At 37.5% G+C, this 72,089-nt stretch overlaps 1 long non-coding RNA gene across 4 annotated transcripts; it reads left to right on the plus strand.

Moving 5' to 3' along the window:
• The first annotated feature begins 21,505 nt into the window (after positions 1-21,505).
• On the plus strand, positions 21,506-41,759 carry Gm33674. 4 transcript variants are annotated; one of them, XR_386131.1, is made up of 4 exons: positions 21,506-21,536; positions 36,955-37,086; positions 38,226-38,379; positions 41,670-41,759. It is a non-coding gene; the product is annotated as a predicted gene, 33674 (long non-coding RNA). The 4 variants fall into 4 exon arrangements; XR_386128.2 differs by lacking the exon at positions 21,506-21,536 and adding an exon at positions 31,948-32,133; XR_386129.1 differs by lacking the exon at positions 21,506-21,536 and adding an exon at positions 31,973-32,133 and having other exon boundaries at positions 38,243-38,379.
• Positions 41,760-72,089: the final 30,330 nt, after the last annotated feature.

Raw genomic sequence — 72,089 nt, forward strand, 5'->3', positions numbered from 1 at the left:
TTGGTTGGTGGTTTAGTCCCTGGGAGCTCTGGGTGGTCTGCTTGGTCGATACTGTTGTTCTACTTATGGGGTTGCAATCCCCTTCTGCTCCTTTAGCCATTCCCCTAACTCTTCCATTGTGGTCCCTGGCCTGAGTCCAATGGTTGGCTGTAGTATCTATATTTGTCTTAGTCAGGTACAGGCAGAGCCCCCCCGCCACCCCCCCCCCCAAAAAGATGTTTTTCAACTTAAGAAACTTCTTTGATGTCACATTAGCACACACATAGACATGGCACGACAGTGAATTTGAGAATTTAATTAAGCCCTTTCCCGGCAAAATAGATAAGTAATGAAATTAGTTGATTAAAATAAGGACTATCCATTAAGCAACTGGTAGCAGTCGTAGAGTCACTGAACAGTAAAGAAGTCAGAGAGAAAACCCTTCCTTGTATTTCTGAGGCCATGATTCACATGTGAATTATACCCAGCATCTTTGTTTATTATCACCATAATTATAAAGCAACAGGGTTTAAATATGAACATGTAGACTGAATTAGATGTCCAAGCTTTTATAAATGAACATAAGATCTGCCATCCAGAAGACACAAATGATCTATATTGTTATTATCCAGATGAAGGAGGTCACTTATACAGGTGACAGTATATTCAGCTCTGTTCAGTAGTTGGGTGACACGTCTTGGTTCAGTGGGCTTCCTGTCTGAATAAAACTGAATACAAAATCGAGCCAAAAGAAAACTAAGTTCACCATCAAACATGCAAAATTGAACTCATCCACGTTCATCGCACTGATTGGAATCTATATGAACTGTGTCCAAATATGTCCTAGAAATAAGAGCTTCAATTCTCTGTGGCACAGTCTAAGATGTTTCCAGAGTCACACTCAAATCTTTATTATTCCCTGGAATCTCATTCTGAAAAACTCAGCCTCTTGTATTCCTGCCTCAAGATCACCTGTCACCTACTTCTGAAGCTTATTCCCAAGGGAAAGCCCACAGCTTCTGTGCATGTCCAGTGCCTTCTCTAATTGGCAGATGCTCATGTTGCTGTTCTCCTGATTGGGGAATAGTATGAGCAGCCATCATTAATCAAGGGAGGCTGGTGCAGCCAGGTGAACTCACTTGTGTGACTAATGAGTAACAGATGTTCCTGCGGCACCAGAATCATACTAGGAAACTCTTCTTTACCTTCAACCAGGAGGTTCTTAGTAAATTGTAGAATCTTTTTCCTGGAGAAAGGATAAATAGATCATGCAAGAGAGTATCACGATTCATTCAAAAAATGATTCCAAAAACTATAACCTAACCTCTGAACTGGGTTTCTGAGAATAACAAGCATTTTATTGGTGGAGGAAGCTAGTGAAGAATCAAGTATGATAAGGAGGGAATTGGATATTAGAAAAGAAAATGGTCTGCCAACTTATTTGGAGGAGACTTTTTATCTTGTCTTGGTCTCATTTTTGTGCCCGCCCATGATCCTTTAAATGTTAGATATATGCACAACTACACACAGTTGGTATGCCAGGGTATTTGGTTTACTTCAGAAAATTGTCAAGGCAAAAATCTTTCTCCTGATGTATTCAGCCTATGAAGGATAAGACATAAATAAGACATGTGCAAGGTATGAGAAAGAAGAGAAAGAAAATAATATATGTAACGAGGGAAAAATGGAGTAGGCAGCCTAGAGAGAACAATGTTGGGGATAGGGAGATACAAGAGCTGAGAAGGTACCAACTTCCCAACAGCACAAACTGTAGGGTCTTTTTTGTTACGTATTACTTTCTCTGGCCTTCTTTCTTCTCGATTATTCAAACTATTATTCAATCACTTTGATTCCTTGAGGTGAGAGTAGGGGAAATGGCCTTCCAGTTCCTTCCTTCACCTTCCTTCCTTCCTTCCTTCACCTTCCTTCCTTTCTCCCATGCTCCCTCCCTCTCTCTCTTTCTTTCTTTTCTTTCTTTCTTCCCTTCTTTCTTCCTTTCTTGAATCACAAAGTAATGTGTTTGTGCTATTTCTGATCTTTCTATAAATTAATGATTTTATTTATTTTTATCCCAAATGTTGTCCCACCCAGTTCCCTTCACAGAGTTCTTTCCCTCTCCTCCAGGCAATTACAATGACAATGACAAATGCTCTTACACAATCATAAGACAAAACCAGAATGCCTCCTGTACATTGTATTTTTCATAAGAATTTCTTCTTCTAAAATTTGAATCACAAATCTCTTAGGGACAGTGACCTAAAGCATTTGGAAGCAAGGTCTAAGGTTCCTACTTTAATTCCCATGCATCTATGAAGAGAGTAGAGGACAATTCACTTTGACACCATTTAGTCCAATGATGGTACGGATCTTTGATACCCAATATTATTTCCTGGAGTCCCTAGTACCTCCCACTATAGTTCACACATATCAATCATATTCCTGAATTGTGCAAAGGTAGGTTGTATAACAAATGTGAAGAAATATGTCTTCATTAAGGAGAGAGTAATTTTTTCTTTTCTTGCCTAACATGGATAAGACTAAAAAGAGATGTCAGACTGAAACACTGGATCTATTCATACTATCACTTCAGAGGAATCCAGATGAAAACCCTGAGCCTAGTACAATCTAGTCCATAACTACAGCATCTGTGGTGGTGTGAATATGCTTGGTCCATGAGAAGTGGCTCTGTTAGGAGGTGTTGCTCTGGGGGTGGGGTCCTACGCTTAGGCTCTGCGAAGTGTGAAAAAGACCCTCCTCCAGACTGATTGCAGTAGAGTAGTCTCCTTCTGCCTGCATTCAAATGAAGATGTAGAACTAACAGTTCCTCTAGCACCATGTGTACATACATGCTCCCATGCTTCCCACCATGATGATAGTATACTGAACCTCTGAAACTGTAAGTGAGCCTGAATTAAATGTTTTCCTTTATAATAAAAACAATGGAAATAGTTGATTCTTCAAAACAATAGAAATAGTTGATTCTGGTTATCTCGAGCTAAGAAATTAGCAGTGACTAGAAGACACTAGAATCACCGAGGTGAAAACTTCTGGGAAGTATTTTCTCAAAGCAAAAAGAAACCATGCTCTAGGTAGACCTCTTGCTGGCAGCTAGGTGGTACTGGTTTTGAAAAGTTTATGGAAATCCTCTGAGATTCCAGAAATGAAGGTACAGCTGATGGCCCAGGACTAAGGGTGTCATTCAAAGAAGTTGAGGCTTGCCACCATAAAGAGAACCTATGAGAGGTTATTGATAAAACCTACCTATACCAGAAGATTCCAATATATTGGAGATGCCTGTACCATGGAAAGACCACCAAGAACAACAGTAACAGGGGAGTTGAGTCAACCAGAGTCTAGAACTCTATAGAGGGCAGAGCTAGAGAAGCAACCCAAACTCTGTGTAGGAACCCAGAAGATCATGTGTGGATCTCAGACATTGGATCAAAAAGCTGTAAAGTTAAAGTTACCTTAGAGAACCTAAGATGTTAAAGATACCAGGGCCCTTGGATACCTGTGAAGGAATGCTGGTAGCAATGAATGGAACCATCTGAGAGAAAGTATTGTCTTGCAGTCAACAAAGTTGAAAGGAGTTAGACATAATACATGGAGGTACAAATTTGGGAGTTTGCCCAGTTGGTTTTTGGTCTTGCTTTGGTCCAGTTATTTCCTCACTATGGAAATAGTTGATTCTGGTTATGTGGAGCTTTGAAATGGTGATGGATAGCCTATGATGTTGGAAGTATGTGATCTTCTTTTTAATTTCGACAGCATGTAATACCATATTCCCCTCTTTCATCTTAATTAATAGAAATAGATGATCATTAAATAAGTGAGCTAAGAACTCTAAGGCACAAAGGCCCTGACACACACACACACACACACACACACACACACACACACACAAGAACACATCCAAAATTTTAGAAGAACAATGTTCACATTAAAATAGTCTGTCTGTGTTTTACTTTCTTTGGTTTCTAATTTTCAAACTTCGTAAAAAAACTTATAATTTTTATAAAACTGGCTCTTTAGTTTGGTTTCTATCTTGATAAAACACCATGACCAAAAGAAACTTAGGAATGGATATACTTATTTGGCTTATATGTCTTTGGCCCCAAGTCCACTAAGGAAAATCAGGATATGAACTCAAGTCAGGAATTGAAGCAGAAGCCATGGAAGAATGTTGCTTAATGGCTTGTCCTACATATCCTACAGATCCTGCTTTGGCCAGCTAAGGGTCACCAGGTCAGGTACAGTATTACCTACAGTGGCCTTTGGTTACTGTTCTCTTGCTGTTAGGAGACATCATGACCAAGGCAATACTTATAAAATAAAGCATTGAATTGGAATAGAGTTATTCCATGTAGACACTCATGGTAGGAGAGCACTAGCCTAGAACTTTACATCCTTATCTCCAGGCAGAAGACAGAGAGACATGACATGAGATTTTTGACTCCCAGAATCTTCAGTCACTATTGCTCTAATAAGTTCATGCTTATAGAAGAAAGTCAAAACTGCTAATCCTTCTAATCTTTTTCAAACTGTTCTATATCCAGATGACTTAGCAATCAATTATATGAGTCTATGGGGGTCATTCTGATTCAAACCACCATAGGCACACAGTATTAACCATAAATAATAATAATAATAATAATAATAATAATAATAATAATATCTCCACAAAATGCCTACAGGTCAGTTAGATAAATGTGATTCCTCGGTTTAGATTCTTTCTTCCCAGGTATGAATCAGGGTGACAAAACCAACCATCGTAACTTTTTTTCCCTCTACAATCATCATAACTTAATAAAATATATTCTACTGTAATTTCTCATACACTATTTTAAATAATTGGACTGAAGGAGGTTCAGAAATGAAAGGCAATTGCATTCATGACTTGACTTTCCTAATGTGTTTCCTTGAATCTGCTTTGGAGTTGTTGCAAATGTAACACATCCAGCAGGAACCCAGAGCATTCTTGTCACCATTCGTCTTTTAAATGAATGATTCTATTTGGAAATAAAGCAGTATGTTCAACTCCATTTTATTTTACTTTTACAGATAACACATTTCTTAATTATTTATGATCTTGACAATAATAGATAGATGACTCTCCAGAAATAAAAAAAAAGGCACCATTGAAGAGCATCTAACTTCTAATCTAATAGATTCTTTTGTTATATAGCTAGGAAAGCACTAGAAACAAAAAGATAATGTTGGTGCTGAACCTTTAAACATGTATGACTATACAATCACTACTGTCTTTGGAATTTGCCCCTCTTTCAGGATTTATATATTCCAGTAATTCAACGTAATGAACAGGTAACAGTCTAACGATTGGGAGCATTAAGAAATGGCCCAGATTTTTAAGTCTAACAAATACTATCAAACCAAAAATGTTAGATGAAAGAGTAGTTGTATGTAGCAGAGACCTGAAATATGTTAACAGCTCATTGGGGAAGTCCTATATTAAGAACTGCTTTTTGGATAACACTAATGGTGTGAACATTTAGATTTAAATAGGAGCAGTATTTCAGCACTAAATAGCAAAGATGAATAAGAGATCCCTATAACTCAGAGTTTAAGGAAAAGATGGGGCTAAGATAAGCCTTGGAAAGTTCTTCAGGGAGAACATTTTACAAGAATGCTAAGGTACTTTGTGGAGTTAAAAAATAAGAAACAAGAAGAACAGCTTAGAATGACTCAGAGCAGAACTTACCTACACGGTGAGTTCAGGCATCTTACTTGGTATTTTGATTGTTTGCTGCTGAAAAGAGAAAATGAGGACAAATCAAGCTCAGTAACCCATGTAATGGTAATAATTACAGCTCGCACTGTGTGCATCCTTCATTACCATGTGAATCAGGAAGCAAATGCTCCAGTCAGATGAAACAAGAGGAAAACATATTTTGGGTGAATGTATTATTTCATATTAGGGTATGATTTTAAGCCATACACCATGAAGTTTTCTTGGGAAATTCAACTGAAATTGGGCTAGGATAAACTACTGAAAATTTCTGATTTCACATGGGAAGACGAGGCAAAAACACATATGTGCAGGTTTGTGGCTCCAAGTGCACCAGCTTTTCAGTCAAACATACATGGTTTCAGAAAAATCACTGCTGTCCTGGGATGAAATATGTAGGGGAAATATAAATTCTTAAAGAAATATTCTGTGATGTAGCATTTTTATTTTATTTTTTTTTTGTGTGTAAATGGTGTTCTTTTTTTTTATTACGTATTTTCCTCAATTACATTTCCAGTGCTATCCCAAAAGTCCCCCATACCCCCCCCCCACTCCCCTACCCACCCACTCCCACTTTTTGGCCCTGGCGTTCCCCTGTACTGGGGCATATAAAGTTTGCGTGTCCAATGGGCCTCTCTTTCCAGTGATGGCCGAGTAGGCCATCTTTTGATACATATGCAGCTAGAGTCAAGAGCTCCGGGGTACTGGTTAGTTCATAATGTTGTTGCACCTACAGGGTTGCAGATCTCTTTTGCTCCTTGGATACTTTCTCTGACACCATTGCATACAGTAGCAAGTGTTTGCTGAAAGGACCCTAATATAGCTGTCTCTTGTGATGTAGCATTTTTATTCACATACTTACCTATTTCTGGTTCATAAACTTTCTTAGTCAGTCACAGTCTGTGATATTTAAATGTGTAGCTGGTTGATCCATCCCTACAATGAGAAATATAAGGTGATGAACTAATGCTTTCTAGAAAAGTAAGTGTGCTGGGCTCTTGAAAGGCTGAATATAAATTGTTAAGTTACAAGTACAATTTGCTAGGGGTGCTTGGAGATTTACATAGTCATCTTGATTCTTAGCATCCACATATTTGTAATAAAATAAGATAGTAGGTCTTCACTGCCCCTGTACCAGACCATATGAAATTGGCTGCTTATGGAGAGGAAACTCTGATGATCTATGTCAAAAGGGGTTTGCGAACCCATAGGAAGAACAACAATATCAACCAACCAGATACTCTAGATTCCCCAGGGATTAAACCACCAACCAAAGAGTACACATGGAGAGAACCCATGGCTACAGCTGCATATGTAGCAGAGGATGGCCTTATTGGGCATCAACAGGATGATAGGCCTTTGGAAGGCTCAATGCCTGAGTGTTGCAGAATGCCAGGACTGGGAGGTGGGATTAGGTAGGTGGCTGGGGGAACACCCTCATAGAAGCAAGGGGAGGTAGGATAGTATAGACGGTTTGGGGGGGGAGAAAGGGGATAATATTTGAAATGTAAATAAAGAAAATATCTAATATAATAATAACAATAATAAATATTTACATAGAATGATAGACACATTTTTTTAAAAGTGCCCTGAGAATTGTAAGTGGCACAGAGCTGTAGTTGATTTGAATAATTCACTGATGATGGCAGCAGTCCCTCCTCTGGCCTAATGGACAGATGTAATTCTCCATGGACCTGAAGCTCTCAGACATCCCCACCCTTTCTTCTGTCATCAGCACCCTCCATTTGCTAGGCTGCATTCGGTAATTTTTGAAGTCCTCACTGTGAGACAAGAAACTGGGGCTATATGTCCTGGAGAATGCCCACCAGACTTTAACTGTGTTTACTTCAGAAACTATAAAGGAAACATTTCTCATCACCTATCTATTTCTTACTCCATTGGCCCAAACATTCACACTCTCCTTCCTTTCTTTGTCAGTAACAGTAATTCCATCTCTCTGATTGCTCTTTGATCTCTTCTTTTTCCTGTGTTTTGCTTAGTGTCCTTGCTGTATTTCTGTGGTTCATATCCTTATTCTCTCTCTCTCTCTCTCTCTCTCTCTCTCTCTCTCTCTCTCTCTCTCTCTGTCTGTCTCTCTCCCCTTCTCTCTTGCTTTTTCTCCCTCTGGGAATCCTATTGATCTTATAGTATCATTCAAAATTGAATGGAAACATGAAAAACCCTTCTCTATAGAAAAATTACCAAAGATGTAAGAAATCACCATTAGCTCAGAATTCACTTCAGAACTTCTGGAAATGCACATAAGGAGTCCAGAATGCTTTGGAAAACCCGAAAATATTAAATCAAGATCTCAGACACTGTGAATAAGGATTGCAGGAATAGCAAAGCTATTAATACTCAGATATTTAAAAGAGAGCGTTATTCATTTGTAAAATTATAACAAGGTTTTTTAAAGTCTTAAAGTTACCTAAGTCTGCACTTGTTCATTCACAGGTTGATAATTAGATGACTGCTGACACCCACATGTGACACTTACTACAGAAATATCTTCAAAGATGAATGAGGTAAAATTTATGTCTTCGAGTACCCAATGCAGATCAGAAATAAGAGAGTTTTGGGACATTTCCATGTACCATTGTACAGAAGGATGAGAATGCCTAGACAAGGAGGAGAAGTTCAGAGCAAGTATTTGGAAACCTAGAATTCTCTGGGAAGAAGAGAAAGAAGGAAAGGGAGAAAACACGTATAGATAGGAAGAAGAGGAGGAGAAACTGACTAACTTCCAAACTCACAATTGTCCACAGGAATTATCAGATGAGTTAGCATGTGGAAAGAATCTTCCTCATACTGAACTAACGTAACAAAGAAGACAAAGCCCTGGCTCTGTGGGGAGAGAATTCACTTCAGAAATTTTGGATATTTGTTTGTAGGAAGTCTTGCTATAATAGGAATCAAAGGGGTTCTTAAAAACCTGGAATGATAGCCAGGCATAGTAGTTTATGCTTGCAATCATACCACTTCGAAAGTTTGGGCAGGAAGATCCCATATAAGAGACTAGACAAAGCAGTAAAGTAAGTTCCATGCAACCCTCATCAACATGCCAAAAATGCAATTCAAAATATAACAATAAAAAGGAATAACAATAGTATTGCAAATCCTTGTGATTATGCAGTTAATGTTTTACCCATTATTATGATGGAACCAATTTTCTTTTCAATATTTTCATCCCAAGTAAGAAGAAAAAGGAGAACTGAGAATATTAACAGAGAAAACTTCTAAAATCCAAGGAGAAGAGATATATAATACACAGAGAGGTTCCTATCACACCTCTGACAGAAGATATCTCTCTTTAAGTTTGTATGTATGTGTGTGTGTGTATGAATGTATGTATGTATGTGTATGAGAGAGAGAGAGAGAGAGAGAGAGAGAGAGAGAGAGAGATTTAAATTGTTAAAATGAGATTAAGCAGAGGATCCAGCCTATTAGAACAGGAAACTTACAACAATAAAATTTCTAGTAGATCAAAAATATTAAATCTTAAGAAAGTTTAAAAATGCATAAATTCTTACTAATAAAATAGAATAACACTTCAATAAAAAGATGTGTATATATACATGTATAATTCTGAAAGGCATTACAAAACTATCTACTAAATTATGTTGCTACTAAGCCACTAGGACCGTAATATTATCAGATTGTTCTTCCATAAATAAGCAGGCTAGCTCTAAGTTTTGTATAAAAAAATTAAAAGACAAACAAAATTCAAAATCTTAAGAGTGGATAGACTTGCTTGCTTGCTGAATATCAAGATTGATTTTATTACTTGATTTTTATTAATTTGAAACACTTCAATTAATCTTAAATCAATAGATTGTAAAAGAAGAATTTTATAGTACATACATATGTAAAGAGTCTCATACAGGTATTACGTAAACAACAACCATGGGTCAGAAAATGTACTGTTCAGGAATTTGTACTACAACTATATCATGGTTTAAAAAAAAAAACAACTAAAACAAAACAAAACAAAACAAAAACCCTGCCCTTAGGTTTATTTGCTGGTAGCTTGGTCCCCAAAGTCAATGTCAGGAGACTGCTCCACAGATATTTCTTCTCCCTGTGCTTCCAGGTGGCTCTCTCTGGGGAATAGTATGCCACTTTCGGGTCCCATGCTGCAGGTGAACCTGGCTAATCAAGCTGCCAATCAAATATGTCTAGTACTAGATGGCAGAAGTGCTGTCAGTTGAGAGTGGGCCTCATTCTATTACTGCAAAGAGGCCAACTGACCTTCCCCTGAGAAAGTAGCTGGGAACATGAGATAATTGCCATTATCTCTCCATCATGAATCACCTAAAGACAGAACCTGTGATCAACCTGGACACCTATGACTTCACTAAGAGACAATGTTCCTTGGAATCGAGCACTCAGACAAGGCAAAGATCTATGTCACTAGCTAACAGCTCATCTCTGCTCCTGATCTCTCAGTTCCTCAGACACACCATTTGGAACAGAGCTATGAGGTCTGAAACTGCAATCGGCTTTCCACCAATTGTTAACATACATGTTAGCAAAGAGCAGATTAAAAAACAGATCCATATATTTATGAGCTGTCAAGTGAAATACATTCTTTAGCCAGTCTTATTCCTGGTTATCTTGTTATGTAGGAGGGTAAAACCTTGTAGATATGTAAGTACAGTTAAATTTTCTTTCTAAAGTTTGTTTTTACCGAAGTCTTCAAGATAGCCTGAAAAACTAATAGCTTTACAAAGAATTAAAGTAAATCATACCATAGTCACTGTGGTGTTTCTATACTTTCTAAGTTCATTTTACTGCTCTGTACTTAAGAAACAGCTGAGAATGTCCCAAATGACAGGAGACAACTGGGGCAGAAATTCATAGAGGATTTGGGGACAGAGTTAAAAAAGACGCTAACTTTTAACTCATAACCATACAATAAATGTTTAAAGATAGCTAGAAGAGATTTAAGAGATATTCATAAGAGAATCCAGAAAAGCTCATCTCTGGGTGTTTCTCTGACTTTCCAATCATTCTAAAATTTAAAGTTATACTAGATGAGGTAGCTCACACCTGCAGCTTCATCAGTGAAGTACTAGGCTGAAGTACCTGCTGATGTAGTAGGACCACCAGGAAGTTAAGGATTGCCTATACTGCGTAGTGAGTTTCAAGCTAGCTTCAGTTGTAATTTAAGACTGTTTAAAAATACTCAGAAAAATATGTACTAAGTACTGTTCAGATTAGGTTCAACAGGAACACAAAGAAAGAACACCTGTTGGAAATATATTCTCCCAACAAAACAGGAACAGTTATTGGCAGATAATTATATTCTTTCAACCAGCAAGCCATTCCTCCCCATCGTTCATCTTATTTCCCTGGCTCTCCGCAACATTTTCCTGTGAGTGTCAGCTCAACATTCCTTTTACATCTTTAACATGTTCCCCTGGGCTCAGAGAGAAACATCGTGTATCCCAGAGCAACCCCATGGTGGAATTTTCAGAGGGCCCATATGTAAGGGTTACAAGCTAGAATTGTCATAGCCCCAGAAAAAAGAGAGAGGGCAACAGACACACTGATTGGCAATATCTGTGAACAAAGGAGAACTGCTATGGATTGTTCCCATGGCTGAACCTACTCAGGAGCAGAGTGTTTAGAGACTCCTACAAGATATATTCATGACAAGCATCTGCATGATGAAGATAAAAATCTGTGTTTCTTCTACTGTGCTCCTATGCATTCTTTTGGAACAGTTTGGTATAAGTGGACATGGTACCTTACACCTATCATCCTAGGTCATGGGAGGCTGAGGCAGAAGGATTGATGTAGGTTAAAGAGCAAAGAGTGAGTGTGTAGTGAGTACAAAATCGTCAAGGCAAAAGGAATAAACCTGTTTCAAAAACAAATTACAAAAAGAGCATTATAAAATCAATAGCACAGGGGAAATAGTATCAGAAATGTAAAAATAACCCCCATTGATCCCCTTTATTGAACTCTGTTAGTTTGTATTTACTTTCTAAGTGGAAAAGACAGAAAGTGAAACCCCTTGATGTGTCCCCAAGCAGATAACAGACACTGATAGCAGCACAAAGCCTACCAACAAGGCCACAGCCTTATCTCTGCCAGATGAATTATTCACTATTGCAGCCTTTTTCAACACTGGAATATGGAAAGAAGGTGAACTTCACAGTCAGTGTGGCACTTGTGGGGTCAGCCAAACACTTATCTTCAGAGCAAGAGAAAAACGTTAATTTTACAAGGTCCTCTGCTGGAATCTCCTTCAATGGAAGCCAACCAGGATCTTATCAGCCAAAGAGATCTGCTTTGGAACTGTGAGAGAATGAGCTTGTCTTGAAAAGAATGAGCTCAGACTGGGCAAGGCATAGATTTTACTGCAGTGGGTTTGCAGTTTCAAATATGCAGCTATCAACAATGCCCATGTTAACAATGCTTTCTTCTTTCTTTAGTGCATTAAAATGCGGTGTATACACACACACACAAACGTTTTGATGTGTGTGCACACATATATGATGGTACATGTATCCATGCATCCATGTTCCATGTCAATGACATTAGGTATCTTTCCTTATTGCTCTTCACATTTTAAATTGAGACAGTGTCTCTCAGTGGAACTCAGAGCTCAAAAATTTGGTTAGTCTGGGTAGCCAAACTGTTATGGAGATCCAATCTTTCTTTCCCAAATGCTGGAATTACAGGTGGGTCAGTAGACGGGCTAGCCACTTAAAAGGATGCTGTGAATCTAAACCTAGCTCATTAAGCATATGTGACAAGTATCTTACCCACTGAGAGATTTCAACCTAGTTCTCCCAAACACTTTTCTGAGTCTCAACTTGGCATTCTTTTAACAACTATAACATTTTGTAAGAGATAACTCATACTTCATAGCTCACAGCAACCCCATGGTGGAATTTGCAGAGATCCCATATGTACTGTCTCTTCCTTCTGGACACATGCCAATACTACCTCGCCACATTTACACACGGACCCTTCGCTTTTTGGGTAGGAAAACATTTAATATTTCAGCCCCCCCCCATTCTTTTAATTTTAATAGAATGCAATTTCCCAACTTGCTTCCTGTTTCTGTAACATTAGCAAAATCTGCTTGGGAAAAAAAATGGGAGGTTTATTTGGCTTACAAATTACAATTGAAAATGCTTCTCTCAGCCTCTCATTCAACAGCTTCTACTATGCAAGCCAGTCCACCTCCCTGGGATTGTACCATCCACTGGAGGTTAGGAATCAGTCCTCATTTAGCAAATAAAAACCTGCCCCACAGAGATGTCAACAAGCCAATCTGGTGAAGGCAATTCCTCAGATGAGATTCTCTCTTTCCAGGTAGATCAAGTTGGCAAACAAGATTAGCCAGCACACTGAAGAAGAAATAGTTGAATTGCTGAAGAATAAATTATTGAAACTACAGTTTAATGTTTACTATATGAGTTTCTTCTTTCTCACTTGCACTTTGATTTAGAATTAAAAAGAAAGTTACCTGAATGATATTTACAAACCGCAAGCTTATTCCTTCCCTTCTGTGTATTTATGTAAGCAAGGTCACTCATTTAGCCTGAAAACTTCTGCCATGTTATAAAAACAATTAATATTGATAATCAAAGAAGTGCACTGAAATATTCAGAGGTGAATGAACATTGATTCCGTTTAAAAAATTAGCCATCACTGTCTTTTACTTTTTCTATGTGAAATAATTCATCAAATGCAATAATTCTTATGTCACTTGGCAAACCAAGAACTACAAATAAATGTAATGATAATTCGGGAAAATATCTATTACTACTTAAAATATATGGTTATATAAAATTATTTGCAGAATACATTAAAATATCACTTTTATCTACTTGTTGGAATATTATGAAAAACTGATTAACAAAGTAGATACTAAATTAAAATATGTTATCTGGCAGATACCAAATATAATTGTCAAAATTGACATCATTATTAGGTCTGCAACTGGAAGCACCAAACATGAGAAAGGATGAAAACTAAATATACAATCCTGCAAAGTTTCACAGAGTTAGAAAACTGGGTTATTAGTAATAAAATTGCTCAGAGAATGAAACTGACTAGGAATATAATAGTATTTGAAGTTCTAACATACTAAAATTTCTGAGGTCATTTTTTTTCCTTCTCTCTTCCAAAGAGACACATGTTCTATGGAAATTTAAGACTTCCCTGGGGTCCGAAAATAGGCAAGTTGATGTATAATTCGAGTACAGTGATTTTTGTAGTCCTGGCAAAATGCCAAATAAGTTGAGTCCTGAATTTCTTAGACTCTCCTGAGCTTAGAAGTAATCCTCAAAATTTAGCTAAAATAACTAAGTGTTTCAGAGGTAACGGAAATTCATTTGATAGTGCTGAGAAAAAGGCCATTTCCTTCACTTCCACTCATCAGCTGGAATCTCTGCAGACCTGTCTGTTTTGTTCATGAAGAGAAAGCAAGTTAAGTGGTAAGAATAGGCTAGCTATGACCAGAAATAAATATTAGTATCTGAGAGTCACCAACCCTACACCCAACAGAAGGCTAAGATCCAAAATATGCAAATAACACAAAGTGTTAGACCTCCACAAACCAAATAACCCAATTAAAAAATGGGGTAGAGACCTATAGAGAATTCTCAACAGAGGGATCTCAAATGACCAAGAATCACTTAAAGAAATGACTAATGCCCTTTGTCATCAAGAAAATGAAAATCAAAATGACCCTGAGATTATATCTCTCACACCTCAGAATGGTTAAGTTCAGAAACTGAAGAGCCAGAACACGCTGGCAAGGACATGGTGGGACTTGTAAATTTATGCAACCATTCTGGAAATCAATCTGATGGTTTCTCAGAAAGTTGGGAATAGTTGTAGCTGAAGACCCAGTTATACAAGTCTTGGGCATGTACCCAAGAGGTGCTCCACCATACTACATGGACATATGCTCCTTCACTTTTATAGCAGTTTTAGTCTTAATATTTAGAAATAGAAAATAACCCAAATGCTCCTCAACCCAAGAATAGATACAGAAAATGCGGTTCATTTACACAACAGAGTACGACTCAACATTGAAAACCAAGGACACGAAACTGCCAATTTTGGTTCACTGTTTTACCATGAAAATGGGAATTATTTTCACATTTCTTGTTTTCTTTTGTCAGATTGCTCCATGATCCTGGTTATGCATGATAACTGCCATTTTTGTTGTATATGTTATTTTCAATTAACAAAAATACTTTTCAAATTCAATAGCTGATATTTGCTTCCTTTAATTTTTTTCTTCATTGGGAAATTTGAATATATAAATTGATTTACTCAACAATGTGTAAGAAAAAGACTACTAATACCCCTATTTGATAACAAAACACTCGGGGAAAAAGAAACTACTGGGTGAACTCATTACAACTAATAAATAAAGAAAAGAGAATATAGATCCAAGTAATGATGTCAAATCATTTCATAATCACAGGAGTGTAAATAAAGAGTAGGAAATATTGTTATTGGGTTTTTATTTTTACCCTCAACTGGTTTTCGCTTCTTCTTCTTCTTCTTCTTTTTATTTTTAAATTAGGTACTTTCTTCATTCACCTCTTCAGTGCTATCCCAAAAGTCCCCCCTCCCCCCAATTCCCACTTCCCTGCCCTGGCATTGCCCTGCACAAAGGCATATAAAGTCTGCACGACCAATGGGCCTCTCTTCCCACTGATGGCCGACCAGGCCATCCTCTGATACATATGCAGCTAGAGACATGAGCTCTGGGGATACTGGTTAGTTCATACTGTTGTTCCACCCATAGGGTTGCAGATCCCCTCAGCTCCTTGGGTACTTTCTCTAGCTCCTTCATCTGGGGTCCAGTGATCCATCCAATAGCTGACTGTGAGCATCCACTTCTGTGTTTGCTAGGCCATGGCATAGCCTCATAAGAGACAGCCCTTTTAGTAATATCCCGCTAGTGTATGCAATGGTGTCAGCATTTGGAGACTGATTACAGGATGGATCCCCAGATATGTCAGTCTCTAGATGGTCCACCCCTTCATCTCAGCTCCAAACTTCATCGCTGCAACTCCCTCGATGGCCGTTCCTCTCCCAATTCTAAGAAGGGGCAAAGTATCCACATCCTGGTCTTCGTTCCTCCTGAGTCTAATGTGCTAATTGTATCTTATATCTTAGGTGTTCCAAGTTTCTGGGCTAATATCCACTTATCAGTGAGTACATATCATGTGAGTTCTTTTGTGATTGAGATACCTCACTCAGGATGATGCCCTCCAGGTCCATCCATTTGCCTAGGAATTTCACAAATTCATTATTTTTAATAGGTGAATAGTACCCCATTGAGTAAATGTACCACTTTTCCTGTATCCATTCCTCTGTAGAGGGGCATCTGGGTTCTTTCCAGCTTCTGGCTACTATAAATAAGGCTGCTATGAACATAGTGGAGCATGTGTCCTTCTTACAAGTTGGAACATCTTCTGGATATATTCCCAAGAGAGGTATTGTGGGATCCTCCGGGAGTACTATGTCCAATTTTCTGAGGAACCACCAGTCTGATTTCCAGAGTGGTTGTACAAGCTTGCAATCCCACCAAAAATGGAGGAGTGTCACTCTTTCGCCACATCCTTGCCAGCATCTGCTGTCACCTGAATTTTTTTTCTTAGCCATTCTGACTGGTGTGAAATGGAATCTCAGGGTTGCTTTGATTTGCATTTCCCTGATGATTAAGGATGCTGAACATTTTTTCAGGTGCTTCTCAGGCATTCGGTATTCCTCAGGTGAGAATTTTTTGTTTAGCTCTGAGCCCCATTTTTTAATGGGGTTATTTGATTTTCTGGAGTCCACCTTCTTGAGTTCTTTATATATATTAGATATTAGTCCCCTATCTGATTTAGGATAGTTAAAGATCCTTTCCCAATCTGTTGGTGGTCTTTTTGTCTTATTGGTGGTGTCTTTTACCTTACAGAAGCTTTGCAATTTTATGAGGTCCCATTTGTGGATTCTCCATTTTACAGCACAAGCCATTGCTGTTCTATTCAGGAATTTTTCCCCTGTGCTGATATCTTCTAGGCTTTTCCCCCACTTTCTCCTCTATAAGTTTCACTGTCTCTGGTTTTATCTGGAGTTCATTGATCTACTTAGATTTGACCTTAATACAAGGAGATAGGAATGGATCAATTCGCATTCTTCTACATGATAACTGCCAGTTGTGCCAGCACCATTTTTTGAAAATGCCATCTTTTTTCCACTGGATGGTTTTAGCTCCCTTGTCAAAGATCAAGTGACCATAGGTGTGTGGGTTCATTTCTGGGTCTTCAATTCTATTCCATTGGTCTACTTGTCTGTCACTATACCAGTACCATGCAATTTTTATCACAATTGCTCTGTAGTACAGCTTTAGGTCAGGCATGGTGATTCCACCTGAGGTTCTTTTATACTTGAGAAGGGTTTTTTCTACCCTAGGTTTTTGTTATTCCAGATGAATTTGCAGATTGCCCTTTCTAATTCGTTGAAGAATGGAGCTGGAATTTTGATGGGGATTACATTGAATCTGTAGATTGCTTTTGGCAAGATAGCCATTTTTACTATATTGATCCTGCCAATCCATGAGCATGGGAGGTCTTTCCATCTTCGGAGATTTTCTTTAATTTTTTTCTTCAGAGACTTGAAGTTCTTATTATACAGATCTTTCACTTCCTTAGTTAGAGTCATGCCAAGGTATTTTATATTATTTGTGACTAATGTGAAGGGTGTTGTTTCCCTAATTTCTTTCTCAGCCTGTTTATCCTTTGTGTAGAGAAAGGTCATTGACTTGTTTGAGTTAATTTTATATCCAGCTACTTCACTGAAGCTGTTTATCAGGTTTAGGAGTTCTCTGGTGGAATTTTAGGGTCACTTATATATACTCTCATATCATCTGCAAAAAGTGATATTTTAACTTCTTCCTTTCCAATTTGTATCCCCTTGATCTCCTTTTGTTGTAGAATTGCTCTGGCTAGGACTTCAAGTCCAATGTTGAATAGGTAGGGAGAAAGTGGGCAGCCTTGTCTAGTCCCTTATTTTAGTGGGAATGCTTCCAGTTTCTCACCATTTACTTTGATGTTGGCTACTGGTTTACTGTAGATTGCTTTTATCATATTTAGGTATGGGCCTTGAATTCCTGATTTTTCCAAGACTTTTTATCATGAATGGGTGTTGGATTTTTTTCAAATGCTTTCTCCTCACCTAAGGAGATGATCATGTGGTTTTTGTCATTGAGTTTGTTTATATAGTGGGATACTTTGATGGGTTTCTGTATATTAAACCATCCCTGCATCCTTGGAATGAAATCTACTTGGTCAGGATGGATGATTGTTTTGATGTATTCTTGGATTCGATTAGTGAGACTCTTATTGAGGATTTTTGCATCGATATTCATCAGGGAATTTGGTGTGAAGTTCTCTACCTTTGTTGGGTCTTTCTGTGGTTTAGGTATCAGAGTAATTGTGACTTCATAGAATAAATTGGGTAGAGTACATTCTGCTTCTATTTTGTGGAATAGTTTGTATAGAACTGGAATTAGAACTTCTTTGAAGGTCTGATAGAACTCTGCACTAAACCCATCTGGTCCTGGGCTTTTTTAGGTTGGGAAACTATTAATGACTGCTTTTATTTCATTAGGGTAAATGGGACTGTTTAGATGATTAACCTGATCCTGATTTAACTTTGGTATCTGGTTTCTGTCTAGAAATTTGTCCATTTCATCCAGGTTTTCCAGTTTTGTTGAGTATACCCTTTTGTAGAAGGATCTGATGGTGTTTTGGATTTCTTCAGGATCTGTTGTTATGTCTTCCTTTTTATTTCTGATTTTGTTAATTAGCATACTTTCCCTGTGCCCTCTAGTGAGTCTGGCTAAGTGTTTTTCTATCTTGTTGATTTTCTCAAAGAACCAGCTCCTCCTTTGGTTGATTCTTTGAATATTTCTTCTTGTTTCCACTTGGTTGATTTTGCCCCTTTGCTTAATTATTTCCTGCCCTCTACTCCTCTTGGGTGAATTTGCTTCCTTTTGTTCTAGAACTTTGGTGTGTTGTCAAGCTGTTAGTGTGTACTCTCTCTAATTTCTTTTTGGAGTCACTCAGAGCTATGAGTTTTTCTCTTAGAAATGCTTTCATTGGTCCCATAAGTTTGGGTATGTTGTGGCTTCATTTTCATTAAACTCTAAAAAGTCTTTAATTTCTTTCTTTATACCTTCCTTGAACGAGGTATCATTGAGAATAGTGTTGTTCACTTTCCATGTGAATGTTGGCTTTTTATTATTATGCTGTCATTAAAGATCAGCCTTAGTCCATGGTGATCTGATAGGATGCATGGGACAGTTTCAATATTTTTGTATCTGTTGAGGCCTGTTTTGTGACCAATTATATGGTTAATTTTGGAGTAGGTACCATGAGGTGCTTAGAAGAAGGTATATCCTTTTGTTTTAGGATAAAATCTTCTGTACATATCTGTTAAATCCATTTGTTTCATAACTTCTGTTAGCTTCACTGTGTCCCTGTTTAGTTTCTGTTTCCAGGATCTGTCCATTGATGAAAGTGGTGTGTTGAAGTCTCCAACTATTATTGTGTGAGGTGCAATGTGTGCTTTGAGCTTTACTAAAGTGTCTTTAATGAACGTGGCTGCCCTTGCATTTGGAGCATAGATATTAAGAACTGAGTGTTCCTCTTGGAAGTTTTTATCTTTGATGAGTATGAAGTACCCCTCCTTGTCTTTTTTGATAAGTTTGGGTTGGAAGTTGATTTTATTTGATATTAGAATGGCTACTCCAGCTTGTTTCTTCAGACCATTTGCTTGGAAAATTGTTTTCCAGTCTTACTCTCAGGTAGTGTCTGTCTTTTTCCCTGAGATGGATTTCCTGTAAGCAGCAAAATGTTGGGTCCTGTTCATGTACCCAGTCTGTTAGTCTATGTCTTTTTATTGGGGAGTTGAGTCCATTAATATTAATAGATATTAAGGAGAAGTAATTGTTGCTTCCTATTATTTTTGTTATTAGACTTGGCATTCTGTTCTTGTGGCTGTCTTCTTTTAAGTTTGTTGAAGGATTACTTTCTTGCTTTTCTAGGGGTGGTTTCTGTCCTTGTATTGGTTTTTTTCTGTTATCCTTTGAAGGGGTAGATTTGTGGAAAGATAATGTGTGAATTTATTTTTGTCATGGAATACTTTGGTTTCTCTATCTATCGTAATTGATAGTTTGGCTGGGTATAGTGACCTGGGCTGGCATTTGTGTTCTCTTAGTTTCTGTATAACATCTGCCCAGGACCTTCTGGATTTCATAGTTTCTGGTGAAAAGTCTGGTATAATTCTGATAGGCCTGCCTTTATATGTTACTTGACCTTTTTTCCTTACTGCTTTTAATATTCTATCTTTATTTAGTGTACTTTTCATTCTGATTATTATGTGTCGGGAGGAATTTCTTTTCTGGTCCAGTCTATTTGGAGTTCTGTAAGCTTCTTGTATGTTCATGGTCATCTCTTTCTTTAGGTTTGGGAAGTTTTCTTCTATAATTTTGTTGAAGATATTTGCTGGCCCTTTGAGGTGAAAATCTTCATTCTCATCTACTCCTTTTAACTATAGGTTTGGTCTTCTCATTGTGTCCTGGATTTCCTGGATATTTTTGAGTTAGGATCTTTTTGTATTTTGCATTTTCCTTGATTGTTATGCTGATGTTCTCTATGGAATCTTCTGCACTTGAGATTCTCTCTCTTAATTCTGTTGCTGATGTTGGCATCTTCGGTTCCAGATTTCTCTCCTAGGGTTTCTATCTCCAGTGTTGCTTCACTTTGGGGTTTCTTTATTGTGTCTACTTCCCTTTTTAGGTCTAGTATTGTTTTGTTCATTTCCATCACCTGTTTGGATGTGTTTTCCTGTTTTTCTTTAAGGACTTGTAACTCTTTAGCAGTGTTCTCCTGTATTTCTTTAAGTGAGTTATTAAAGTCCTTCTTGATGTCCTCTACCATCATCTTGAGATATGCTTTTAAATCCGGGTCTAGGTTTTTGGGTGTGTTGGGGTTCGCAGGTCTGGGTGAGGTGGGATTGCTACGTTCTGATGACAGTGAGTGGTCTTGGTTTCTCTTAGTAAGATTCTTATGTTTGCTTTTTGCCATTTGATAATCTCCGGAGTTAGTTGTTATAGTTTTCTCTGGTTAGAGCTTGTTCCTCTCATGATTCTTTTAGCCTCTGCCAGCAGACCTGGGAGACTATATATCTCCCAAGTTTCAGTGGTCTGAGCACTCTCTGCAGCAGGCTCTCCTCTTGAACGGAATGTACACAGATATCTGGTGTTTGGACCTGCCTCCTGGCAGAAGATGAAGGCCTGAAACAGGGCCTGTCCCAGAAGCTGTTAGCTTCTGTAGTCCACACTCTCACCTGAGCAGACTAGTCTCAAAGGGATCCGGGATCCAAGATGGCTTCCCCAGGTGTTCTGGCAAAGCCCTCCTGGGCAGGGAGGACACCTGTCCTCTGGCAAGAAAGGTGCCCAGATGTCTGGAGCCTGAAACAGGGTCTGCCTCAGAAACTGTCCTCTAGGCATCTTGGGGGTGTCCTCTGACTGCTCTCCCAGGTGACCAGGTGCTGGTGCAGACAGGAAGGGACTTGTGACCCTAGTCAGGCTGGGTTTACGGTTTCCCTAATGCTGTCTCAGGTCTTGTGCAATTGGAATGGAACAGAAGTTGTTTTCCACTCACTGGTGGTCCTAAGATCAAGTTGGAGAGTCCTCTAGGGACCTTGGGGGAGTCTGCAGACTCCGTGCCCAAGGTGACCTGGTGCTGGCACTGACCGGAAGGGACTTGTGATCCTGGTAAGGCCGGGTTTTCTGCTTCTCTAATGCTGGTCCTACGAGATTGGAATAGAAAAGAAGATGTGTTCCACTCACTGGTGGTCCTAAGATTGCGTGGAGAGTCCTCTCGGGACCTTGGGGGGTGTCCGCTGACTCCGTGCCCAAGGTGATCCAGTCCTGGCACCACCAGTAGTAAACATTGTAAATGACATTTATAGCCTATTTAGCATTAAATTATATATACGTATAAAATACATATATGTGTATTTTTCCTTAGTGATTTTTTAGTGTATTAGGGATTAATAAGAAGGCATGACTCTCTTGTCACTGATTCCTGTGTATGTGGCTTTATACTCCAACGAGAGCAGGTATAAAGGAGTGAAACAGGCTGATCACCTGAAAACATTATTTGCTCGTTGTTGAGTTTAGCCTCCAAAATACTAGAGATGTTTGGTTTCCATGATTATGAACACTCCACAACTGTATACATTTAATATTACAAGTTTTTTTTTTTACCTCCTACTCAAAATATTCTCTAAGTGTATGAAATGTGCCGCTGAAAATTCTGTGAAGTGAATGTTTTCCTTGAACTTTTGTGTTTAGTTTGGGTGTAGAAAATATCAGCTTTGAAAGCCAATCACAGTTTGTATGGAGTGATCAGGAGATGTTGTCAGTTTCGCCAAGGATGATGCTTTTTCTTTCTCATTTCTGCATCTATGGGTCTTGATAATGTCCCACTGCAAAACTTAGCAGACAAACTGTGACCTTTCCATTTTATCAGGTGCATAACATATATTTAGTATGTTGAACATATTCAAGATAGACCAATTATGACTACATGATACAAATAGATTTTTTAAAAGTAAATACAAACATGTCATCATGAAGTTTGACAATTACTCAAACTTCCTTCAATGTCAGAGACGCTTTTCTCTTTCTTTTTAAAGAACTGTCTCTTTCATTCCAAGAGAGAAACATGAACAGATGTTAAATGAGAATTTTAATTCCTATTGAACTATAAGTAAGTGGTAAGTTAGCATGTGCATTTTTCAGTCTATAGCCTCTGTTGTGCACTCAAGAGTCTAGTATTCATTTGCAATTTTAGCTTGCTGTATACATGTTGTCTGTAATCCATTAATCTGTCAGTGATTCTTTTAAGTACCTTAATAATGATGAACATTTGACTAGATACAAGTTTAATTTTTTTTTCAGGAAAAAAATATTTCCATGACTTTCTTTTGTACTTTTTTCTTTTTATCACAGGTTTGAATGTTTCCAATGAGATGCATACCCATTGAAGGAAATATTGTTTCATTTAGTATGGATGCAATAATATGGGTAGACATATACTAGCACCAGTAAGAACGTATTGACATGATTAGATATGCACTTACAGTGGAGAGGTATCTATAGACATGAGCAGTGATACATTGATTTGAATAGTGATTTATTAACATGGGTAGACATACATTAACATGAGTGTGCATGTGTTAATATTGGTAGACATGAACTAAAATGGGAAGACATGTATTGACATGGTGTGGTGTTTTGAATATGCCTGGCCCATAAAGGGTGGCACTATTAGGAGGTGTGGCCTTGTTGGACTATGTATGGTCTTCTTGGAGGAAGTGCATTACCAGGGGGATGGATGGGTTTTGAGGTTCTTTGCTCCAGCTCTGCCCAGTGTGGAAGATAGTCTCCTACCAGGTGTCTTCAGATTGAGATGAAGAAATCTCACTTTCTAGTACCAAGTCTGTCTAGGTGCTAATATGTTTCCCACCATAATTATAATGGATCAAACCTCTGAAACTGTAGGCCAGCCACAATTAAATGTTGGTCTTTATAAGAGTTGTCTTTGTCATGGTGTCTCTTCATAGCAATGGAAACCCTAATTAAGACACAATTTGGCAACAAGGACTGGAGTATTGCTGTGATAGGCATGTTGATGTTTTTATTTGGGGCCTGGCTCAAGAGGTTTCAGAAAAGAATATTAGTATGTTGCATAGAGATCATTCTTATAATAATTTTTTATTGAAAAATTTGGATTTTCTTTTCCCTTGGACAAAAATTCTACCTGAGGCTAATATAGATTTTGTCACATGGTTCACCCTTATGAAGAGTGATTTAATCAAGCATAGCAAGCTTAGAAGGGGCGAAAAAGTTATAGTTCTAAGATTAAAGGACTACCAGGAAGTGGAATGAAACTAACTTCTGTATTCAAGGGCATTAAGTAGACTTAAGGAAATCATGACTTTTGGGCCAGAACCCACACAGCTAACCTTATTATTGTTTATACTTTTGCAGTTGAACAAGGGATAGTTAAATCATGTTAGGCATTATTATGACCTGGTTAACATTTTCTTTGGACATGAGGAAATATGATTGTGTGTCAAATTAACAAGGGATGATTTTTCTCAATGGTGAACTTAACTATATCGTAATGAACTTCAATCCAGAACAGCATGTGAAAAGGTAAAGAAAGGCTTAGGTCCAGGCATAATGCTGTACACCTTTAATGGCATCACTCTGAAGACGGAGGCTTGAAGATCTCTGAGCTCAAGGTCAGTCTATAGAGCAATTTCTAGGACAGCCAAACTTAGGCCATGAAGAAGTTGGAAAACAGAAATCTGGTAATGATGTAATAGAATGAGGAGACTTATGTTCTAGCCCGTGCAAGCAAAAAAAAAAAAAAAAAAAAAAAAAAAAAACAAAAAAACTCGTCATCTTCAGCCATGTGGCTATGTATTTAGAGTCAAGACTAGAAGGGCTTACTGATACAATTGATGCTAGTTAACTGGAGCTAAGATGTTAGGATTGAAGAAAGAGACCAGTGTCACTGAGCTGAAATCTTGTGGGAAGTGTTTTCTGAAAGAAAAAAGCAGCTGTGTTCTAGACAAACATTTTGCTGACAGCCAGACTTGGTAATATGTAAGCATCACTAAGGTCCTACTGGTTTGATGGCATGAAGGGATCATGGAGAGATGTTGTGGCTTAGCACTGGGAGAAGCCAAGAAAGGCCACTGGTGAATGTGCAGTGTCAGTTGTGGTTGATGGCCCAGGAAGAAAGGAGTCATACAAAGGAGTTGAGGCTTAACATAATAAAGAGAGCCTATGACAGGCTATTGGTGAAGTATAGTTGTAGCAGAAGACTCAAGGATACTGGAGATGCCAGTACCATGGAGATGCCAGTACCATGGGATGACCATTGAGAACAGCAGCAACATTAGAAAGAAGTCACAAACCACATGAAACTCAAGAAGAAGGAAGACCAAAGTGTGGATACTTCAATCCTTCCTAGAAGGGGGAACAAAATACGCATGGAAGGAGTTTCAGAGACAAAGTGTGGAGCAGAGACTGCCCCATCTGGGAATCCATGCCATATATAGTCACCAAACCCAGACATTATTGTGGACACCAACAAGTACTTACTGGCCAGAGTCTGATATAGCTGTCCCCTGAAAGGAACTGTCAGTGCCTAACAAATATAGAAGAAGATGCTCAAAGCCATCCATTGGACTGAGCACAGGGTTCCCAATGAAGGAGCTAGAGAAAGGATCCATCATTACAATTCGTCCTAATTTAAGCCAATTTGCAGGAAATGAATCAACAGTAAATGGAGACTGAGTGTACTTTACATATTCAAATTAAAAATATGAATTTATGGGTAAAGTCAGGAAGTATTGTAATATATGAGTGACTTACATAAATTATAGCTTTTATGTTGAGTTTTGTATATAACAACATATTTTATTTCCAAGCAAAAGCAAAATGATCTCTAATTCAAAGATCTTGTGCAGGTCTTTCTGCAAATGAAAACATCCAAAAATTATAAAATGTTTTAAAAACATATATACAATAACAATAAAGAAAGTCAGTGAGTTTCGTAAACACCTTAGAGAAATAATAAATATTATGAGTGAACTAGATAAGCTCATAATTTCAGAAAGTTGTTTCTCTCTAAATAATATGTAAACTAAATGTAATAAGCAACGGCAGTATAAAATTCTAGGATTCGTTGGTAAAAGATTGTTTTAAAGGATAAAGATTATTTCATCTAATGTTATTCCTATTGGGTCCTGGGAACCTCTTACTTTCCTGACATCTGGGACTTTCTGTTGGCTATCATTGTTCCTCATCCCCATTACTACACAACTTTGTTCAATTTCCTGACATACATCTTCCCCCATCTCCACCCACACCTGATGCTTACCTCCTTTTTTCCTCTCCCTTCCTTTCTTCCTCCCAAGTCCCCCTCATCCTCTACTTCCAATGATCATTTTGTTCCCCCTTTTAAGTAAGATTGAAGCATCCACACTTTGGGTTTCCTTCTTCTCTAGCTTCGTATGGTCTGTTGTATCATGGGTATTCCAAGCTTTTCCTAATATCTACTTATCAGTGAGTACATACCATGTGTGTTCTTTTATGACTGGGTCACATCACTCAGGATGATATTTTCTAGTTTCATCCATTTGCCTATGAATTTCATGAAGTTGTCATTTTTAATCACTGAGTAGTACTCCATTGTATAAATGTACCAAATTTTTTGTATCCATCCTCTGTTAAGGGGCATTAACTGAAACATCCAATAAAGGGGAGAGAGAACCTATAGAGACCATATAGAGAGGTTAGGCACTGTCCTCAGTTGAGGAATTGGGCCACCCACCCTTCTCAAAAATTTTAACCCAGAATTGCTACTTTCTAAAGGAATACAGGGACCAAGAGTGGAGCAGAGACTGAAGGAAAGGCCATCCAGACACTGCCCCACCTAGGGATTCATCCCATCTGCAGACATCAAACCCAGTCACTATTGCTGATGCCAAGAAGCGCTTTCAGACAGGAGCCTGATATAGCTGTCTCCTGAGAGGTTCTGCCAGAGCCTGACTGATACAGACATGGATGCTTGCAGCCAACAATCAGACTGAACACTAGGACCCCATGGAAGAGTTAGTAGAAGGACTGAAGGGGTTGACAACCCCATAGAAAGAACAAAAATATCAACCAACCAACCCCCCCTGCCCCTAGATCTCCCAGGGACTAAGCCACCAACCAAAGAGTACACACATGGAGGAACCCATGGCTCCAGATACATATGTAGCAGAGGATGGCCTTATCTGGCATCAGTGAGAGGGGACCCCTTGGTCATGTGAACATCTAATGCCCCAGAGTAGGGGAATGCTAGTGCAGTAAGGCAGGAGTGGGTGGGGGAGCACCCTCAGAGAAGCAGGGGGAGGAGGGAGATAGGAAGTTTGCGGAGGGAAAACCAGGAAGGGGGATAACACTTGAAATGTAAATAAATAAAATAACCAATAAAAACATTTTAAAAAGAATAAAGATTAAATAAAATGCTATCTGAAATGAAGTCACTGTAACTACAAGATAAGTGGGCTTGTTAAAAGGTTTCACTATTTACTGAGGATGGCCTCTTGTTAGCTGAAAGTCAGAGATTAGGCCAATTGAGCAAGATAGAGTTCAGGTTTATAGTCACACCTGATTTATGAAGAGGAGATAGCATAGGACATGCAGTAATGGACAGACTTTTTAATACGTGGATAAATGATTAATGGAGTACATTAAAATTTAGAACTTCTCTTTATTAAATGACAGCTTCAATAAAATAAAAATACAAGCTGCAATTGTGAAAACATTTACCTACCACATATATTTTCAGGAAAGAATGTGTGTCAAAACTTTAAATTATTTACATGAAATTATTTATCTAAGATTTTAAAAGAAGAAAATACATTCTTATTTTGTGAATGCAAAGGTGTTCAACTCACTAAAAACATGGATAAATGAGATTACCAAACTCCTGGAGAAACAGTGACTCCTAAATTGCCAGTAACGATTTTGTAGGTTTTTACTTTAGTTTGAAATGAATAAAAAATATATTAGAACATAATATGTCATTCTAAAGTCTCCACAATGTCAAAATTTAATAGCTTGGGAGATGGAGCAACAAATGTTGTTTTGTAGAAAGTCACATTTACATAACATTTTAAAGCCTATCCACAGTTACCATGGCAATGCATGACTTCATCAATTACCCAGAACCTAGTATTCATGGTGAATTTGTTGAAGCTCCTATCCCTTCTCATTTTCTCCCATTCTCTGTCTCTCTTTCATCTCTCCACTTTCTCTGTCACTTTCTCCCTCTCCTCTGTCTTCCTTTCTGCAATATATCCAAATGATACCAGTTTATGCTATATATGAAATTCTATTTTCTATATTAATGTCAAATATTTGCAGGGAGACTAAAATTTGAATTTGTTACTGAAGAAAAGGAAATCTATTATTCCATCACTAACAATAATGTTCACTATTTTGGAGAAATAAGACCCTTTGAATTTTAAGGAGTGGCAATTTCAAAATCAGCTGTTTTTCAAAAGAAATGAACTTAATAAAGGGTAAGTGAAAAAGCATTTTCAAACACACTTTTCCAGGGCTTAAGAAGTTTGTTGAAGCACTATGAAAATCTTATATAATTTACTATTAAAACTGACCGTATCTTAGCTAAAACTTCATTTTGTGCTATTTAAATTGGCCTGATTCACATCTCTTTCCTGCTTGTAGAGATCTTTCTTAGTTTTGATGGACAAAATTCCTGCACTTCCAAGGCAAAATGTATCTTAAGCTTAACAGCCACCTATTATCATGTGGTTCCCCTCAAAATCACATTCCTGGAAAGTTGTCAACTTCATGTGTTCCACATAGTGTCTATGAGAAAAATTCACTCACAATATGTCTCGTCCTTAAGACTGACTGTATCTCGACAAAAGCACCTTTCCAAGGTATATGATACAAAAATAGTGAGAAGAAACAATTTTTGACAATACAGTTGTCTAAGAGGTAAGAGTTCAAATAGAAAACTAAAAATGTGAGAAGTCCAGGAAGAATTGTAAAGAACTGAGTCATCACTAGGTTTCTCGACATCCATTCACATGCGTGACTCTGTGATTTCCTGACCTTAGGCCTGTGCTCAAGTATCTAAGGAACTTCAAATTTTAACTTCTCAATAACCCTTTGTCTCTAATCAACAGGGAAATAATGCTAACAGTTTAATACATTAAACTATACACATATCCTCTCAACAAAGAGTGAGAAAATTATTGATTACAACAATTTATGGCCAAATGTAGATAGCCTCTAAACAAGCTGATTGACATCTGTGGTATTTCCTGGTAAACAGCACAAGATTTGCAGGAAGCATCCTTATGGTCCCATAGGTGAAAACTAGTAATAAGAATCCTTGTTTGCATCATCAAAAACATCAGTCCCTGAAAGGAGAGAATATGTTTCTAAAGAGGCCATGTTATATTGGATTATTTTATTACATCTTATCATGTATCTGATTTTAAACAAATTGTTGAAACATGCAAAGAAAAAATATATTATCTGTATGTAGAAGAAATAATTATAAGTAACAAAAACTGTACCCTAAGAGAGGTTAGGTGTTAGAATTCCTAGACAAAGACTTAAAAAGTCTTTTTTAAATTGAGTAATTGTATTTATTTACATTCCAAATGGTGCCTCCCTTCCCAGGTCAGGTTCCCCTTTCCAGAGTTCTTTACCCATCCCCTTCCCTTTGCTTCTGAGAGGGTAATCCCCCCACCCCCACCCCACACACACTGAACCACCCATCTCTTTCACCCACCCACCCACTTCCATCTCAACCCCTCAGTGTTCCTCTTCCCCAGAGCATCAACTTTCTACAGGATTAGGCACATCCTTTCCTACTGAGGCCAGACAAGGCAGTCCTCTGCTACATATGTGCCAAGGGCCATGGACCAGACCTTTGGTTAGTGGCTTAGTTTCTGGGAGCTCTGAGGAGTCTGGGTTATTTGATATTGTTGGTTTTCCTTTGGAGTTGTGTTCCCTTTCAGCTCCTTCAATCCTTCCTGCAACTCTTCCTTAGGGGTCCTCATCCTCGATCCAATCATTGTCAGTAACTATCTGCATCTGTCTTAGTCAGCTGCTGATAGAGCCTCTCAGAGCACAGCCATTCTAGGCTTCTGTCTGAAAGGACCGCATGGCATCAGTAATACTGTCAGGGTTTGCTTTTTAAATGTTGATCAAAACTTATCACAAGCTATGTGTTAAAAATTTTAAAGTATTAATATGCAGATGATACTGAAAAATTAACATACACTATTGAATTTTAGATAATGTTAAATCAAACCAAATAGAAATTTTTATGCCAAATATTAGAATAACTGAAATGAATGTCTCAATATAGGATCTCCTACTATCAGTGTTTATAAGACACATATATCTATGCATATGAAGAGAAATCAATTGAAACAGTTCACTATGAGAAGATAAACAAAGAGAATAACAGAGTTCTGAGTATAAGAAGTCTGAAAAATGATGAACTATGACAATATAGTATATCATGGCATCTTAGAATGAGAAAGGAAGGAGACCACAGACAGATACATTTTAATTATAATGCTTGCAGAAAAATATTTACATATATTTAAGAAACTCAGTCATATCGAGAAGAAATTCACAGATATTTACAATTAGGTATGTATAATGAACATGATAGAGAATTTTGGAAGTACTAAAATAGAGATGGCCCATGAGAGTCAAATCCTCCGTGACAATAACTATAATTACCAGAATTGTAAGAAACAAAGGCCTCTTATGTAATAGAATGGACTAACAACTCTCCATGGAGGATTTAGCTTAATAATACCTAAAAAACAATGGTGTTTATATTTGTACATTTTTGTCTTTTTTTAAATGATTTTTTTTTGTTTTTGTGTATTTAAGTCAATCCATTTTGTAAACTGCATTTGTAAACATCAGAATTTCTTAAAATATGATTTTTTATTCTTAGGAAATGAAAGTAAACATGATTACATATTTAGAAAGTATTTACAGAAGACACAACTTTTAAAAAAACTGTCAAAGATGGATAAATTCACTTAGGTAAAACTGATTTTTCATTGGAAGTATTGTTACTATTTTTTTCTAATAAAAAAAAATAAACTAAGGACATAGGTAAGTAAATTATCCCACCGAGGAGAATATAAATTTCAAACAACTACCTTAGTTACAAGCAGAATTGAACTTCATATAGTACTAACTAGAAACTACAATTAATACATGGAAAAAAAGAAAAAACACTTGAGAAGAATTTCCAGAGATAAGTTGAGAAGGACAACAAGAAAGAGAAATATAATTAGTGTCTATGTGTATATGAAATTATAAATGCTCATTTTTTAAAAGGAGAGAGCTAGCTAGGTCTTCTATATTAAACTGTAACAGAGTTTACTGTGCTAAGTTATGATTCAGCTCCTGAGATTCTTTGGCATTAGACTTGGCCTCACAAGCCCTTTGAATGATGTATTGAAAATGGAGGTCTAATGTTGACCTGCTACATGTCAGAGAGATTTTTTTTGTGCACTCAGTAGTGTCTTCTTTAAGAATATTTGTGAGGTCAGAGAACATCCGCTAGCACTGTTACTTTATTGAAATACCCATTCCGCATTAAATCAGCTACCTCACATCTATACATTTGAAATGTAGGAGGTGTGTTAAATTGTGAAATGAATATTTTTAACATTTGGTAAACTTTTAAGAACTCAACACAGGTCTTGCATTGTCTTTGAAACCTCCAATAAAGTAAAATATACAGAGATGATTGCAAATTCAAGTGAAGCAAACATTTTCAATGAAATCTATATGTGCAAATACCCACATGATATTGAAACAGAGATACCTTTCAGAAACAGGGGAGGAAAACTGTACAAGAGAATCTTTGAAGTGTTTTTCCCACCTCTCTTGTTACTCAAGAGTAAGATTCCTTGGAAATCACTCATGCTTCACTTGACTTGTGGCAGGAAATACTTCTCTAAATTATCCAGTCAATTATCTGAAATGAAAGAAGGAAAAGATGAATGAATGCATGCTCATACAGTACATTAAATCAACCTCATAAATGCAATTTCACAAGGAGTTTAAATTTATTGGCCTCGATTGTATTAAGTTATCCAGTTATTCTATAGTTTCAGAGATGATACAATTAATCAGGCCTGTCATCCTGACAGACAAAATGACAGCTATCTTGGTGTTAAAGGGTTGAAAGTCAATGTTTGACAGGCAGCACTTTGTTCTTTATATGTATCAATAATACATTTAGAAAGACTCAGTGTTTCACAAATGCTAATACTGCTCGCTGACTGCCATGACAGATAATCATGAGAATTGTGAGTCAGCGCTTTTTTTTTTTTGAATATTGACTAGAGGAAGAGAGTTCAGTTCTTCCCATTAAATTGTCTATAGTACATTCAGCATCATAAATGCAAAGAAAACTTAAGAATTCATACTTCGAAGTGATGTGTAACATACCAAAATGCATTTAATCTTAGAAAAATGGATTTGTTTATCAAATTGTTGAGTCAGTTTTTTTTTTTTAATAAGAATCTAGGAAAGTACAAAGGAAAGGAAAGTGATCTTGAATTGTCAAAATGGAAATATATAATAGTGCTGAGTAGTGCTCAGATTCACCGGGAATAAGAGGGAGAACTGATATCTGCTATTGGTTGGATGAAGATTTTTTTGTTTGGAATTACAATGCTGCCCACATGTAATATTGGCAAAGGAATATGCACAGGTATGATGTGTCTCCCTTTCATCTAATTTATCATTCTACTAGATCATTTTTATTTATGTGTGCACAGTAATCTTACTTGAATCATCCAAAAACTATACTTTATTAAAGAAATGCATCTGGTACACTGGAAATCTCCTAAAATTTTACTGAACATTGCAATGTGATTTGTACTCAACACTTGCAAAAATGAGAGAGGGTAGATTTATGGTGGCTGCAGATTAATATACTTATCCATTATTTTCACTTTTGCCCAAAATGATGAAAAAACATCACATATGAGTTTTCAATACATTGTATTGTTTTGTTTTTGCTTTTGTATTGCATTGCTCTAAATATGCATTTCAGTGGATTCCTTTGTCTCTCTCATCTTTGGGCTTTTATGTGTCCCGTGAAATGTTCTCAATGTTTGGAGCCCAGCACAGCAGCTGTTGGAGATACTTGATTTTGCTCAAACAATGCTCCAGTGCCCTCTGTAATTTCATAAACAGTCAGTCAGCGAGGGTGGGGCTCTTAAGCCTGTATAATGGGACATTTTCCATTAAAGAAAAATGGGCACTATTATTCTGCCATTTGCATATAGATGTCACTCCTCTGCTACCTGAGAAAATTAAGAGCCTCCAAACTCTGCTTTTCTTTAACATATTGTTGAAAATGTACATATTTATGTCAGCACATTTTTGACATCCTAATGGTGTCTTGTTGGAAGACCTTGCCATCTAAATGGCTTGTTACCAGCCTAATGAAAAGTTGCTTTAGGTGTCAAAATAAATCTAAGGATGTTGTATACTTCAGTCGACAGTAATATATCATCACGGCTTCCTTAAGTAGTATAAACTGAAATGTGATAAAGCATCTAGCAAAATCTATGAGAACCAGGATCTAGGATAATGGATATTCAGTGAAAGCATAATACAGCCATGAGAAATTTTCAAATAACCAATGCTTATATAGCATACTTTGTAATGAACTTCTTGGCTAACTGAATTTTCTTTAACAGTATAAGCAAGAGTATGGTGATGTTTTACAAGCCTTCATCTAATTTTTCTCTAGTTTACAAAGTTATTATCTCATTTCTCATGTTACAAAGTTGTTTTATTTAAGTGAATCCTTTTTTGTAGATTGAATCTTATTTCATTTATATTAAAATGTTCTAAATATAAATTGTCATGCTACACAACAGTTGATTCACATGCTTTGTGATATGTTTCTTGACATGAGTGTGTCCACCATGTAACCTAACAAGTAACTATGTCCAGATCAAGAAATTCACTGATTTGATAGGTCCTTGCTGTTGTCTGTTGCCAAGACTTGACTGTCACCTTTCTGAGAGCAGTGTTGCATTGTCTTTCCACTGCAGTTGGCATTGTGGAGCATTGTCTGCTCTGCTTTGGAAATCTTCTTCACCATCATAATGATGAAACTTACTCACCCATTCTTCCTTACTTGCTATTCTGGGCAAACCTTTCTGGCCATCTCCACCAGACAGTAACCCTTTTCTAAGTGAATACCCATAGAGGGAATGTGAAAGTTACAGTGACCTTTCAACATCAGTCCCTCTAGAATATTCTTTCCATTTTAGGGGACCTCTATAAATTTATTATAATAAATTAAGGTGGAGATAAATACTTATTCTCACTATGATTCTTTTAACATGAATAATGTTCCCAAATATGTAGGAGATGCTTTTCATATCCTTTAAAATGAAGCAACATTTTCATAATTTTATTAAGATAAAAAGATACCACACTGATGATTTTTTTTTTTGGAGTAGTATATAGCATCTCTTTTATTGTGACTAAAAAATGATCAAAACGAACTTTTTTTCAGAAATTGCAGTAGTTGTTTTTTGATATATTACATATTGGAAAGGTGAACAACCTACAACTAATAGGCATTTTTAAGTGTTTGGAACTCAGGAGACCTTACACAACTCAAGCAAATTCTATATATGGAGGCTATGAAGAACAGAGTCAAGGTATTATGTTGGTCCACTGTCATCTGAGGTTCATCACAAAAGAAATCTACATGATCTCCTTTATATTTTTGGCCATTATTATGGTTCCTTGGGACTTTGTCACTAAGGATTCTTAACTCCTGCCTGTTTTTAGTAAAAGGCCACTTCCAGATGGTTGACATTGCCCAGAATTCCCTATTGCATGTGCCATGTATAACTTCCCCTTCATGAGATATTGCATGTGCCACAGATAACTTTTTCCTTCATGAGACATTGCATGTGTCACAGACAACTATTTCCTTCATGAGACATCACTCTTTAGCTTTTCAAGGACTAAGAATCTCCATATCCAGGCATCCTACAGAATGTAGAGAAATCAAAGGAGAATCATGCTGTTGTTTTCCAATGTGAGATAACCCAGTGAAGGAAGAGTCATCTCTGCATATTATTCACAGTCTGTTGACTAGAGAAGGCAATTAAGAAGGAATTTCATTTATGAGGAGAGATCTAACCCTGAGGTATTTTTAAAAGACTACAATCCCAGCAGTTGGTTGAAGGTAGAAGAATCAGGACCTCAAAACCATCATCCCTACATAATGAATTGGCAGCTAGCCTGAGATAAGATGACACAAATGAAAGAGAGGAAAGATGATATAATAATATATAGTTCATTTATGAACACTTAAGTATTTGTCCACCAGAGGCAATCCATGTGTAATGTAGTTTTTTTCTTTTTAATTCTCCTCTTTCTTCTATTTCTTTTTAGTTGTATCTCCCTCAAAACCTTCATGTTTTGTATTGTCATCAAAATGTATCATAGAACTTCATCTACATTGATGGCAATGCAATCCTTGTATACTGTTTGGTATTCCATTAAAGCTTGGCTACTCATTTCATTGTTTTTCTTTCACTTAGATTTCTCCTTTTCAAACATGAGCTTACAAGTTCAGTTCTTTCCCATTTTAGAAAATTCCATCGTCAGTGAAATCGTTTCTCTTGAATCTACTTTACCTATTCTAATATCCTATCATGCTTCTTGAATGAGCTCCCTATACTTTCTGATAAAATAAAGTACTTCATTTTTCATCTATGCTTGCTTTATTCACTGAAATTTTTGGAAGAATTACAATGAAAAATGCTAAGTTTTTCTGCAGGTTCCCCACAAAACTTGAGCCCAAGAAATGTATTTAATGACTCATCTTCCTCCGCTGTGCTACTTTCTTTCACAATGCTCTGGAGCATTTCAAATTTAGTATTGAATAAAACTGAATTTTAAACATGTCCTAACTTTTCTTTCTCGTCTCTTGACCCTTTGAAAAATCTGATAGACTTAAGAGTATTACAAAACTTCACATTTAGCTTACATAGCTAGTGAAATGTTTTCCTGAATCCTACTCTGATCCAGCTAAGTAGAAAACCTCAGACTAAACAAGATAGATGATTCTATTATGCTAATTAGAAAGTGACAGTGAGCTTTCCAAGCAAGGAAGGTCTAAACCTCACCATCCTTTGGAGACAGAACCAGCTTGTCATTATTGTGGCTTCATTCATTCCTGTCCATCCATGCTGTGTGGATTTTGTCTGGTTTGGTAACCATTAGATCTTTAGAGACTAGAAGCCTGAGAATACCATGTACCTAATTAACAGCTCTTGTATAATAAAATATAAAAACTGGGCCCCTTTTTTTCTACCATGTTATTTTAATCTCACCTTAAAAGAAAGGTTTGAAAACTTTAAAAGACAATTTTTATCATTTAGCCTCATTCTTATACAAATCCATATTTGACATTTATTGTTCTATATAGTTCTAGCTTCTGCATAACTGTACAGGTGGATTTTTTCACAGCTGTCGGCTCAACATTCAGCTTCATGAAACACTTCTTTGGTTAAAACCCAAATATAACTTAGAACTCTCCTGTGCAGAAGAATTTAGGTGTTGCAGTGTTAAAAGCTGTGTGAATAATTAATGATATGGAGTCACTTAGATGCATAATTCAATTCTATTAGACAAATAGATCAGATATGTTAGAGCCACTGTGCTGAGGATAGATGTGTGACTTCTTCACTATTGAAATACAGGGCTGAGCAATGCTCGTACACACCAGGATGAGTTACTACTATGACCAGCAGAGATATAATAACAGCATGAATTATTGAATTGGCATCTTCCTGAGACAGCTTTGGTCACAGCCTTGCTATATTCTGGAGATGATAGAAGAAGATTTGTGTGATGTAAATTTATAATCAAAGGGTGTTCAGGATGAAAGATGACCTCCAAGGTTGTGAACCTGAGCAGGAGACTGTATCATCATAGGAAAAGGGAGCTGTGAAATATGAATCATTTTCCAGTTACTACTTGGGAGCCAAAGAAATTCCACTCATACCGATTTAACTCTCAGAAACTTTTAGACAGATAGAGACAGAAAGCAGGAGTATAAAGTAATCAGACAAGGAGCTGCATAGGTAAGGACTGCATACTTGTGCAATGTTAGTTTAAATATGCTTCTGGAAAGTATGCCAAGGCAGAATTCGAAAGTATTCAAATGTTCAAGCTCTGAAGAGTATAGTTAACTGAGATCACCCAATATGCTCATACAAACATCATGATGATGATGATGATGATGATATGATATGATAGATAGATAGATAGATAGATAGATAGATAGATAGATAGATGACAGATAGACTATGAATACTAGGCACAAACTAAATATATCTGAGATCTCTGTATAGTGAGATGTGGGACAGTTTGTGAATGTATTTCTTTTTGACATGAATTGTCCAATGAGTTGCTATTAAATAGGTAAGTGATTTGAAGTGCATACTCTGAGCCTGTAAAACAGAGCGTTTGCTCTTCTGCTTCCTAGGTCAGTTAGCTGAGCCAAAGGAACCCAGATTCACTGAGGACACATTCCTTTGCCATTATTGCCTATAGACGAGTGATAGAGATGTACCAGTTACAGCATACCCTTCTGGGAACAAAGTATTCTTCAACAAAGGTTGGTAAACTGTTGAATACTGCATGGTTATCCCATTCTCAGTAAAGTCTTTTAGTTTTTACTAATTTTAGTTTTTATGTAGACATTATTTTAGTTCAATTATTTAGTTCAAGAAACTATAGGTCCAAAGCCATGAAAAATTTGAAATGATGAAAGAAGTCACTAAAAATAGCAGAGTGTGGTCCACTCAATCTATGAAAGTGTTAGCAGAGAAACTATTATCAGATATTCAGGGACTTTAGGAAAAATTGCTTATAGATATGATTTTAATTTAATGTAATGAAATAGTAATACATAGATTTATACCATGCAATAAGACAGTTTTATGTCTACACATAATTTCAAATTACATATGAAAAATACAGTAACTCAAATTAATGCATTTGTAACATATGATCAATTGCACAGAATTTCCTGGCTGTTAAAATTGTGTTTTATAGCACCAATAACAAATGTAATAAAATGTGTTTCCTTATTAGGTCCCTCAATTTTTTTTTTTAGAAAAGCAATAACCTAAAATTGTTATCTGCAATAGAGTATAAGTTTCTTTTTAAAAATCACTTAATTGTTCTTATATTATGTAATAAAAAGAACAGACTGTATTGACAAAATTAATTTCAAAACATTTCCACCCTCATAGAATTTTGGTTTTTCATTTCCTGTAAGACAGCAAAGATACATCAAAGAAAATAAAAACAAAACATGTCTATGTAGAGAGTTATAACTTATAAAATGTCAGAATTAAAAAAAAATGTTTGGTTTACTGGCATGAGTATATTGAAATCATTACTGTTCTGTTTTTGAGTAGTTAATTTTTTTTAAAAACATTTTGTTCATTAAGTAGAAATGGTCTAAAACTTGTATTCCACAGATTCACTACTTAACATCCTTGTAGTTCCCTTTCTCTAGCATAGATTTTATATTTCTACCACAGATACCCTGATAGGTCCAGTCTCCCCTTCCCAACCAACCTTATATTTTTGTTATTGTCCTGAGGAGGGGGGGGGAAGATTTAATGTCTTGCTTAGGGAGAATGATGGTTACTCAATTGGGTAACATTTAGTGAAGACTTCTTTTTCTAGCCAAATGATGAGCATATTTTGTTTTCAATGGAAATAACAATTTTGTTTTAAATTAAGTACCCGGTATTCTATAGACTCGAGGTTGTTTGTACCATGAAGTCAACCTGAAAGAGCACTCAGCTGTTAGCAACTAAGCAACAGAAGACAAGCAGACACAAAACCTTTCTTCAAACTTGGGATACAAGTCTTGAGTACCATCCATTATAATGCAGTAAGCCTTGCTTTCATACATCATTAAAGGAAATTCAAGTTGCTATGGAAATCTGCTAATATGCCTCAGAATGGCCTTTTATGGTCACACTTTTCTGAGACATTTGTCAGCTGTAATCATTTTCAGGAAGTACATCTCTGTTCCTATATGGCCAGTATCTCATGCTACAAGAATGTTAAAGGCATAGGGAAAATATTAGTGCATAAATAACCAATGAAATACTATGGAGACAGATGTGGAGAGCCCAAGGAAGACTGGGAGAACACACATTTAGAGAACAGGTTTAGTCTCTCCTAGTTAGCCATCAATTTTCTTTCGATTCTTATTTTCCATCCCCTATATCCAAGTTCATGATTGAAGTGTTTTTACTAAATTGGGGCACTTTTGATTTTCAAAGTCAGATTAGGACACCTTTTCTAATTCATTTATGGAGATTGAGCCACATGTTTGTCTCCAAGGAGCAAATAGGTTTGAGATACCTGGTGTCCCTGAAACTCATGAAGGAGCTTGGCAATTGACATCTTTAAATTACTGATGACCTGTGCTGTTAATCCTGCCACCTGGCTGATACATGCCTTGGCCATGGTAATCAGACCCTTCTGCTCGTCATAATCCCATTAACAAATTGAATGATAGAACAGGATTTCTTTTACCCAATCTCTTTGACAGGAAGCAGTGCAATGGGGATATAATTACGGATTATGTCTTTTATTATACACTGGAGCAAGTACACATTAGACTAATTAAAAACACAGTGTGAATATTCAACTGCATTGAGCTACAAATGTTTAAAGGCTGTCTGTTATAGCTGAAAATATATTTTGGTCTCAGAGAAAAGCTCTTGTCAATTTGTATGAAAAACCAAGTTCAAGAATTGAGGATTGCACATTTCTGTGCTGGCGGATTTACAGGGATCTCACCATGTAAACACTTGCTAAGCTAGGACTCAGACAAAGCAGACCTGAAGGGGTGACAGGACTTTAAACTGAAGCTGGGAGGTAGACAGAAAGAAGTTTGATATTCAGGTAGAACTAGGAAAGAACTCAAAGAAGCCAATGTCTGGGAAGAAAATACTATCCCACTTTTACTGAGGTAGCAGCACAGAGTTGTAGATAGAGGTTATAATGTGCCATTCATATGACCCCATTGCTTGAATCTCAGCAAAAGATCGAGTGGGTGAATTGTCTCCAACAGCCTCCGGCAGAATTGCATGAGGACAAACTGCAGTTGGGCAAAATTTCATACAGGGTGCAATGCTCAACAGTTGAGGAACCAGTGATGAAAAGTAGAACCTGCCAAGAGGCGGCATGCGAATGCTGGCTGATCCATACTCCCCATGACAACTCAATACTTTCTTGTCTTTAAGCATTTAATTATCATTGTTTAACCTCTTCTCAGGATACTTTTCTATTTCGTGCATAAATCCTTTTTCTATTGATATACAAAACACCTTCCATTCATTTTAAGGAACCTGATATATACAACCCAGAAGAATTATTTAAAACAGATTATTGACCTCTATTGATAAGAATTGTTTTCAATATAATCAGTAAGCCTTTAAAAAAAAAGTCCCATGAAACCTTATGCTAGTCTCCTGCAAAAATACACATCCGACCTTGGGACTCATGGCTGGACTAAAAATAAATGGCAATCAGCAATGCTCAGCTGAATTATGAGCCTTATGTGTGTAATGCTTTGTCAGAACATAGAGGCTGAGAATGGCACTGTCATATTCACTCTGCCCTACATTCTTTTATTATTATTATTATTATTACTATTATTATTATTATTATTATATATTTTCATCATTTACATCCCTACATTCTTTATATCTTGAGCATTGAAACCTCACTAACTTCCACCATAATCATCCTTGTTCAAGTGGTCTCCCTTTAATCAAACATTTTCTTAAATCTTAGTTTCTCCCATACTTGATCCTTCCTCCCTCTTTATCCACCCCCCTCCTCTTTTCCCAAGTTCCTCCCACCCTCTCCATATACAAACACCAGCCACAGACACTATAGCAGACACCAAGAAATGCTTGCTGATAGGAACCTGCTATAGCTGTCTCTGGAGCCTGACCAATACAGATATGGATACTTGCAACTAACCATTGGATTGAACATGGGGACCCCAATGGTAGAGTTAGAGAAAAGACTGAAGGAGTTGAAGGAGTTTGCAACTTCATAGGAAGAACAACAATATTAACCAACCAAACAACCGAGAGCTCCCAGGGACAAAACCACCAACCAAAGAATACACATGGAGGGACCCATGACTCCAGTCTATATGGAGCAGAGGATGGCCTTGTCAGATATCAATGGGAAGAGGTGAGGCCCTTGGTCTTGTGAAGGCTTGATGGCCTCTCTGTTCATGTACGAAGGTATTTCCCATCTTAACTCTTACAGATTTATCATCCTAAATTCCTTTTTATTTCATTTTGAGAAAAAAATAAACCCTCCTCTCACATTGTGTCTTAGTCAGGGTTAACAATCAACTTTCAAATGCCATGCCATCAGAAAATCTGGATACTTCTCACTACTGCCCTGGGAGGGAGGACTTCTTAGCACACTACTTTAAGCCTTTATTCATGTGATATAACTTATTATGTGTATTTTCACCTATATTAAAAGTTCTTTGAGTTGCCAGACCTAGACTTTCATTTTCCTGGCCCTATTCTCATCATAGATAGATGACAGTGCCTGCATGAGGTCATCTCCAAAGCTTCATTTCACAAACCTCCTAAGCCTGAAGGAGCCTGAGCAGTCTGTTCCACCTGATTGAGACAGTGTCCTTTATCTTTTCACAAGCTTCCATGTGGGTTTTCACATGGTGTTTGTTATGCTGCCAGTTTGTACCTGCATGATAGACTAAAGAGTATCATTCTGTTTATACACACAACATAAATTCCCAATGAATTTACAATTGTGACTTCATTCATTTTGGAACTTGGTAAAGAGATGACAACCAACAACTTTTCTGGAGCTTTTACTTGTGTGTGTCTATGTTTTCACTATGAAAGAATTGTTAATACATTAGTAGTGTATGCATGTGTTTGTGTGAACTTGAAGGCATATCAGATCTTGTGAAGATAGTCTTTTGTTTTCATGAAAATTTTTTTCAGAGATTTCTATACACATATTCAAAACACACAAAACTCATTTTTTTGCTTTGTTTTAAGGCTTTGGTATTTTTAAGGTTTTTTTGAATTCTTTTAGAATGGTAAATTATTTTCCCTTAGTGGCTTTCTCCTAGCCCATTATTCAGTAATAACTTGATTTATCTCCCAGATTCAAGGAAAGACCCATTCAACTAGCAACTATAGTACATACATTGCACCAGCTACTGCAAGGACACAGAAAGAATGAAAGTTGCCACCACCCCCATATCAAAGAACTTCATCTCAATGTGTCTTACATCAGAAAATTAAGAAAAGCCTTCTCACTTAGATGCTGAGAAAATGTAACAGAAATTTATAATAAACTTCCATAAGCATTCTTTGCTGCAAATGGATGAACCAGTTTTTTAAGCATTCTTGTATAGATTTTTATTCAAGGATATTGCATTGCCTGCCCACTATTCCAAATTATAGAGGTTATTAATTAATTAATTACTAGACAGGGGAAAGGAAGGCAAGGAGGGGCAGTATCAGGGATTATCAGAGTTCCAAGACTCCATGCAGACCATATAATGACATTGTCAGCTACTCGGTGAAGAGACTACAGCCCAGGATATTTTTCTCACTAGGACAAGAATCTCCAATGGTTAAACATTTGTTCTCATCAGTCTCCTGGTTCTGATTATAGCTTAACCTAGCTGTTTTGAAGTCTAGGAAGATCTTTGGATTCATAGAAGATGCTGGTGAGGCCAGGGCATCATTCCCTAAGGATCAGGTGTCTATAATTTCTGGCACTATCAAAATTTGCCTAGGTTTCATTTAGAGGCCAATCCCCATAGGATGTTTATCTCTGCTTCTACATGCATCCACAGCAAGCACATTTGCTAGAAAAATGTCAAAAGTAAAATGAACATATATATTTCCTAAGTGGACAGATTCATGGCTTTCAATTTTAGACATTTTAATTATATATGGCATATGATATACATAATCTTATCTTTATTTGGATGGTGATATCATCTAACTATTAACCATTTTGAATGGTATTTAAATTCAGAGGCTAAGAACTCTAGATTATTTAAAGACTGATGGCTTGTCCTGTGGTCCTGAAACCTTCTACAAGGCCAGTGAATCAGAATAACAGAAGTACAGCTTAAAGAGACAATAACAGTAAAGACAATTGCTAGGTTCTCCAAAACAAAGTTTGGAAATGTAAAGAAATTATTGTTATAGGAAAATTAAAAGTTGCTAGTTAACTGTGTATGGAACTTTAATATTTTTTCTTTTTTTATTAGATATTTTCTTCATTTACATTTCAAATGCTATCCCAAAAGTCCCCTACACCCTCCCCCGACCCTGCTCCCCTACCCACCCCCCTCTCACTTCTTGGCTCTGGTGTTCTCCTGTACTAAGGCATATAAAGTTTGAGAGACCAAGGGGCCTCTCTTCCCAATGATGGCCAAACAGGCCATCTTCTGCTACATATGCAGCTAGAGACACGGGCTCTGTGGGTACTGGTTAGTTCAAATTGTTGTTCCACCTATAGGGTTAATAGACCCCTTCAGCTCCTTGGGTAGTTTCTCTAGCTCCTTCATTGGGGGCCCTGTGTTCGATCCTAGAGATGACCTGTGAGCATCCACTTCTGTATTTGCCTGGCACTGTCATAGCCTCACAAGAGACAGCTATATCAGTGTCCTTTCAGCAAAATCTTGTTGGTATATGCAATAGTGTCTGCATTTGGTGGCTGATTATGGGATGGACCCCCGGGTGGGGTAGTCTCTGGATGATCCGTTCTTTCATCCTAGCTCCAAGCTTTGTCTCTGTAACTCCTTCCACAGGTATTTAATAAAGGACTCAACAATAGAGGAGATAGTAGAAGACTAAAGATAAATAAAAGTACAACAAAAATAGTAAAGAGGGGCTGGAGACCTCAACAGAGGAATGGATACAAAAAAATGTGGTACATTTACACAATGGAGTACTACTCAGCTATTAAAAAGAATGAATTTATGAAATTCCTAGGCAAATGGTTGGACCTGGAGGGCATTACCCTGAATGAGGTAACCCAATCACAAAAGAACTCAAATGATATGTACTCACTGATAAGTGGATATTAGCCCAGAAACTTAGAATACCCAAGATATAAATTACAATCTGCAAAATACATGAAACTCAAGAAGAACGAAGAACAAAGTGTGGACACTTTGCCCCTTCTTAGAATTGGGAACAAAACACACATGGAAGGAGTTACAGAGACAAAGTTTGGAGCTGAGACAAAAGGATGGACCATGTAGAGACTGCCATATCCAGGGATCCATCCCATAATCAGCCTCCAAACACTGAAAGGATCTTTACCTATCCTAAATCAGATAGGGGACTAATATCCAACATATATAAAGAACTCAAGAAGGTGGACTTCAGAAAATTGAATAACCCCATTAAAAAATGGGGCTCAGAACTGAACAAAGAATTCTCACCTGTGGAATACCGAATGGCAGAGAAGCACCTGAAAAAATGTTCAACATCCTTAATCATCAGGGAAATGCAAATCAAAACAACCCTGAGATTCCACCTCACACCAGTCAGAATGGCTAAGATCAAAAATTCAGGTGACAGCAGATGCTGGCGTGGATGTGGAGAAAGAGGAACACTCCTCCATTGTTGGTGGGATTGCAGGCTTGTACAACCACTCTGGAAATCAGTCTGGCGGTTCCTCAGAAAATTGGACATAGTACTACCGGAGGATCCAGCAATACCTCTCCTGGGCATATATCCAGAAGATGGTTCTATTTTTAACACTGGGTTTGCTGTGACAGCACACAAGCCTATTTGACTGGCTAGATCTCTTTGTTAAATATTTAGTATCTTTTGTAGAAAGGGGGTCTTGAAATATATATTTGAGAATGTTAACCATAACTCTAAGAGTTTTATAAATCTCCCTCTCTCTCTCTCCCTCTTCCTCCCCCTGCCCTCTTGTGTGTGTGTATGTGTGTGTGTGTGTGTGTGTGTGTGTGTGTGTGTGTATGTGTGTGTGTATGTGTGTGTGTATGTGTGTGTGTGTGCCCTCACATGTACTCATGCACTACAATGGTCCACTTGTTCCTGTGTATGTCAAAGTGCGTGTGTATGCATATGAGTACACTTGTGTTTAGGCCAAAGGTTAATGATTTTTAATGATTTTTATCTTTCTCAGGTACTGCATACCTTATTCTTTAATAAACACTTTCTCAATGAATCTGGAACTCACAGAGTCAGTTAGTCACTTAGTCTGCCATTATGTATTTATTATTTTATGCTGCAGAGTACTCCAACTATATTTAGGAAAACAGAAAGAATTTTCTTCCTTCCTTCCTTCCTTCCTTCCTTCCTTCCTTCCTTCCTTCCTTCCTTCCTTCCTTTCTCTCTCTCTCTTTCTCTTTCTTTCTTCCCACTCCAGATTTTATTCCCCCTGTCCACTTTTGACTGTTCCATATCTCATACCTCCTCCTCACTCTCTGTCTCCAACCTCCACCCCCACTCCCCAACCCTCCACCCCATCTGACCTCTAAACACACTGGGGCTTCCTGTCTCGTGAGGGTTAGGTGTATCATCCCTGATTGAACCCAGACCTGGCAGTCCTCTTCTCTGTTGGGTGCCTCATATCAGCTAATGTATGCTGCCTCATTTGTGTTCCAGTGTTTGACAGATCTTAGGGGTCCAGATAAATTGACACTGCTGGTCCTCCTACAGGGTCACCCTCCTCCTCAGCTTCTTTCAGACTTTCACTAATTCAACCACAGGGGCCAGCAGCTCCTGTCCATTGGTTGGGTACCAATATCTGCATCTGACTCTTTCAGCTGCTTGTTAGGTCTTTTGGAGTGCAGTCATGCTAGGTCCCGTTTTGTAAGTGCTCCATAGCCTCAGTAGTAGTGTCAGGCCTTAGGGCCTCCCCTTGAGCTGGATCCCACTTTGAGTCTGTCACTAGATATTCCTTTCCTCAGGCTCCCTCCATTTCCATCCTTGCAGTTCTTTCAGACAGGAACAATTATGGGTCAAGTTTTGACTGTGATGGCAACCACCTCCCTCATTTGATGCCCTGTCTTCTTGTTGAAGTGGGCTCTATTAGTTCTCTCTTCCTACTGTCCAGCCTTTTATCTAAGGTCCATCTCTTTGAGTCTTGAGAGTTTCTCACCCTCCAAGTCTCCGGTACATTCTGTAGGGTCCCTGCAACCTCCTACCTACCAAGGTTGCCTGTTTCAAATCTTTCTACTGGTCCTCAGGACTTCAGTTCTTTTCCTTCACCAATACCAGATCAGTTTTGGAGTACAGTCATGCTAGGTCCCTTTTTGTAAGTGCTCCATAGCCTCAGTAGTAGTGTCAGGCCTTAGGGCCTCTCCCCAAGTCCACTTTCCCTCCCAGTTCCCTCCATCCCTCCCCACCTGTGATTGCTTTCTTCTTCCTCACAAGTGGGACTGAGGTGTTCCTCCTAGGATGTTGCAAACCCCTTCAGCTCCTTGGGTAATTTCTCTAGCTCCTTCATTGGGGACCCTGTGCTCCATCCAATGGATGGCTGTGAGCATCCACTTCTGTATTTGTCAGGCAGTGTCAGAACCTCTCAGGAGACAGCTTTATCAGGCTCCTGTCAGCTAGCTCTTGTTGGCTTCCACAATATTGTCTAGGTTTAGTGGTTGTTTATGGGATGTATCCCCAGGTGGGGCAGTCTCTGGATGGTCATTCCTTCAGTCTCTGCTCCAATCTTTGTCTCTGTAATTCCTTGCATGGGTATTTTGTTCCCCCTTCTAAGAGGGGTCAAATTATCCACACTTTGTTCTTCCTTCTTGTGTCATCTGACCTGCATAAGGCATCCATTCAATTATGGCCAGGAGCTTCCTCTAGAAAGATAGTTTTTTAAACTTCACATAAAAGGCATTTATAGCCATCTATCTTTCTTCTGACAACCCAGTGATATTCTATTTTAGGGCTTGTCTTAATCTTTCTGACAGTTATTTGTGTTTTTAAATGGATGGAAGTTAAGAACTGCATGTGATCCCTCCCCATTTTATACTGAAACAGGCTTTGATTTTTTATCTTGTGTCCAATATTTGAAGTATGTCTTCAAATTGATCAAATTCCACTCTGAATGAATGAGTGAATATATGGTGATGATTGAGCTTTATAAATAAAATCAGTACAGTGTTAAAGTCATAGTAATATAAAATCAAGTTACTTCATAATGTAATACTTAGTATGAAAAACATAGACCAGAAGATAAAAAATTTCCAAATGTATTTTAGTTAGTATATATACACTAATCCTCAATCATTCATATCTCCATAATGTGTACCTAAACAGGTAATATAAGTTCCATTAAGAATATTGGAAATGTTCTTATGAAATAATCTGGAATCCTTATGTCAATGCAGACATATGAAAGCAATATATATATATGTATGTATATATATATGGAAATATTTATTTCTCATTCTCTTATTGAGAATTAGACTGACCAATAATATTTTAAACATTTGCAAGTTTTATAATAATGTTTATCAAATTACAAAAAAGATACATACCATTAAAAGGTTAAAAGTATTTAAGAGACTGAATTCCTACAATTACTTTAACTTGATTCACCAGCCATAGTAAATAGTCAACCCTGTCATGCCTATTGTCTGATTTCCTATGTTAAGCTCATCATTACGTTTTGGATGGTCTACAGTTATTTTGACCTCTGCACAGAAGAAATAGTCTCCTTTACATGAGGAAACAGACCTGGTTTCCTGGGCAAAGGGATCCTTTTTATTGAGAAACAAAAATGTGGGTACTATAAAAGCAGGGCAGACCCAGAGCAACAAACCTGGCATTTCTTGAATTTAAGAAAGTTTTGAAAAAAGTTTAATGCACCAGAGTGAGTGTATTATTAATAATTCCTTTCTTGAGAAGCTCAAACAGCTAGATCTGCTTTCAGCTCTTTCATGTTCTCTCTTCTGCTGATGTAGCGGGAGCAGCACATTCAAAGTAGAGCTAAAAGAAGCCTCGAAGCTCAGCCTCTGGGCAGTCGTTTTCAGTATTTATGAGTGCCTGTAAATGGCTAGTGAGCTTGTGGTAGCACCATTGATTCTATTTTTAACAGTTGACTTCCTCACAATCAATGGCATTGACCAAACCAACTGTCAAGTCAGCAGCAACAAGGGCTACCCATGCGGCAGCCTGCTAAGATGTGTTGTGGCACCAGGTGGGTGTCCCTCTCCACAAAGCCTTGAGCCTTGGAACAGGTCCCCTGGCATTAGATATGCCCAACCTCTTCTTTCATTGATGGCTGACCCCATTACCATAGAAACTTGATGGCCAAAAGCCCAGAAGCAAACTGTGCAGCTCTTTGGCACCCTCTGGTGACAAGTCTTCCTCAATCCAAAATTTCTCCTTGGTTTCAAAACCCTACATCCCTTTCAGGGCCACCCAGAACTGTTGGCAACTAGTGATGTGCAGAGGTCCTAATAAGTTAATTCCCCCTCCATTTCTTGCTATTCTTATTGTCTAAGAAAACCATAGGTGTGAAGATGAGCTCTTCTCACAGTGGTTTTAGAGGAGAGCTGGTCACGCCAAGTCAGTGCGTTCTCCCTGATGGGTTAAAATGAAGGTGATATGCTTTGAACTTTGAAGTACATTGTGGATAAATCAAAGTACTATCCTGGTTATGTAAGAGTCATGAGCTTAACTCAAGCTACATTATTAAAAGAGCTCTTACATAGAGGTAGAAACTTATCTAACATAATTCATGGCTTCCCAAGTACAGAGTACAACTCAGACACACAGACCTGGCCCTCATTCTCATTCTCGGCTCAGTTGAAGATGCAGTTTTGGTCATGTGAATGTCCTTTCTGAACCTTAACCTATTTAGCTATGGAACAAAGAACTAGGACATGTAGAAGGTGGAGATAACATGAGGTGGCCTGGGGTTGGGTTCTATGCTACCTACTGACTACAGATGAATACATAGGGGGTCATTTGGTGTTGAGATTTGAATATTTTAATGATAAAAGAGTTTAAGTGGTCTGTAGTTCCAACCAATTTCCTGTGTTCTCATTAATATCCAGTGAACCAGTCTGTTCAGCAATTCTGAAAACAAGGAAAGAATGGTGGAGTTTCATTTTAAACTCTCACAATTATGTATTTTAGAATAGTATTAGTAGTTTAATAAATGCTCTTTTTAAGTGTGGCCTTAAGCAACATAGGAGAACAAATGAATTAGAAAGAAGGATTTTATGGAATACTACAAAGTATTCATCATTTAAGTTTTCCTCCTAAGTATCCTCACTTATTAAATCTAACTAGGTACCAAGAATTTTAGATTCCTTATTTTATTTAATCCTTCTACCATACCAGCATGGTAGACTTGATTATTCTCATTTTGTAAAAAAAGAAACTAAGTCTCAGAGTTGTAGAGCAGCTTGTCCAAAAGAGAACACAACTCATAGAACTAAATTTCAGACTATATTTCAATAGCAAACAGAACCCAGTTTTGCCTGAAGGAACTCACTTAATTTAGATTAGTTAGCAAACATGGGTAGTTCAGAAAGATATTTCGACCCATTGTTCAGCCACAACAGTTCATATATGTTTTTTCCTAGTACCGGGCGATTGTGAGAATTCTTAGAATTAAGAGATCCAGTATGTAATATGTTTTACTACCAAGAAGTAATCTGTAAGCCAATGAGGGACCTTCATCCTTTAAAGTGTAATTTACAGTGGCTGAGCTCTAATTATTCATTTCTCTCTCCCACAAATGTGAGTATGTGTGTGTTGGGGAGACTGCAAAGTCAGTGTTATCTACATACTGACAGTCTCAAAGAAAGAACAAAAGACTAACAAAATGACATTCAGTTATGACTGAATGAAATGAGTGTATGTCATTTCTGTAGTGTTTCCTTAGAAATGAATAAACAATATGACCATATCACATTTAGTATTCCTTTGCTTTAGATCAGGTTCATAGTTCTTGGTGCTGAAGAGATCTAGGATCCTAAGATTTTAGAGGACAAAGGCACAGCCTAAAATCTTCAACAAACAGAGGTGCCAATGTGCCCTCCTGGGTACCTGAAACAGCCCTTTGCCTCCCACAGCACTGATACTGAGAAATGTCGGGAAAGTAAGTGTCTGAGCCTACAAGAGAGATTCTCTGGGTGAGAGGTCCTAAGTCCTGGACCATATATATGGTACTTTCAAAATTGGAAACTACTTTATAACTTACAGATCTCAGCATCAGAGATAGAAACAACACAAACTGCAGAAAAGAGAGATCGTGAACATTACAATACGAAGACAAGCAAAGAGTTCAGAATAAAATGTGCCAATGAAATACAAAAGGACTTTCTCCTCCTACAAAGAAACAATACTGACATTCTCAGTTCAAAAAGCAAACGATGCTCTTATATTTTGTATAAATGTCTCTCCGTTTTTCTTGGTTCATACTAAATCCCACATTTTCCTTTCTAACTCTTTATTTCAGGATGACTGGATTCCACTGAGTTTAAGGAAAAAATAGGAACTATAAACCTAAATTATAGCCAATCAAATGGTACTCACAGCTCAACTACTAGACAAATTGCAGCTCATGAAATTTGCTATGGGTCAGGAGACTGAGTAATTTTATTTTAATCAGTCTTATTTGAAGCTGGAATGCCGTTACAGCAAATCCTCTGAACAGGATTTTGGAGGGCTATAGTGGAGTCTTTTTCCTTTCCTCCTCCTTGTTTTCTTCATTCTAAGTAAACTGGAGGTCTCGGGCAGATAATGAGAAACGAAACCCCAAATGGTCAGATTTTGTTGCTGTTCTGAATGACAGCATATCTGGAGCTTGCGTGGGCCCTGGCCTTTTTTTCCTGTGTAGGATTAAGCAATCTAAATCGTGTCCACGACATCCATTTCCATGCTTAAATCCCATGCAGAGTTCAGCCCCAGCCCCAGAACCACAACTGCTTTGCTGATCTCTGGTTTTCTGTGGCGCAGGCTTTCTAGGATGCTGCTCAATGTCATGGGATGCCTTGAAAGCTCCCACAGGGCAGGGTGGACTGATATCAGAGCCACACAGCTGCGTGTGAGGGAAGGTAGGGGCACAAAGAGACTTTCAAAATCAGTTCTGTATGGTTCAGACTGTCACCAGGGCTTCCCAGTAATCCCTGGAATTGGAACTTGATATTTTCTGCATCTTAAAATGTAGTCAAAACTCAAGAACATTGGAAGCATGTGAGGACATACTAGTCCAAGATTTCAGTATTAGCATAGCTCACTCTCCTCTCCTCTGCTGTTAAAACACAGTATGTGCAATGGAGCCATAAAATAGTTAATGGCGAGGACAAGGAGAGGAAAGGACATGTTCTCAAAGGATAACAATTTAACAACAGCCCAAACAGATGTCAGTCTGGACCTAAGGCAATTGATTTTGAAGAACAATTTTTTTAGTTCATTTACACATCATGTGCTTGAAATAACTTGGATGGGGTTTGGGACATTGCTCTGTCAATAAGGTTTTTATCACCAGAGCAAAGTGATCTGAACTAGGGTCCCAAGCACCCATATAAAGACTGGATGTGGTCACATAGCACTATGGAGAAAGGCCCAGGCAGATTCCCAACATTCCATTGCCAGTGAAATGTCTCAACAGATGAAGACATTCACTGCATGGTCATGAAGACTTTTTGGAACCCCAGTTAAAAAAACTAAAACAGAGAACTGACTTCTCAAAATTGTCTCCTGTTTTCCACATGTGTCACAGAATTCCTGTATACATAGAGATTCATCCTCACCCCCACATACAAATACTAAAATAGATGGTTGACAGATTAGAAAGATAGATGAAAGGTATGTGTGTGTGTGCACATGTGTGTGTGTGTGTGTGTGTGTGTGTGTGTGTGTGTGTGTGTGTGTGTGTGAGAGAGAGAGAGAGAGAGAGAGAGAGAGAGAGAGAGAGAGAGAGAGATTATGTGGAGGGCAGAAGAGAAAAAAGCAGTGAACCTCAAGTCTTCATTTGGCTCTAAGCATATAGTTATATTTCTAATGGGTATGGGGAAAAACTGTCCTTCTCAACTGGAATAAAAAAAAGTAACTTTCCTTAAAATAACTTTGAAAGAGCTTTGCATGCGATTTTTTTCTACATCCTCAAATGGAAAGTACAAATATTCCCTCCCCCATGAGTGAGTTAGAATTGCCATTTCCATATCTTTAAGCTACTTTTTCTTTACTTAATTGGAAATCCCTGGACACTGATAATTGTGTTTCTAATAAGCTCCCTAATTTTCATTTAATGCATTTGCCCCTTATTTAAAACCTTTGATCATAAAGAGAAAATAAAAATAAGATAAAATAAGATTATCCAAGAATCCTGTCTCTGCTGTCCTTCTTTTTTCACCAGGAAATACAGTTTGTGTTGAAATAGTGTATTTAAAATTTGTTTAACATGGTTTATAAGAGCCATTTCACAAGAATTTAATGGTAACTCATGTAATTTTCCTCTTGTATTGAAAACATCTGAAGCACACATGTGTGTTGGCTTGATTTGTATTTCCTCCAGCATTCCCAAACTCTGCCCATCCTTTATAATATCACTCTCTGTTCTGACATGTTTAGTTGGTTAATATCATTTTCCATAAGCAGTATGTGGTACTCATGTTGAATTTCTGCAGTGGATTGTGTGTGTGTGTGTGTGTGTGTGTGTGTGTTTTTCACAATTAGGAGTCACAATGTGACTCTTGTCTAGGGAAGGAAGCTTAGCTTAGAAGACTTATTTTTACTTTTGAATTTCTAAGCCACAAAGAATCACTTCAAAATAAATAGATTGAGCAATAAGATAGTGGCACTATAAATTTGAGACAATGCATTTTCTTTGCAATTTTATCTGTTATACCATAAAACATATATTTTATATGTAGTGAAAGTGTTTTTGATTCAGCTTACCTGTTAGACTTCTAGTAGAAAAAGTTAATGGTGGAATACATTTAGAATACGTCTAAAAAGATCTAACTCAGAAAGAATGAATAAATTCTTATTCAGTGAGAAGTTGTAGATACCCCAGGAATGATAAACAAAGAAGGAAAGAAAATAACAGAAATTTGGTACTTTGATAAAAGTACTGATCTGCTAATGATCCTAGTTGTGCCAAGGATACTATAGAGAAGAATCTAGAATTAAGGAACCATCTTGCTTTTCCCTGCCCCACTTTCCTATGTCTTCATGTTCCTACAAACGAAATACAAATATTCGCCAACAATTTTAGGATTCCTTACCCCTCACAAGGATAAAAGGTGTAGTCTCCCCTCCCCCAGCCTGAAACCTGCTTGCTCAGGGGTGGAGCTTCCTGTTCATTCGTTCTGCCACGCCCACTGCTGGAACCTGCCGCTTTGCTGTTCCGAAGCCATCACATGCTCACCCTACTACTGGACCTGAGATTATTCGGCGGGAATAGGGTCCCCTCCCCCTTCCTTCATAACTAGTGTCGCAACAGTAAAATTTGGGCTTTGATCAGAATAACTGTCTTGGCTACATTTCTTTCTCTCGCTACCTAGCCCCTCTTCTCTTCCAGGATTCCAAAATGCCTTTCCAGGCTAGAACCCAGGTTGTGGTCTGCTGGCCAGACACAACAAAAAGGAAAATGGAGAAGGTTCAGAGAAGTTTGGGAGCATAAGGAATATCTGTCCCATTCTTGTGAAATAGAGGTACAACCTTGAGTGTCTGGCATGTCTAATGCTGTAAAGGCTATAGCCTCATGCAGTTCCACTGTGATTCATGAAGGTTCTAATTACTACTTCAGAATGCTTAGATTTAAAAAGGAAAATGTGTGGACACTCAAAATCCAAGTTTGGAAGCAATGAAAGAATTCACATGTCCATTCCCTTTCCCTGTAGTAAGCTGTTTCCTGTATGATTCTTAGCATACTTCTGTATTCTCTCTGATGATCCTCAGTTCCAAACATTGATAATGCCTTAGATCATGTGTATATATGAAGATATTTACTCAAATTAAACTTACTATTTTGTATCCTTTAGAACACTGCTAACCCAAGGAAGCAAAATTGCAGGTAGAATTCTTTTATTATTATTATTATTAAATTAGGTATTTTCTTCATTTACATTTTCAATGCTATCCCAAAAGTCCCCCCATATCCTCCCCCCAACTCCCCTACACACCCACTCCCACTTCTTGGCACTGGCATTACCCTGTACTGAGGCATATAAAGTTTGCAAGACCAATGGGCCTCTCTTTCCAATGATGGACAACTAAGCCATCTTCTGATACATATGCAGCTCGAAACAGGAGCTCTGAGGGGGTGGGGTACTGGTTAGTTCATATTGTTGTTCCACCTATAGGGTTGCAGACCCCTTTAGCTCCTTGGGCACTTTCGCTAGCTCCTCCATTGGGGGCCCTGTGATCCATCCAATAGCTGACTGTGAGCATCCACTTCTGTGTTTGCTAGGCCCCGGCATAGCCTCACAAGGGACAACTATATCTGAGTCCTTTCAGCAAAATCTAGCTAGTGTATGCAATGGTGTCACCGTTTAGAGGCTGATTATGGGATGGATACCTGGATATGGCAGTCTCTAGATGGTCCATCCTTTTGTCTCAGCTCTAAACTTTGTCTCTGTGACTCCTTCCATGGGTGTTTTGTTCCCAATTCTAAGACGGGGCAAAGTATCCACATTTTGGTCTTTGTTCTTCTTGAGTTTCATGTGTTTTGCAGATTGTATCTTGTATCTTGTGTATTCTAAGTTTCTGGGCTAATATCCACTTATCAGTGAGAACATATCATGTGAGTTCTTTTGTGATTGGGTTACCTCAGTTAGGACTATGCCCTTCAGGTCCATCCATTTGCCTAGGAATTTCATAAATTCATTCTTTTTAATAGCTGAGTAGTACTCCATTGTGTAAATGTACCACATTTTCTGTATCCATTCCTCTGTTGAGGGGCATCTGGGTTCTTTCCAGCTTCTGGCTATTATAAATAAGGCTTCTATGAACATAGTGGAGCATGTGTCCTTTTTACAGGTTGGAACATCTTCCCAGAAAGATGTGCTGTGTGTGTGTTGGAACATATGCCCAGGAGAGGTATTGAGGGATCCTCCGGTGGTACTATCTCCAATTTTTTGAGAAACTGCCAGATTGATTTCCAGAGTGGTTGTACAAGCTTGCAATCCCACCAACAATGGAAGAATGTTCCTCTTTCACCACATCCTTGTCAGCATCTGCTGTCACCTGAATTTTTGATCTTAGCCATTCTGACTGGTGTGATATGGAATCTCAGGGTTGCTTTGATTTGCATTTCCCTGATGATTAAGGATGCTGAACATTTTTTCAGGTGCTTCTCAGCCATTCTGTATTCCTCAGGTGAGAATTCTTTGTTTAGCTCTGAGCCCCATTTTTTAATGAGGTTATTTGATTTTCTGGGGTCCAGCTTCTTGAGCTCTTTGAATATATTGGATACTAGTCCCCTATCTGATTTAGGATAGTTAAAGATCCTTTCCCAATCTGTTGGTGGCCTTTTTGTCTTATTGACTGTGTCTTTTGCCTTACAGAAGCTTTGCAATTTTATGAGGTCCCATTTGTCTATTCTCGATCTTACTCCACAAGCCATTGCTGTTCTATTCAGGAATTTTTCCCCTGTGCCCATATCTTTGAAGCTTTTCCCCACTTTCTCCTCTATAAGTTTCACTGTCTCTGGTTTTATGTGGAGTTCCTTGATCCACTTAGATTTGACCTTAGTACAAGGAGATAGGAATGGATCAATTCACATTCTTCTACATGATAACCACCAGTTGTGCCAGCACCATTTGTTGAAAATGCTGTCTTTTTTCCACTGGACTGCTTTTGCTCCCTTGTCCAAGATCAAGTGACCATAGGTGTGTGGGCTCATTTCTGGGTCTTCAATTCTATTCCTTTGGTCTACTTGTCTGTTGCTATACCAGTACCATGCAGTTTTTATCACAATTGCTCTGTAGTACAGCTTAGGTCAGGCATGGTGATTCCTCCAGAGGTTCTTTTATCCTTGAAAAGAGTTTTTGCTATCCTAGGTTTTTTCTTATTCAAAATGAATTTGGAGATTGCTCTTTCTAATTCATTGAAGAATTGAGTTAGAATTTTGATGGGGATTGCATTGAATCTGTAGATTGCTTTTGGCAAGATAGCCATTTTTACAATGTTGATTCTGCCAATCCATGAGCATGGGAGATCTTTCCATCTTCTGAGATCTTTAATTTCTTTCTAGAGACTTGAAGTTCTTATCATACAGATCTTTCATTTCCTTAGTTAGAGTCACGCCAAGGTATTTTATATTATTTGTGACTATTGTGATGGGTGTTGTTTCCCTAATTTCTTTCTCAACCTGTTTATCATTTGTGTAGAGAAAGGCCATTGACTTGTTTGAGTTAATTTTATATTCAGCTACCTCACTGAAGCTGTTTATTAGGTTTAGGAGTTCTCTGGTGGAATTTTTAGGGTCACTTATATATACTATCATATCATCTGCAAAAAGTGATATTTTGACTTCATCTTTTCCAGTTTGTATCCCCTTGATCTCCTTTTGTTGTCGAATTGCTCTGGCTAGGACTTCAAGTACTAAGTTGAATAGGTATGGAGAATGTGGACAGCCTTGTTTATTCCCTGATTTTAGTGGGATTGCTTCCAGCTTCTCACCATTTACTTTGATATTGGCTACTGGTTTGCTGCAGATTGCTTTTATCATGTTATGTATGGGCCTTGAATTTCTGATCTTTCCAAGACTTTTTATCATGAATGGGTGTTGGAGTTTGTCAAATGCTTTCTCTGCATCTAATGAGATGATCATGTGGTTTTTGTCTTTGAGTTTGTTTATATAGTGGATTATGTTGATGGGTTTCTGTATATTAAACCATCCCTGCATCCCTGGAATGAAACTTTCTTGGTTGCAGGTAGTTTTCTTTGAATAAATTTTAAAGAACTGCATCAAACCAGAGTTGATGAATCTCAATTTGCTTAAAATACATTTGACATAAATAATGCATTATCCCACAGTTGATCAAATAATGTTCAACAACTGTGGAAATGGGAGAGCCTTGTTAGGATGATGAATTTCATGGAGGCAGCCCTCTTCAGTGGTGAGATATCCCGCCCATCTAGAAATGAGCAAATTAAAGCTAAGTCATAACTATTTAAAAGGACATTCAAATGAGACATTTTTTAACCAAATTAAAACTGTAAAGTATAGAATAGGGGCTATAACAGTAAAACTCGATAAAAAGTATTTTCTTACCCTGACTTTCCATATTTACCTAATTTCTTTTTGCATCTTGAAGACTAATTTTTATTTTAGAGAAAACGTATTCACTGAATTCAATGTATCAAAACTCTATTTATTACTCATAGTGCTTAAGTACTTCAGGACTCTCCAATTTTCTTTCCATAATGTATCTACCATAATCTTCCAAATCACAAAATCAGGTATCAGGAAAGTGGGAACAGTTTCTGCCAAAATCATGATTGAATTCCATGTAAGCTAAAAATGCATTCACCTATTTACCAGTTATCCGTGGCTGCTGTTGACTGATGCATCCAATGGCACATGCTTCTAAGGATGGTTTTCCTGGCTCTTAGCAGTGGAAGATGGGGATGTTGAAGTAGTCTGCACATTGAGGTAGCCCAAACAAGAAAACCCACACTTTTCTACTTTCAATACTGGGGTGTGAACTCAGGACCTTCCCTTTCATTTCACCTGAGAGAGAGTCTCTCAGTTACTAAGAGCATATTAGAGTCTGTACTCTAAGAAGACTTTGAATTTTATTCCTCCTGCTTCAGCCCCTTAAATATTTGTATTTCCAGAATTGCATGCCCAGGATCAGCTCATTAAATTCTTTCAGTCATCCACAAATTGAGGTTTTCTGTTATTGGGGAATAATCACACCTTTTCTCCTTTTATTTCTGTTACACGGATGCATTTCCTCTTCCCACTCCTTTCTGTTTCTTTACTTTTACTTTCAGCAACACATCGTTATGAAACATTAACAAAGCAAAGAATATTCTGTTATCAGCTGAAAATTGTAACATAATTTGAAAATCAAAACTTTCACCTGTGATAAATTTTAAGTTTAGATAATAAACATGATCAAATTGAGAGTTACATAATTGTTTTCAAATGTTCAAGCATAGATTCTCTAGTATGGTAAGTAGGAAATATCCTATATTCAGAAGGTAGTTCACAGGCCGCAGAAAAGTCAAAGCCATCTTCCAATAGTTAAGAATCTCTGGTGTCTGTAAAGCAGATATGGTGAGGTTGAGAATCTAAAGGTATTGTGATTGAAATACTGAACAGCCCACTGTGAGATGCCCAGGAAAAATAAATAAATAAAATAAAACCAACCTTGACTCAAAATAAGATATGATACAGGGGAGTGTCCCTTAGATCAATCTCTTCCTATCTTTCTCATTTTTAAAGAGTTCCTTTGTTCTATATTTAATGTAAAGTTACAGATGGGAAAGTCCTTGACTAAAATATAAAATTTCAAGGCTTCGTGAACCACTGATATCAAATTAACATATAATAAAGACTCACTAATGAAGACTTTGAATCGCATGAGTCTCTCGGAGACACATTCAGAATGGTGTAGTGCTCTTCTTTGAAGGACAGGTTGGGCTTGCATTAGACACACACAGAAGTTATATTCAAAACTGAAACAGCTGCTGGAATCTGAGTGTTTTCCTCAGAGCAGATGTGTGACCAATGGGAACAGTTGTTAGAAATAAGTGCATGGTAAAAATTACTGCTTGCTTGGCTTGAAGTTAAAAAGTCTCTAAAGACAGGGAATCACTTTTCCAATTCTACTTCCCAAACAGCTCTCAGTGAACTGAGGAAATAACGGGTGAAGAATAAGCACCATGCCCTTACTGTTGATATTCCTGTCCCTACTTCTAACTGATTTCCAACTGATCGGTGACATCACTCGCACTCAAGAGTTATGGCCAGAGCCACAATACTATGATATGACTGAGTTCCTTAGATAGGACTCTCTGTAAGTCCTATCTGGTAAGTCAAACTTGAGTCCATTACAAATTGCATCATCCCAGCATTCTCTCTCTCTCTCTCTCTCTCTCTCTCTCTCTCACACACACACACACACACACACACACACACACACACACACACACACAGCATTGATGTGCCATTTCATGATATCATATAAGATTCTACACTACTCTGAGAACATTTAGTTGAATAAAAGTTTGAGCATTGTTCTGAATAGTTCAATGTTAATCTTGCTTTTTAGGTCTGGGTTCCTTGGGTTCCTTCAATACATGTGTGTAATCTACTCAGGGCCTCCAATGGAGGAGCTAGAGAAAGCACCCAAGGAGCTAAAGGGATCTGCAGCCCTATAGGTGGAACAACAATATGAGCTAACCAGTACCACCTGGAGCTCCTGTCTCTAGCTGCATATATATCAGAAGATGGCCTAGTCGGCCATCACTGGGAAGAGAGGACCATTGGTCTTGCAAACTTTATATGCCTCAGTACAGGGGAATGCCAGGACCAAGAAGTGGGAGTGGGTGGGTAGGAGAGTGAGGGGGGGGGAGGGTATGGGGAACTTTCGGGATAGCATTTGAATTTGAAATGTATATAATGTATCTAATAAAAAATTTTAAACACACACAAAAAATTGTAAAATAGTCACTTTGATATTCGAATAGGTGGATGATTTCTATATAAAGCAAATGGTTTTTAACATACATGTTGTAAAATCAATGTCTTCGAATGTGCAATCATTGTGGTTGACACACAAAGTTTTGATCAAAAAATGAGTGCAGTTGTTTAATTTACAACTCTACATGTATGATAAACTGAGTAGACTTACTTTCATAGTGGATTCCTGGTAAATACATTATCATGGAAACACTTCTTAACAAAAGTAATAATTTCTATTGTTGTCAATTGGTTTTGTTGTTAAAATGAAACTCATATGTAATGCAGTTAACCAGTAATAAGAAATGAAAAATGAAGAACTTTTCTGTGACTCAGATTAATATGCTTCGTGTTGCTCTTTACGGCTCTAGCCCTCATTTCTACGTATAAATACATAATTGCACAATGTTTTCATGGAAATTATACCTCCAAATATATCCAAGTAACTCTTTTGTTCACAAATATTTTATGTACTTTACATGTAAAATTATATAAATTCCACAAAATATAAATTTAAATATTATTAGTATGAATATTACCAAAAATATGGTAAATAATATTGATTTTACATAGTTGTTGTAACAAGGATCATTTCATAAACTGCCCATTGATGGATCTCATACACAAAAGCTACTTAATAAACTACAGTCCTTGTTCTGATTCCTTTCTCTAGGTCCCTATTTAGCAATTCCTAAGTATGACTGTCCTTCCTCTGCAACTGTCCTATATCTTCTATGCTTAACGTCAATTAATTTCTTTGATATTGTAAAGTGAAGGAGAATCTGGAAGCATGATTCCGACTCTGCTACTGGAACATGTGATAACCTTGAGAATGTCACAAGTTTCCTTAGCTTTGTCCTACATAACGATAATTGGCATGACTTAATAGTATTGGTGGCTTAGGAAGCATCTTAGGATTTACATGCCCTTGTCCCCTAGAAAATGCTTTCTATTTTATTGTATTGTGATATCCTATCTTTAGTAACATATAATCTTTTATGACAATTATGATAATTAACAACTCCATTGATTGTTTTCCCCAGAGATCAGAAGGATACCAGATAGGAACTGGGAAGGTCATGCACACATGAATTTAAACTCCATTTTCAACCAGATCCCAATGGAGTTCTCAATGATGACACAGCATTTAAGCTGAAATACTAAGCCCCACCAAGTGGCTATGTTACAGCATACTCCAGGATATTATCACATTTTGAGGGGTGAGGCTTATCAACAAGAGTAAGAAATACTACAAGAAATATTAACTTTAGATGTCTGTTTTGGGGAATTTCATCATCTAAGTAAGAATGTGGGATACATATAAAATGACGGATAAAACTCATCTAAAGATCAGATAGCCTGTATAAATGTGGAAAGAGTGAGCAAAGAGCCACACTGGGGTGTCCAAGAGAGAGAAAGCCTATGAATTGGTCAAGAAACCGTCTGAATCTCCACAGAGAAACCAGATCTCTGAAGCTGACTCTGCAAATGTCTGGTTGTGGTTTGGATGGAAGGGATGTGATCTTTCCATTCATCACGTTCTCCCCTTCCCTCCCTCTCACCTGCATGAACAGCTAAGTAATTCTGCTCATGCTGTGTGTCCTTTTCATTTATGTTACTTTGTCTATGGTCTTAAGACCTAGGAGAATGGCCATAGGTTAGCAACTATTCTCATTTGTGTATTAGGAGAGTTCAAAATAAATTATATGGCCCAAACCTCTATGTTCACTGCAGATAAGAAAAATCTTATGTTAAGAACAGAATATTAATAGTATTTCACAGAAATATTTCAAAGAAATGGGAACAACCTCATGGAGATTAAAAACATCTGTTGATATGTTAGCTAGAGATGTTTGATGGGTCAATTTCAGTTGACTGTTGTGCCTCTTTGATATACTGTATACATGAATAATACCATTTTAAAGACCTTGGATATTGTGGTCCCAGGTCATCAACAGTCCTGGACTTAGATATTCTTTCAAGTTATTTAGAACACTGTCACTGTGCAGTGGCCCAGACAACATCAGGATTACACTAGTAGGTCAAGTTTCACTTAAATTATATTGCTATCAATGGCCAAACCATCCTATACAATCCTAGTCCTGGGATATATTCTGCATAAACAGGAATGTTTGTGTTGTGCTGTTATCTCTGCGTACTACATGTACTTATGAGAGAAAAGATTGCATTTGAATATTGCATAAGTATCCCAGTGGTCTTCTTGTGAGGCACTTATGACTGAAGGAACCATACATTGTTAAGTAACCCTATTTCTTTTTAATTTAAAAGTATTTTTGCATTGATCTTGTGACTATTCTGATCTTCTTTTTCACCAATATCTGCTTCATACTCCGAAACACCAGATACCAAATATGCCATCTATGATGTATTTCTAGTGGTATGTTTGAGCCCCTACCAATCCCTAAACAAGGTATGTACAACTCATTAAAATATAAGATTCTAAGTTGCTGTTAGCTAGACATTTTTTTCACATTATTAATTAATAAGTATTCTTCTCAGTAAAATGTACCTGAATGAAAGAATAGAAAATTTGGACCACTGAGTTGGGTGAAAATGGAGACCTGAAGTCTCATTTTTGTTCTGTCACCATTGAATGTGTGTTTACCCTGAATACAATATAAAAGAAATGAAGACAGTTGGTATTTGGAATTTAGATGAAACACTCACATACACACACACACACACACACAAACACACACACACACACAAATTATAGTAATAGAACACAAATACTAATATCAAAATGAGCATCAGACTGTGTATTCCCTAGTCCTATTTCTCCTCTTCCATCTCCAATAAGAGTCTGTCTGCTTGTAAAGACTCTGAGGTCTCTTGCTGTTTCTTCCCATATTTTCTGTTTGTATGTAGGTACTTTCCTATTCTAATGTCTGAGGAATGGTCAATCGATATAAAAGAAATTTCAAACTCAACATGTTTATTAAATAAATATGTGTTGAATAAATATGATACAAAACACAAAACATTTAAGAAGATAATGTGATTCTAGATGATAATCTTGCCTCAAAATCTGCAACTGTATGTGAGCATGCATAAAATATGTCACTTTACAAATTCTCTCTTCAAGTGAACATGTAGACCTAACACACATTTACAATTGGAAATTTGTATTCATGAAGAGGCCAGTGAGTATGCAGATTTCCCACCATACTCTATATCAATCATAAAATTAGTAAATCAATCCTATAATCCCATGTTAAAGGAGAACCACAAACATTTTATTCCTGCTTCTGAACCTTCCCAGAAATGTCCAGTTTGCATAACCAACAGTGAGGGAAGCCGAAGCCAGATGCAGTCACATGACAGCAAGAACCTCAGAATATCACTGTAGACTGCTGGCATTCAGTCTTCAAATCTGCCAAGGAAAGCAGTTAGACCATCCAGCTGTGCTCACAACAATGTGAACAGAATTCCCTTTATACAACGCTTTTGCTGAGCTCAGATTACCTCCTAGGCCCCTGCCTGGGAAATCGCTATGATCAGGAAAATGTGGAATGGTAGTAAGCTCATCCGCTGTCAGTTGAAAGATGTTTGCAACATATGAGAGTGTGATGTACGGACAGCAGATTGCATAACAATTTTGCAGCAGATAGACGGACTGTCCATCTGCCAAAGGGACTTAAGATAGGACCCACTGTCTTAGCCATGTTCTTACACCACAGACTTAATACACTTAAATGCAAAGCAGAAAGAAACATCCAGACCTACTAGACTGCCAGATTTTAAATTGAAAACCAACCTCTAAGTATCATAAGGCATTTCTAAATTAACAGTCCTTAAAGAAAACAATTTCCTAACCCCTTCAGAATGCAAGCAAAACATAACACCTTAAAATGCATCTGTAACTTATTTTGTGATGCATGACAAGTTTGGTGATCGGCATATTGCTATCTACTGATTTCACCTTATCTTGTCTCTTGCAAGTAAGAACTCAATATCAGATCTTATATGATGACATTCTTAATTCTCTTAAAAGCTATTTTTTTTAATTGTGCAGTCTTCTTTATTCTTCACGTTATGGTGCAGCTGAGTTGACAGAATCCTGAGAAATTAATTAATCAAATTAATCAAGCTGCCAGATGCTTAAATAAAAAATACTGTAAATTAGATATTGTTTTTGACAGCCACCAAAAATAGACTACAATGATCAAATGGAAAACATGTTATTTATTTTCTTCCATAGTTTGGAGGCTATTTTAGTTCACTTTATGTACAAGTTTGGATGAGTTGAACAAGAAGAAATTATTAAGTTCACACATTGAAACCATGACTTTTAGCCAAGAAAACTTGGTGTGACAAAGAGATTCTAGCATTCTGGTGCCTAGTCTGTGGTGATGGAAACTCGGTCATTAATGTTCTTCGGTGACTCTTAGGATCACTGTTTAATATTTAAAATTACTTCAAATGTCCTAGTTCAGCATGCTGCTTTAATGAATTCAAAGAAATATTTATTTATAGTTTCATCCCTGAGATTCCAAAGGGTCCTTAAGGTCCTTCATCTATGCTAGAATCATCAAGTCAGTGTTGTTTTTCCATTGTATAGTAAGAAATAGCCTTATACACATCACCATTTACTTCATACACAGTCATGGGAGATACTGCTCATTGGTAATGGTAGGACTCGGCCTTAGGAAAACTTTCAGCTCATTAAAATATTAAAAAATGCACTCTCTATAGATGAATACTGCCCTTTGCTTCTGTATTAAAATTTGTTTTTAAAACACATTTACAAGAAACCTGCATTTGAGCCTTTTTGCAAGTAAATCAACAAACAAAACCACTTGCAAGGTCAGACAAGCTGTTCACCTGGGTAGTATGATTCTTTCATTGTTCCAAGTGCAACATATGTGGCACATTTATGCAATGCCATTAATAAGATCTACAGAGTCAACGGTGACAGACAATTCAGATATCACTCTCATTTTTCTATCAAAAGGTGTATTTTCATGTTCTCTTTGGAATAAGAGACTGAAATATATGTCTTTCACATTACACAATAATGTAATATACATATCACAAAGTTTCCTCTTGATAACAGAATAATTACCAAGCCATAATGGTGGTTGTCAAAATACTATTTTCTTTCTAAAATTAGCAGGCATGAATTATGGATTATGAAAGGCAATCTTCTTCAAATATGGGCTATGTTATTCAAGGGTAAATAGATCCCACAGGAAAACTTTAAGGAAGTGGTGTTGTTTAGCTTGGCAAAGAAGAGACTAAAGGGTGCTCTGAGAATTGTGTTTGGAATATGATGATCTATTAAACAGAGGACAGGTGCCAGCTGCTTCTCCTCTCCAGTGAGGATAGAGCAGGAGACAATTTCTATAGAAGAGAATCCAGTTAAAAGTACACATCTCTAACTAACCCCAGTTTTGTTTTCCTGAATGTTACTTTATTACTACGTCATCCCAGCCCAGTGGCTTAGCATATAGCATAAGGTTTTATACCTCATATACTTGATGCTTCAGAGGCATTTTGATATTTATCTCTCAAGGAACCACAGGGATTCTGCTATAAGCTAAACTTTGTGTGTAGAATTTATAATTTTAAGCTCTCTGCAATTGGAAGGTAAAATGCTTTTTACTGGTACTAGGGAGTGAACCCTGGACCATCTACATGCCCCAGTAAACACTCTATCAACTTTGTTATATTTCTAATCCCAAAACAGAAGCTTATAAATGCTTATTGCCTATTTGGTATCATTAAATTTCCTGGGTATGAAATATCAAGATAAATTCAACACAACAGGAGCAACTGTAGTAAAGGTTCACAATATTTAAAAAAAAATGAAAACAAATGGTGTAAAACAAATCAAATTAAATCCCTATTCATTTTTATTTCACTAATTATCTGTCATCTGTCTGTCTGCCAGTCTATCTGCCTGTCTGTCTGTCTGCCTGCCTGCCTACCTACCTACCTACCTACCTACCTACCTACCTACCTACCTACCTTCCTACCTACCTACCTATCTCCCTACCTACTGAGAACAAGTGTGCTGCCCACATGGTACAGACAACCTACCAGTGCTAAGCTATCTGAATGGCCCATGAAGTACCTATACCTCCTCAACTATGGGTCATGCTTCAAGATCTCCTACCTGATACATGCTGAGATTTATAACTGATTTGATCTTATGCAGATAGGACTTGTGCTAGTAGTCACATCTACTGTGAGTTAATGTACTATGTTTGACATTCATGTCATTCCCGAGGAGATTCTCGTCTACTCATTTTTATTCTTGCTTAAATCTTGATCAATTTTCAAGTGAAGGAAAATAGTAGATGCGTCCCTACCAAAAACAGGATATCTTTTTCTAATTATACGTATGTATGTGCACCTATTTGAGTTTACATGTATCATGTAATTACAGGTACTGGGAGAGGCCAGACTTGAAATCCCTTAAATTGGAGATTTATGCAGGTGTGAGGTGCCTAATGTGGGATCTGCCATTGTACATGGGTCATTTGTAAGAATATTGGTTGCTCATAAGCTGAGACATACCTCGAGAACTCATTTAGTCCCTTTTTAAGATCTCAGAGATAGAGAGCTGTGATAACACTGGAGGAAAAAAAATTCACATCTGGAGAGGATCACTGAAGGACCAGCCATAGGAACAGGAGACAGATGCTGCTAAATAACATACTCATATATAAGCCTTTTCAGTGTCTTCCCATCATGATGGACTGAATTGTGCAATAGGATTCTGTGAATTTTACTACCTACTTAACAGCACGTCATCTCAGAGTAATAAAAAAAAAAGCTGAGAACTTGGCCTTAGTCTTTAAGCGTTATCTTTTTTTAATACTGTGTGTATTTTTGTTTGCATATGTATGAATAAATGTATATATGTGTGTATTGTGACTTATATGTATGAGTGTGAGTATGCACTTCCCACCGATTGTGTTTGGAAATGAGATGAAAACGTGTAGGAGTTGATTTCCATCTACTGAGGATTCTGCGACACAAGCCCAGTTATTGGGAATAAGTACCCAGTCATCTTATATGTGCCATAGCACTGGAACTTTTAAATGTGATTCTCATCTAAAAAACTCCCCCTACTAATGTGCACATACTCACACACACACACACAGACACACACAAACACACACACACACACACACACACACACACACACACACACACACACACATTCACACTTGAGTTACATTATGTGAAGAGATGTGAAGAAATGTCCATTTAACCATGCAGGTCATCAGTGACAGACCAAGGAAACAATGCTATCATGTTTGTCTCAGTCTCAGTGAACAAGTGTGGTTACTGAGCATTCTAAGAGGATCAAATAAAAGAGACTAAGGAGCTCTCAGAACTCAAGAACAGCTGCATCACTGGGCAATTCTACTTTAGCCTAGCAAGTGGTCATCATGCCCAGGTATATCACAGAAATCTGTCTTAAGTTAATTTTTATCTCTAGTACATGCTGTGCCATTTAAAATGACTTAGAAGACATGTACCTCCCTGAAAGATCGTAAGCACTAAGAGTGACATCCCAGAAGAGGATGCTTCCTAACTTCTATCACAGGGTTTAAAAAAATCCTAAATACTACAAGGATCAAGGGTAATCCCTGGTTCATTTATTCTCACGACAATGTGGTCAGGATTAACTGTGTTACACTATGGTGGTAGAACAGTACTTTTATGCCAAGGTGGAAAAGCAATAATATGCAACACCCTTAATTAAACATTTTGCATTCTCATTTGCAGTTAATTGCTGAAATAACTTTAGGCTTACTCCTGGAATTAGGACTGTTTCCATTCAAAATCCTGTGAAAATATCTCATTGCTCTATTTGATATGAATAGATTTTTAGAAATGCTAAGTCTTGTCTTTAGTTAGCACTTTGGCCAAGCTCCTTTGATTTAAACTTAACTTTTACTCCCCTAAAAGAAGTTGTTGTCAGACTAATTGAATTAAGTTTCCAAGTAAACACAGTTCTGACTTCAAAGAAAGCAACAGTTTATTTACTCTGAGCCAAATATGAGTGACCACAATCTGGAAATAAGGAATTCAGGTTTCCCCAAATAACATGTCCCACTGTGGAAATGGTTACAAAAACATTTTGTAGTAAGAGAACAAAAGTAAGCCATTAATCAAGGCTTTCCCTAAGTACATTGGTTGAAACACAAGACCAATCAATGCATTACAGAAAAGCTGGAAAAATCTCTTCTATAGGATGCTGATGCTAGGCTTTGGCTTGTTGATAGGTAGTGGCTTATTAGGTAAACACATTCAAGTGATTTTAAAAGATGCTCACTAGGTGTTAAGTCTGAAGCTGGGCACTGAATGGTTTTTAAAGAAATTTAAGACAGATGATAAAAATTTGGCTTTTGGTGTGAAACATCCTGACTTTCCACAGTCAAGTGCTAGTCAGTCATTTAGATATTCAAAACTCTCCACAGAGTTGTTCTTACAGTCCATGGCCTTCAGTTCATGTAAGCATGTCTGTGTATATTGGGATCTGACATAACAATGTTCTTTCTGGTCCTGAACCACAATTAAGACAACATTAATTTCTTTTTATTGTTTCTGATTTTTAACTGCATGTCAAGAGCTGAATAAATTCAAGTGCAAACTGGAATCTCCTTCCAAATTATTTTAGGATCACTAAGCAAGAACTTTCTACCAACTGAGAACTGTGGCTCACAATAAGTCAATTAGCTTTTCTTACAGATAAATTTACCTTCTCCACATGTTTACATCCAGTGATCTTCCTCATTTGTTACTCAGATTATAACTGGAAACATTGACACTGAGCTTCATAACACCCCCTTCTTGGCCTTTTAGGGACCACGTCCTATTTCCTTTTAGTGAACATCTCATCATGAGAAATTAGAATTTTTTTAAAATTTTTGCCATTTAGCATAGGGAATTTTGAATGCCTTAGTAATCATTTTCAATACCATTATATCAGAGAATTTAGGAATCTCTTAGAATTGTTGATTTCTGGACATCACATTTCTACTGGTTTGTAACTGGATTTTTCATTGATTACTAACTACTGACTAGCAAGCACATATTTCATAAACATGCTTATGGAAAAGTACATAATAGTAAGTAAATTACCGAGTCTCCAATTTTCTTTCTCTCTTTCTTTTAACAACTCTGCATTCCCTTTGCACTGCTCATGGGCACTTTCTTTTTCTTGTGTATAAGACAATGAACTTAGCCACCATTGGTTCTAGGTAGCTTCGGAATCTGTTGAGTTTTAAAAACTCTAGGTACCCTGCTCTGAGTTAAGCTTACCCAGTAAGAGCTGAAAGAGGCCTCATCAGACTCAAAGAGCACATATCATTTTATTTTGATATTTGAAAATTTCTATTATGCCTTCAAGTACATATTAAAAATAATCAGATTAAAATATTTTTACACATGGATCTATTTTATTTTTCTAAATGCCAACATGTACTTAGACCAGCACCATTTGTTAAAAATGTTTCTTTTTTTCATTGTATAATTTTGGCCTTTTCATCAAAAAACCAGGTGTTCAAGGGTGTGTAAATTTATGTCCAGAACTTTGTTTCTATTCCATTGGTTCACTTGTCTGTTTTAATGTTAATAACATGCAGGTTTCATTATTATAGATCGGTAGTAGAGTTAGAAATCAGGGATAGTGATAACTCTGGAAGATTTTTTTATTGTGTAGGATTGTTTTAACTGTTCTTGGTTTTCTGTTTTTTCATAAAGAGTTGAGTATAAAGATACTCAATAAAAATTATGTTGGTATTTTGATAGATAATGCATAGAATCTGTACATTGCTTTTGGTAAGATGGGCCATTTTTGTTGTGTTAATTCTATTGATCCATGAACACAGGAGATCTTTCCATCTTCTGACATCTTCTCCAATTTCTTTCTTCAAGTTCTTGTCACTCAGAATTTTTACTTGCTTGGTTAAAGTTAAACCAAGACATTTTGTACTGTTTGTGGCAGTTGTGAAGGACGTTGCTTCCCTGATTTCTTTCTCAGTCTGTTTATTGTTGGTATATAGAAGGGCTACAATAAATGACTTTTTTAGTTAGTCCTGTATGCAGCCACTTTGTTGAAAATGTTTATCAGCTGTAGTTTTTCATGGCATAATTTTGGGTCTCTTATTGTCTTATTTAGTGTTTTCATTGCTGAGAAGTAACACCATGACCAAGGCCACTGTTATAAGGGACAACATTTAATTGGGGATGGGTTACATTTTCAAAAGTTCAGTCCATTATCATCATTGAAGGAAGCATGGCAATGTGCAGGCAGACATCGTGCTGCAGAAGGAACTGAGAGTTCTGTATCTTGGTATGAAGATACTCAGGAAGAGAATGGCATCTGCAAGCAGCTAGGAGGCATCACTCTGTTGCAATGGATAGAGCCTGAGCATAAAAGAAGATCTCAAAAGCCCACCCCCTACAGTGACACACTCCCTGAAACAAGGCTATATATCCTAATCCTCCCCATGGGATAAGCAGAGAAAACAACAGCAAATAGCATCCCCAGAAGTTTTATTAGTTTTGATCATGGCATTTCTTCTTATATTAAGGTAAAACAAAGACAACAAGTGAACAAACAAAACCCAGTAGTTTTTGATCAGTTTCACAGCTTCAAGCTATGTGCCCTTTCATGGGTTTATTAGAATAATGATTCAAAATATTCAACTGTTTCATTGTTTAGACACAGAAAAAGTTTATGTTTGTTGTCTATGCTGTAAGAAAAAAAAAGGGATAATGTACCTAGCTTTGTGAGGACTCTTATGGAAGAATAAGAGGAAGGATTGCAGGCTCCAAAGGGGATAGAAACTCCACGGGAAAACCAACAGAGTCAACTAACCTGGACCACTGGAGATCTCAGAGTTTGAAGCACCAACCTGGAAAGATACATGGGCTAGACCTGGCTCTTCCTGCCCATATGTAATAGATGTGCACCTTGGTCTTTCTGCAGGGTCTCAAACAACTGGAATATAGGCTATCCCAAAAGCTGTTACCTGTACATAGGATATGTCCTTCTAGCTTTTCTGCCTTGTCTTGCATCAGTGGGATGGTAAGCACCTAGCCTAGCAGAGTGCTGAAGTGTTAGGGTCAGAGGGAGATACCCAGGTGTCTTCCACCTGCTTCAAGGAGAAGGGAAAGGGGGAGTGAGGGAAAGATTTTGCGAGGGGGACAGTGAGCAGGATGCAAAGCAAATATTAAAAAGAATAAAATTAAATTAAAAAAATTAAAAATAAATTATACATTTTAGTTGCTTTTCTATTTTTGTGGTGTCATCATAACCAAGAGAACTTAACGAAAGAAGAGTGTATTTGGAGCTCATAATTTTAGAGTCAATGAGTAACATCACAGGCAGTGTGACAGCATGCAGAAAAATAGTTAACTAGGTATGCCATAAGCTTTCCAAACATCAAACACTAGCTCCATTGACACACTTCCTCCAAAACTACCACAGATCCTAATTCTTTCCATCCCATTTGATCATCAGGGGCCAAGAATCCAAATGTGAGCAAATGGGGGGGAATCTTCATTCAAATCATATGCTGTCCTACGCCTATTTGTTGTCATGGATTTGAACTATCTGGGTTCTTTGGCAATGTTGCACAGAATCAGAATCAATAGAACTCTATACCAGGTTCTATTTTTGTCAGGAGATTCAGTTGTGGAGAAATCCCCTCCAATATCACCTGGTCATGGCAAAATTTATGTCCGTGAGGTTGAATATCAGTGAGCCTCATCTTCCCTCTGATTGTCTCTTAGGAATTATCCTCAGCTCCTCAGCTCTGAGCCATGGAATGTTCCCTATATGCAGTTGAATAACAGCAGCTTGCTGCTTCAGGCTGTTGATGGAAGAGAAAAAGCAACTCAGCAAGAAAGATGGGTATATATAATACCACATAATCATGGGAGCGACATCCTATCATCTTTGATATATTCTTCTGGTTAAAAGAAAGTCATAGGTTGTAGCCACAATCAAAAGGAGATTATATAACTACATGAACCCGAGGAGATGGGAAAGGCATCACCAGGTTGCCTTTCTTTTAACTGCCACATAGAGGGTAAAGTTTAGCATGCAGAGCCTTTGGTCCTGCCAAAGAAGCAATCAACATGGTTTCATCCATCACGACTCAGCTGATCTTCCCATCCATTTCACAGAGATCCCCAAGGGTAAGAAATATGGTGCTATAAAATAAAGATGATATTGGAGGGCAACCTGTTAGGTGACTAGTGAGTGATGGAACTCCCCTTCTTCTCGCTATTATTCGTGGTATGAGCTTCTGATTTCTAATCTGAGCCATGGTTCACAGTCTATTAATGGTGACAGGCCTAATTCTTCTTTAACTTCTTCCTCAACTTTCAAAATAGAGCTGATGATATGCATCAATCTTAGCAGGGCTCAACATGTACAAAAACCATCCCGATTCCAGGTAGAAAGACTTTGCTGTACGAATTTAGCAATAAGAAGCATAAATCTTTAAAGACCTGGCATAAAACCGTGCTGAAAAGGAGATGGGAGCTCTGATTTAATTTACAGAAGTGAAGGCTGAGAGTGATTTAATTGTAATCTGTAAACACAGGAGAATCTTTGTAAGAAAGATTTTCTTTGTGTAGTCAGTGAAACCTGAATTCAATTAAATACAGAAAATAGGAGATTTTGTTTAGCTAACATATTTGTCTTAAAAGGCATTGAAAGGATTCTACAATCTTTTCCAGTTGGGCTTTAAAACTGAAAGCCTGTTAGGTTGAAATAAGAATAGTCTGGTCACTTTCTACAGAAGATAGGAAGAACAGAGCATTTTTGTGTATAAATTTCGTTTTAATGAATAAAGTAAAGGAGTTAAATATTTAGTTTATTGATGAAAAATCATAATTCTTTCCCAATTATGGATGACACTA

The sequence above is a fragment of the Mus musculus genome, chromosome 18 (genome assembly GCF_000001635.26).
Source record: "Mus musculus strain C57BL/6J chromosome 18, GRCm38.p6 C57BL/6J".
NCBI lineage: Eukaryota > Metazoa > Chordata > Mammalia > Rodentia > Muridae > Mus > Mus musculus.